Raw genomic sequence first — 72,089 nt, 5'->3', positions numbered from 1 at the left:
AAACAACCTCCCAGGAGGACAAAGATCAGGAGCCTCTGCCTGGGCTGCCTGAACCTCTGCCTCCAAATCAGGGTAAAGAGCAGAGACGAGCACCCCTTCAGCCAAAATGGGACCCGCGTCTTCAAAGTTCCCCCTCCGGGAAAACAACGTGACAGGGCATCGCCCTTCACATTTTTAACCCCAGGGCGGAACGTGACAACAAAATTAAACCTGGAAAAGAATAAAGACCATCTGGCCTGTCTCGGGTTCAGACGCTTGGCTGACTCCAAGTAGGCCAGATTCTTATGGTCTGTAAACACGGTAATAGGGTGTCTGGCTCCCTCTAGCCAATGGCGCCATTCCTCAAAAGCTAATTTGATGGCCAACAACTCCCTATCTCCCACATCGTAATTTCTCTCTGCGGAGGAGAGTTTCTTTGAGAAAAAGGCACACGGTCACCATTTGGCAGGAGAGGGACCCTGAGACAAGACCGCACCCACACCCACCTCAGAAGCGTCCACCTCAACAATGAAAGGTAGAGAGACATCAGGTTGTACCAAGATGGGAGCGGAAGCAAAACTCTCTTTGATACTAGAAAAGGCCTTACGCGCCTCTACCGACCAGGAGGAAAAATCCACCCCCTTTCTAGTCATAGCAGTGAGTGGCTTAACAACAGAGGAATAATTCTAAATGAACTTCCTGTAATAATTGGCAAAACCCAAAAAGCGCATCAGCGCCTTCTGATTCTCAGGAAGCTCCCAATCAAGCACTGTGCGGACCTTCTCAGGGTCCATGCGAAAACCAGAAGCAGAGAGAAGAAAACCCAGAAATGGAATTTCTGGAACCGCAAACACATTTTTCCAGTTTAGCGTACAATTTATTCTCCCGCAGAATGAGCAAGACCTGACGTAGGTGGTCCCTATGAGTTTTGAAATCAGGAGAAAAAATCTAAATGTCATCTAGATACACTAGTACAAATTTCCCCATTACATGATAAAAAATGCTGTTCACAAAATGTTGGAAGACGGCTGGAGCATTCATCAAACCAAAGGGCATAACCAAATTCTCAAAATGGCCCTCAGGAGTATTGAAGGCCGTCTTTCATTCAGCCCCTTCCCTGACCCTGACCAGGTTGTATGCCCCTCTCAAATCTAACTTAGAAAAAACTTTAGCCCCAACAATCTGGTTAAACAGGTCCGGGATCAGAGGAAGCGGATAAGGGTCACGAATTGTGATAGTGTTCAGCTCCCTAAAATCCAGACATTCTTAAAGAACCATCTTTTTTCTTAACAAAAATAAAAAACAGCGGCAACAGGTGACTTCGAGGGTCGGATGTGTCCCTTTCTCAGGCTCTCAGAGATATACGCACGCATAGCGACCCTTTCAGGTTGGGAGAGATTGTATAAACGAGATTTAGGCAGCTCGGCGCCTGGGATGAGATTAATAGGGCAACCGTACTCCTGGTGAGGGTGCAGCTCCTGGACACCACTCTCTGAAAACACATCCGAAAATTCAGAGAGAAAAGATGGTAGAGTCTTGGTAGAAACCTCTGAAAGAGACGCAGAGAGGCAATTCTCTCTGCAAAAGTCACTCCAATCATTTATTTGCCTTGCTTGCCAATGATTATGTTTAGTGAGCCAGGGTAGCCCCAACACTAGAGGCGTAGGTAATCCGCTTAGGACGAAACATGAGACATCCTCAACATGAGCATCACCCACAGTCAAACGGATATTGTGAACTATGCCCTTTAACAACAATTTTTGAGAAAGTGGAGCGAATATGATAGCAAAAACAGGTATATCTTTTCCCAAAGTGCATACCTGGAAACCATGTGTTAAAGCAAATTGATTATCAATAATATTGACAGCTGCTCCACTATCTACAAAAATCTCACAAAAATTATTGTAGGACAAAACTGGAACTACAAGCAAACGGAAAAGCTTCAATTTCCGCATCAACCTCGCCAATGGTAACAGATGGAAAGTTTTTAGAGGATTTTTTTTTTCTTTTTCTTTATTACCCTCAAAATTCTCCCTGAATCTTCTAGAGGGGCAAACATTTGGCAAATTATTTATACCTCCACAACAGAAACAAACCCTGCCCTGAGAGCTGAATCTTCTACTATCAGAGGCAAGCAAACCAATCTGCATGGTTTCCTGCTCAGAGGGGATTGAGAGAGACTGAATGAGACCGCCCCCCTGTCTTTGGACTGAATATGACAGGAAGGAGTGATCTCTCCTCTCTCTCTAAGACGCCTGTCAATACAAACAGCCTGAGACATGACAGACTGCAAGGAGGCAGGTCTCTCATGAAAGGCAAATGCATCTTTCAATCCCTCCGAAAGACCATAGCAAAATTGACTTCGGAGTGCAGCATCATTCCAACCAGTATCAGCTGCCCATCTCCGAAATTCTGAACAGTATATCTCAGCGGACTGTTTACCCTGGCATAAAAGACGCAGTTTAGATTCAGCCAGAGCAATACGATCCGGGTCATAATATATCTGACCCAGGGCTGCAAAAAATTCATCCACCGATCGGAGGGGCCGTGCCCCCACCGGCTGCAAAAAGGCCCAAGACTGAGCGTTATCCCTGAGCAGCAAGATGATGATCCCCACCCTCTGCTCCTCATTACCAGAGGAATGGGGAAGTAGGCGAAAATGGAGTTTGCAAGCCTCTCTAAAATGAACAAAATTCTCACAACCCCCGGAGAACGTATCCGGAAGCGAGATCTTAGGCTCAGAACAAACTCCATACAGTTTTACGGAGATCTGCTACCTCTAGTGAAAGACCCTGCATGCCTTCAGTCAAGAGTGAAACCGGATCCATGCTTAAGACAGTTTTGGCGGTTTATAATGTCACGGATGGTGTTGCAGAAAACTAGAAGATACAAATAAAGATCCGACTGACTTGATCCCAAACTAAGGAACATAAGGGTGAGCCCTATAAAAGCCCTAGACCTCTCCCTGACTGCTCAGCCCATGCAAAGATCTTTATGATAGATAATTGCATGCCCTTGTACCTAGACTGTGTGACACCTGAAAACCCTATAATAGTGAGGGGACACGACCACCGGCTCCCTACACTTAATACAGAGGGAGTCAGGGTCACCTAGGATCAAGCCAACAGGAAAACACAAATAAAGGAATAGACTTAGCTGAGGAACCAGCAGTTGCAGCATCTAGCAGTGAGCACAATCCAGAAAGTTGTATAAACCGCAAAGTGATGCAGTATGAGAGGGGATATAAAGGGATGCAATCAGTGCAACTAGATGACAGCTGAGAGAGGGAAACGAGATGACAAAACGAAACCAAAACAAAAGAACCTCAAGCAAGAGGTACTGAAGAACGTCTGTCAGAGCTTCTTAGAGATCTGGCGGTGACACCGCCTAATGTACCTCCAGCCACATTATCATAAGTTCTTTTCTGTCAGGTGAATGCCTAATTTTTGGGGCCTGTACTCCAGTGGCCTACAGTAAAATTGTGGGACTATTTGTGCACTTCTAGTACGTATTTGGTGGCTGCAAATATGACCTGAAGGTTTTTCAGGTTCGTCTGCCATTAAAGTCAATTGGGCCCGCCGCAAATGCGCGGTTCGCGAACAAAATTTATACTCACCTTCAATGTCATGCTGCCGACTCCCTCACAGGCTGGAGCAAAGAGGATGCTGCAAAGCTGTGAAACCAGCTCATCCTATAGGTACCAGCATTCTTCTCCTTGTATAAGAGGGGCTGCAGGTTCAGCATGATCTCTCTCAAACACCTTCTGCATAAAGTCGACAAAATGTTTCTTCATCTCCAGTTTTCGGTTCAGGTTGCGCTCTAAAGAGATGAACCGTGACTCTGCGTATTGTCTATTATTTGGAATTCTCTTCCTTGGAGTGCGGAATGGTAGTGGCGCCACCCAGCTGTTAGAATAATCTTGATAGAACTCTTTACTCATGGTTCTCAAGCATTCCTTGTCTTCCATGTGGCTGCTAACTCATTGTCCAGTGTTACAGTGTTACCAATGTTGTCATCCCGTTGTCACGTACCGGCAGGACAGGTAGTGGATCCTCTGGACCAGAGAGGCGATGGCGCGGGTTGTACTAAAGGACCGGTTCTAAGCAGTTACTGGTCTTCACCAGAGCCCGCCGCAAAGCGGGATGGATTTGCTGCGGCGGTAACTACCAGGTCGTGTCCCCTAGTCACAACTCGACCTCTCTGGCAGCTGATAAGGCGTGGTACACAGGGAGAAGGCAAGAGCGTAGTCGGACGTAGCAGAGGTCAGGGCAGGCGGCAAAGGTTCAAAGGCGAGTAGACGGTAGCAACGGGTTCGGCAACAGGCAAGGCAAACTAACACAGTAGGGAACGCTTTCTCTGAGGCACAAGGCACAAAGATCCGGCAGAAAGCTGTGGGAGGAGAAGGTATAAATGGGCAGTGCACAGGTGCAGCCTAATTAAGTCAGCACTGCCTCTCACAAACCTTAACCCTTAATAACCCCTTTGGACCAGGCACCAATCACTGGTGCACTGGCCCTTTGAATCTTAGAGTCCCGGCTCGGGCGCGCCCTAGAGAGCGAGGACGCACACGCCGAGACGCTGGAGTGCTGCCTGGGGGCATACGCTGTGAGCGCTCCGAGGCCAGCAGGGGACCCGGAGCGCTAAATGCTTTCCTATCATTGAGTATGATGCGCTCTGTACCTTTGACACACAGTCTTTCTTTCACACTATAGTGATGTTGTTGTCTTGGAAAGCAAGTAGTGCGTCCATTGGGCAGGACATGAGTTTTAAAGGAAGAAACCTAGAGAGGTTTCCTGGCGTTGCTACGACAGACGTTGACAATAATGACCCAGCCTAGATCCAGATGCTGGGCGTAAGGTGCATCATGTGGGTCGTTGATTTAATGGCGCACCTTGTGGACCCTTAGGATGTCTCTCCCGAGTAGCAACAGGATATCAGCATTCTCATCAAAAGCTGGTATTTGATCAGCTATGTCTTTCAAGTGAGTATGGTGCAAGGCAGCTTCAGGAATGGGAATCTCATCCTTGTTAGTTGGGATCTGATTGCACTCAATGATAGTAGGCAAGGGTATTTCCAAGTTGCTGTTGAGAGGAGTAACTACAAGGTCACTGGCTCTTCTACCCCAGACTTCTGTAATCCCTCCCTTTTCCTACTTCTGTACCTTCATAAAGGAGATTGCAGACTCTAAGAATGACCCAAGTTTCTTCTACGGTGACTGTAACCCTCTTAGTCCACCTTCTCCAGGACTTGCAACCACACGCATAATGCACAGAGACCGCAGGGGTTCAGTGTCAGTGAAAAGGACTGATGTTCAACCTGCACCTGCTACGGTTCTTCTGAAGGCTGGACAAAACAAGAAACTTGAGGATCCAATGTCCCATACATAACAAGCCACACCCACTTAAGAAGTGCATCGACTTCAGAAAGAAACCTCTACAGGAACGCAAGGAACTTTTAAAGGAATTTGGAGTTTGTTTCAGATGCTGTGCTGCCACAGAACACCTGGCAAAAGACTGTAAGGCCATCATTAAGTGCATAGAATGCGGTAGTGACAACCACGTTCAAGCTCTTCATCTGTACCAACACAGCACTACTCCATCTACTGACATTGCCCCCAGGGCAAAGCTTGATGGGGAGCACGCTGAACAAACAGCAACCTCCACCCCAGTGTTCTCAACATGCACTGAAGTCTGTGGGGAAGGACTTTGTGGGAAATTCTGCCCTAAGATATGCTTGGTTCGCGTATAGGCAAAGGGCAAACCTGAAAGGGCCGTAAGACTGTATACCATTCTCGACGACCAGAGTAACCGATCTCTCGCAAGTACAAAGTTCTTTGATCTCTTAGGCATAACAGGAAAGGCTACTCCATACCTTTTCTTGTAAGTAGATCCTTGACTAACCCATTTTTCTTAGGTGCCATATGGTAGCTTAAAGGGATTCTGTCACCTCCCCTCAGCCAAAAAACGATTTTAAAGCAGCCATGCAGCACAGCTTACCTGGATTAAGCTGTGCTCTTTTATCTTGAAATCCGTCCAGCAGTTACTTCAAAAAACGACTTTGATCAATAAGGAAATGCGTCCTGAAGGTGCCCAGAGGGGCGTTTTTTTCTTCTTAGTGAGCCCAGTACCGCCCCTCTTTCAGTGCCCAGCCCGCCTTCCTTGTACTTTCTAACCGCCGCCCCCAGCCTGCCACAGCCTCTCCTGCCTCTCCTCCCCCTCCCTCACGCCGAACGAAGTCTCGCACAGGCGCAGTACCCACTGAGGGCTGCTCCTGTGCGATCAACAGGAGACTGAGGGCGGCAGCTTCATCTTCGTCACTGGGCATGCGCCGAGCCCAGTGACGTCCGATATTAGCTCTTTCCCTCAGTCAGCCTGGTAGGAAGCGCAGAGGATTGCCGATCGGCTGCTGCACCCTGCGCTTTCTCCAGTCTGCCTGCCTTTACTTAATATAATAAGACCTAATTCGCCCCAACAAATACTTATTTCTTTCCTGAAGGGAGGGTGGGGAAAGAAATCGCTGGCCGTCTTCACTGTGGCAGGCAGACTGGAGAAAGCGCAGGGTGCAGCAGCCGATCGACAATCCTCTGCGCTTCCTACCAGGCTGACTGAGGGAAAGAGCTAACATCGGACGTCACTGGGCTCGGCGCATGCCCAGTGACGAAGATGAAGCTGCCGCCCTCAGTCTCCTGATGATCGCACAGGCGCAGCCCTCAGTGGGTACTGCGCCTGTGCGAGACTTCGTTCGGCGTGAGGGAGGGGGAGGAGAGGCAGGAGAGGCTGTGGCAGGCTGGGGGCGGCGGTTAGAAAGTACAAGGAAGGCGGGCTGGGCACTGAAAGAGGGGCGGTACTGGGCTCACTAAGAAGAAAAAAACGCCCCTCTGGGCACCTTCAGGACGCATTTCCTTATTGAGCAAAGTCGTTTTTTGAAGTAACTGCTGGACGGATTTCAAGATAAAAGAGCACAGCCTAATCCAGGTAAGCTGTGCTGCATGGCTGCTTTAAAATCGTTTTTTGGCTGAGGGGAGGTGACAGAATCCCTTTAAGGACAATAGGGTTGATGTCACAAGGGGTGTCAAGGTAACTATGACCGGGTAGGTGGGTGTCATCCTTAGCTAGTTGAAGCTCTAGTAGAAGATCACTAAGTTCTTGAAGCTTTAGATTGTCTTTAGCTGTCATCTTTGGGAAGCCTTGCAACCTTTTGAGTAAGGCATATTTGATGGCCTCAGAGCTGCCAAAGCTATGATCAAGTCTGTCCCAAGCAGCGTTCAGACCTGCAGCAGGATTGGAAATGTAAACGGTTTTAAGTCTCATTGATACGTTCAGCTGACTTGATACGTTCTGCTTCCTTTGCAGTGAGGTTAAGACCACTGATTACAGTTCGGCCGAACTTCCCGGAAATGTTCGGGTTCGGGATCCGAACCCGCTCCGAACTTCGTCCCGAACCCGAACCCCATTGAAGTCAATGGGGACCCGAACTTTTCGGCACTAAAAAGGCTGTAAAACAGCCCAGGAAAGGGCTAGAAGGCTGCAAAAGGCAGCAACATGTAGGTAAATCCCCTGCAAACAAATGTGGATAGGGAAAGGAATTAAAATAAAAATCAAATAAATAAAAATTAACCAATATCAATTGGAGAGAGGTCCCATAGCAGAGAATCAGGCTTCACGTCAGCCACCACTGCAACAGTCCATTGTCAGATATTTAGGCCCAGCACCCAGACAGAGGAGAGAGGTCCCGTAACAGAGAATCTGTCTTCATGTCAGCAGAGAATCAGTCTGCATGTCATAGCAGAGAATCAGGCTTCACGTCAGCCACCAGTGCAACCGTCCATTGTCATATATTTAGGCCCAGCACCCAGGCAGAGGAGAGAGGTCCTGTAACAGAGGATCTGGCTTCATGTCAGCAGAGAATCAGTCTGCATGTCATAGCAGAGAATCAGGCTTCACGTCAGCCACCAGTGCAACAGTCCATTGTCATATATTTAGGCCCAGCACCCAGGCAGAGGAGAGAGGTCCCGTAACAGAGGATCTGGCTTCATGTCAGCAGAGAATCAGTCTGCATGTCATAGCAGAGAATCAGGCTTCACGTCAGCCACCACTGCAACAGTCCATTGGCATATATTTAGGCCCAGCACCCAGGCAGAGGAGAGAGGTCCCGTAACAGAGAATCTGTCTTCATGTCAGCAGAGAATTAGTCTGCATGTCATAGCAGAGAATCAGGCTTCACGTCAGCCACCACTGCAACAGTCCATTATCAGATATTTAGGTCCAGCACCCAGGCAGAGGAGAGAGGTCCCGTAACAGAGAATCTGGCTTCATGTCAGCAGAGAATCAGTCTGCATGTCATAGCAGAGAATCAGGCTTCACGTCAGCCACCAGTGCAACAGTCCATTGTCATATATTTAGGCCCAGCACCCAGGCAGAGGAGAGAGGTCCCGTAACAGAGAATCTGTCTTCATGTCAGCAGAGAATCAGTCTGCATGTCATAGCAGAGAATCAGACTTCACGTCAGCCACCACTGCAACAGTCCATTGGCATATATTTAGGCCCAGCACCCAGGCAGAGGAGAGAGGTCCCGTAACAGAGGATCTGGCTTCATGTCAGCAGAGAATCAGTCTGCATGTCATAGCAGAGAATCAGGCTTCACGTCAGCCACCACTGCAACAGTCCATTGGCATATATTTAGGCCCAGCACACAAGCAGAGGAGAGAGGTCCCGTAACAGAGAATCTGTCTTCATGTCAGCAGAGAATTAGTCTGCATGTCATAGCAGAGAATCAGGCTTCACGTCAGCCACCACTGCAACAGTCCATTGTCAGATATTTAGGCCCAGCACCCAGGCAGAGGAGAGAGGTCCCGTAACAGAGAATCTGGCTTCATATCAGCAGAGAATCAGTCTGCATGTCATAGCAGAGAATCAGGCTTCACGTCAGCCACCACTGCAACAGTCCATTGGCATATATTTAGGCCCAGCACCCAGGCAGAGGAGAGAGGTCCCGTAACAGAGGATCTGGCTTCATGTCAGCAGAGAATCAGTCTGCATGTCATAGCAGAGAATCAGGCTTCACGTCAGCCACCACTGCAACAGTCCATTGGCATATATTTAGGCCCAGCACCCAGGCAGAGGAGAGAGGTCCCGTAACAGAGGATCTGGCTTCATGTCAGCAGAGAATAAGTCTGCATGTCATAGCAGAGAATCAGGCTTCACGTCAGCCACCACTGCAACAGTCCATTGTCAGATATTTAGGCCCAGCACCCAGGCAGAGGAGAGAGGTCCCGTAACAGAGAATCTGTCTTCATGTCAGCAGAGAATCAGTCTGCATGTCATAGCAGAGAATCAGGCTTCACGTCAGCCACCAGTGCAACCAGTCCATTGTCATATATTTAGGCCCAGCACCCAGGCAGAGGAGAGAGGTCCCGTAACAGAGGATCTGGCTTCATGTCAGCAGAGAATCAGTCTGCATGTCATAGCAGAGAATCAGGCTTCACGTCAGCCACCAGTGCAACAGTCCATTGTCATATATTTAGGCCCAGCACCCAGGCAGAGGAGAGAGGTCCCGTAACAGAGGATCTGGCTTCATGTCAGCAGAGAATCAGTCTGCATGTCATAGCAGAGAATCAGGCTTCACGTCAGCCACCACTGCAACAGTCCATTGGCATATATTTAGGCCCAGCACCCAGGCAGAGGAGAGAGGTCCCGTAACAGAGGATCTGGCTTCATGTCAGCAAAGAATCAGTCTGCATGTCATAGCAGAGAATCAGGCTTCACGTCAGCCACCACTGCAACAGTCCATTGGCATATATTTAGGCCCAGCACCCAGGCAGAGGAGAGAGGTCCCGTAACAGAGGATCTGGCTTCATGTCAGCAAAGAATCAGTCTGCATGTCATAGCAGAGAATCAGGCTTCACGTCAGCCACCACTGCAACAGTCCATTGGCATATATTTAGGCCCAGCACCCAGGCAGAGGAGAGAGGTCCCGTAACAGAGAATCTGTCTTCATGTCAGCAGAGAATTAGTCTGCATGTCATAGCAGAGAATCAGGCTTCACGTCAGCCACCACTGCAACAGTCCATTGTCATATATTTAGGCCCAGCACCCAGGCAGAGGAGAGAGGTCCCGTAACAGAGAATCTGGCTTCATGTCAGCAGAGAATCAGTCTGCATGTCATAGCAGAGAATCAGGCTTCACGTCAGCCACCAGTGCAACAGTCCATTGTCATATATTTAGGCCCAGCACCCAGGCAGAGGAGAGAGGTCCCGTAACAGAGAATCTGTCTTCATGTCAGCAGAGAATCAGTCTGCATGTCATAGCAGAGAATCAGACTTCACGTCAGCCACCACTGCAACAGTCCATTGGCATATATTTAGGCCCAGCACCCAGGCAGAGGAGAGAGGTCCCGTAACAGAGGATCTGGCTTCATGTCAGCAGAGAATCAGTCTGCATGTCATAGCAGAGAATCAGGCTTCACGTCAGCCACCACTGCAACAGTCCATTGGCATATATTTAGGCCCAGCACACAAGCAGAGGAGAGAGGTCCCGTAACAGAGAATCTGTCTTCATGTCAGCAGAGAATTAGTCTGCATGTCATAGCAGAGAATCAGGCTTCACGTCAGCCACCACTGCAACAGTCCATTGTCAGATATTTAGGCCCAGCACCCAGGCAGAGGAGAGAGGTCCCGTAACAGAGAATCTGGCTTCATATCAGCAGAGAATCAGTCTGCATGTCATAGCAGAGAATCAGGCTTCACGTCAGCCACCACTGCAACAGTCCATTGGCATATATTTAGGCCCAGCACCCAGGCAGAGGAGAGAGGTCCCGTAACAGAGGATCTGGCTTCATGTCAGCAGAGAATCAGTCTGCATGTCATAGCAGAGAATCAGGCTTCACGTCAGCCACCACTGCAACAGTCCATTGGCATATATTTAGGCCCAGCACCCAGGCAGAGGAGAGAGGTCCCGTAACAGAGGATCTGGCTTCATGTCAGCAAAGAATCAGTCTGCATGTCATAGCAGAGAATCAGGCTTCACGTCAGCCACCACTGCAACAGTCCATTGGCATATATTTAGGCCCAGCACCCAGGCAGAGGAGAGAGGTCCCGTAACAGAGGATCTGGCTTCATGTCAGCAAAGAATCAGTCTGCATGTCATAGCAGAGAATCAGGCTTCACGTCAGCCACCACTGCAACAGTCCATTGGCATATATTTAGGCCCAGCACCCAGGCAGAGGAGAGAGGTCCCGTAACAGAGAATCTGTCTTCATGTCAGCAGAGAATAAGTCTGCATGTCATAGCAGAGAATCAGGCTTCACGTCAGCCACCACTGCAACAGTCCATTGTCATATATTTAGGCCCAGCACCCAGGCAGAGGAGAGAGGTCCCGTAACAGAGAATCTGGCTTCATGTCAGCAGAGAATCAGTCTGCATGTCATAGCAGAGAATCAGGCTTCACGTCAGCCACCAGTGCAACAGTCCATTGTCATATATTTAGGCCCAGCACCCAGGCAGAGGAGAGAGGTCCCGTAACAGAGAATCTGTCTTCATGTCAGCAGAGAATCAGTCTGCATGTCATAGCAGAGAATCAGACTTCACGTCAGCCACCACTGTAACAGTCCATTGACATATATTTAGGCCCAGCACCCAGGCAGAGGAGAGAGGTCCCGTAACAGAGGATCTGGCTTCATGTCAGCAGAGAATCAGTCTGCATGTCATAGCAGAGAATCAGGCTTCACGTCAGCCACCACTGCAACAGTCCATTGGCATATATTTAGGCCCAGCACACAAGCAGAGGAGAGAGGTCCCGTAACAGAGAATCTGTCTTCATGTCAGCAGAGAATTAGTCTGCATGTCATAGCAGAGAATCAGGCTTCACGTCAGCCACCACTGCAACAGTCCATTGGCATATATTTAGGCCCAGCACCCAGGCAGAGGAGAGAGGTCCCGTAACAGAGAATCTGGCTTCATGTCAGTAGAGAATCAGTCTGCATGTCATAGCAGAGAATCAGGCTTCACGTCAGCCACCACTGCAACAGTCCATTGGCATATATTTAGGCCCAGCACCCAGGCAGAGGAGAGAGGTCCCGTAACAGAGGATCTGGCTTCATGTCAGCAGAGAATCAGTCTGCATGTCATAGCAGAGAATCAGGCTTCACGTCAGCCACCACTGCAACAGTCCATTGGCATATATTTAGGCCCAGCACCCAGGCAGAGGAGAGAGGTCCCGTAACAGAGGATCTGGCTTCATGTCAGCAGAGAATAAGTCTGCATGTCATAGCAGAGAATCAGGCTTCATGTCAGCCACCACTGCAACAGTCCATTGTCAGATATTTAGGCCCAGCACCCAGGCAGAGGAGAGAGGTCCTGTAACAGAGAATCTGGCTTCATGTCAGCAGAGAATCAGTCTGCATGTCATAGCAGAGAATCAGGCTTCACATCACCCAACATTGGAACAGTCCATTGGCATATATTTAGGCCCCGGCACCCAGACAGAGGAGAGGTTCATTCAACTTTGGGTAGCCTCGCAATATAATGGTAAAATGAAAATAAAAATAGGATTGAATTAGGAAGTGCCCTGGAGTACAATAATATATGGTTAAGGGGAGGTAGTTAATGTCTAATGAGGACAAGGGATGGACAGGTCCTGTGGGATCCATGCCTGGTTCATTTTTATGAACGTCAGCTTGTCCACATTGGCTGTAGACAGGCGGCTGCGTTTGTCTGTAATGACGCCCCCTGCTGTGCTGAATACACGTTCAGACAAAACGCTGGCCGCCAGCAGGCCAGCACCTCCAAGGCATAAAAGGCTAGCTCTGGCCACTGTGGACAATTTAGAGACCCAGAAGTTGAATGGGGCCGAACCATCAGTCAGTACGTGGAGGGGTGTGCACACGTACTGTTCCACCATGTTAGTGAAATGTTGCCTCCTGCTAACACGTTGCATATCAGGTGGTGGTGCAGTTAGCTGTGGCGTGTTGACAAAACTTTTCCACATCTCTGCCATGCTAACCCTGCCCTCAGAGGAGCTGGCCGTGACACAGCTGCCTTGGCGACCTCTTGCTCCTCCTCTGCCTTGGCCTTGGGCTTCCACTTGTTCCCCTGTGACATTTGGGAATGCTCTCAGTAGCGCGTCTACCAACGTGCGCTTGTACTCGCGCATCTTCCGTATCACGCTCCAGTGCAGGAAGTAAGGTGGGCACATTGTCTTTGTACCGTGGATCCAGCAGGGTGGCAACCCAGTAGTCCGCACAGGTTAAAATGTGGGCAACTCTGCTGTCGTTGCGCAGGCACTGCAGCATGTAGTCGCTCATGTGTGCCAGGCTGCCCAGGGGTAAGGACAAGCTGTCCTCTGTGGGAGGCGTATCGTCATCGTCCTGCCTTTCCCCCCAGCCACGCACCAGTGATGGGCCCGAGCTGCGTTGGGTGCCACCCCGCTGTGACCATGCTTCATCCTCATCCTCCTCCACCTCCTCCTCGTCCTCTTCCTCCAGTAGTGGGCCCTGGCTGGCCACATTTGTACCTGGCCTCTGCTGTTGCAAAAAACCTCCCTCTGAGTCACTTCGAAGAGACTGGCCTGAAAGTGCTAAAAATAACCCCTCTTCCTCCTCCTCCTCCTGGGCCACCTCCTCTTCCATCATCGCCGTAAGTGTTTTCTCAAGGAGACATAAAAGTGGTATTGTAACGCTGATAACGGCGTCATCGCCACTAGCCATGTTGGTGGAGTACTCGAAACAGCGCAACAGGGCACACAGGTCTCGCATGGAGGCCCAGTCATTGGTGGTGAAGTGGTGCTGTTCCGCAGTGCGACTGACCCGTGCGTGCTGCAGCTGAAACTCCACTATGGCCTGCTGCTGCTCGCACAGTCTGTCCAGCATGTGCAAGGTGGAGTTCCACCTGGTGGGCACGTCGCATATGAGGCGGTGAGCGGGAAGGCCGAAGTTACGCTGTAGCGCAGACAGGCGAGCAGCGGCAGGATGTGAACGCCGGAAGCGCGAACAGACGGCCCGCACTTTATGCAGCAGCTCTGACATGTCGGGGTAGTTGTGAATGAACTTCTGCACCACCAAATTCAGCAGCTGGGAACAACATACTGTGGGACAGCAAGCGACATGAGCTGTTTGAAGCTGTCTGTGTCTGTGTCCACCAGCCTAAATGACAGCATTTCATAGGCCAGTAGTTTAGAAATGCTGGCATTCAGGGCCAGGGATCGAGGGTGGTTAGGTGGAAATTTACGCTTTCTCTCAAATGTTTGTGAGATGGAGAGCTGAACGCTGCCGTGTGACATGGTTGAGATGCTTGGTGACGGAGGTGGTGGTGGTGTTGGTGGTACATCCCCTGTTTGCTGGGCGGCAGGTGCCAACGTTCCTCCAGAGGCGGAGGAAGAGGCGGAGGCGGCAGCAGCAGAAGAGGCCGAGGCGGCAGCAGCAGAAGAGGTAGCAGGGGGAGCCTGAGTGACTTCCTTGTTTTTAAGGTGTTTACTCCACTGCAGTTCATGCTTTGCATGCAGGTGCCTGGTCATGCAGGTTGTGCTCAGGTTCAGAACGTTAATGCCTCGCTTCAGGCTCTGATGGCACAGCGTGCAAACCACTCGGGTCTTGTCGTCAGCACATTGTTTGAAGAAGTGCCATGCCAGGGAACTCCTTGAAGCTGCCTTTGGGGTGCTCGGTCCCAGATGGCGGCGGTCAGTAGCAGGCGGAGTCTCTTGGCGGCGGGTGTTCTGCTTTTGCCCACTACTCCCTCTTTTGCTACGCTGTTGGCTAGGTCTCACCACTGCCTCTTCCTCTGAACTGTGAAAGTCAGTGGCATGACCTTCATTCCATGTGGGGTCTAGGACCTCATCGTCCCCTGCATCGTCTTCCACCCAGTCTTGATCCCTGACCTCCTGTTCAGTCTGCACAGTGGAGAAAGACGCAGCAGTTGGCACCTGTGTTTCGTCATCATCAGAGACTTGCTGAGGTAGTATTCCCATGTCCTCATCATCAGGAAACATAAGTGGTTGTGTGTCAGTGCATTCTATGTCTTCCACCGCTGGGGAAGGGCTAGGTGGATGCCCTTGGGAAACCCTGCCAGCAGAGTCTTCAAACAGCATAAGAGACTGCTGCATAACTTGAGGCTCAGACAGTTTCCCTGATATGCATGGGGGTGATGTGACAGACTGATGGGCTTGCTTTTCAGGCGCCATCTGTGCGCTTTCTGCAGAAGACTGGGTGGGAGATAATGTGAACGTGCTGGATCCACTGTCGGCCACCCAATTGACTAATGCCTGTACCTGCTCAGGCCTTACCATCCTTAGAACGGCATTGGGCCCCACCATATATCGCTGTAAATTCTGGCGGCTACTGGGACCTGAGGTAGTTGGTACACTAGGACGTGTGGATGTGGCAGAACAGCCACGTCCTCTCCCAGCACCAGAGGGTCCACTAACACCACCACGACCATGTCCACGTCCGCGTCCCTTACTAGATGTTTTCCTCATTGTTATCGTTCACCACAACAACAAAAATATTATTTAGCCCAATGTATTGTATTCAAATTCAGCTGAATATAAATTTGAGGCCTAGTATTTAGGCGCTGGGTGACAGGTATACGTTTTACGGACAGAATTACACTGGGATATGCACAGTAGCGTGTGTGTGAAGTTATTCAGAATGACCCTATGTGCACCTTGAATCTGATATACCCTTTTAGGGATGTATTTAAAGTAGGCCTGATACAGCAGAAACCACAAAATTATGAAATTGCTAAATTGGGAATTGTATTTCAACCCAGAACAAAAAATTTGCTTTGACGGACACTAAATATATTGACCAGCCACAACAGTACAGCAGTAACGACAGATTTAGCTGGATATAGATTTGAGGCCTAGTATTTAGGCGCTGGGTGACAGGTATAGATTTACTGACAGAATTAGCCTAGGAAATGCACAGTAGCGTGTGTGTGAAGTTATTCAGAATGACCCTATGTGCACCTTGAATCTGCTATACCCTTTTAGGGATAAATTTATAGTAGGCCTGATACAGCAGAAACCACTAAATTAGGAAATTGCTAAATTGGGAATTGTATTTCAACCCAGAACAAAAAATGTGCTTTGACGGACACTAAATAACTTGCCCAGCCACAACAGTACAACAGTAACGACAGATTTAGCTGAATATAAATTTGAGGCCTAGTATTTAGGCGCTGGGTGACAGGTATAGATTTACTGACAGAATTAGACTTGGAAATGCACAGTAGCGTGTGTGTGAAGTTATTCAGAATGACCCTATGTGCACCTTGAATATTATATACCCTTTTAGGGATAGATTTCAAATAGCTCTGATACAGCAGAAACCACTAAATTAGGAAATTGCTAAATTGGGAATTGTATTTCAACCCAGAACAAAAACTGTGCTTTGACGGACACTAAATAACTTGACCAGCCACACCAGTAACAACAGATTTAGCTGGATATAAACTTGAGGCCTAGTATTTAGGCGCTGGGTGACAGGTATACGTTTACTGACAGAATTAGACTGGGATATGGCCAAAAAATAACCACACTATTGATGGTTAAATGCACTTGGTGTGACAGCTTGACCAACCACACTACTGAGGGTTAAATGCACTTGGTGACAGGCGCAGCTTGCCCCTGATGTAGTATATGGCCAAAAAATAAACAGACTATTGCTGGTTAAATGCACTTGGTGTGACAGCTTGACCAACCACACTACTGAGGGTTAAATGCACTTGGTGACAGGCGCAGCTTGCCCCTGATGTAGTATATGGCCAAAAAATAAACAGACTATTGCTGGTTAAATGCACTTGGTGTGACAGCTTGACCAACCACACTACTTAGGGTTAAATGCACTTGGTGACAGGCGCAGCTTGCCCCTGATGTAGTATATGGCCAAAAAATAAACAGACTATTGCTGGTTAAATGCACTTGGTGACAGGCTCAGCTTGCCCCTGATGTAGTATATGGGCAAAAAATAAACAGACTATTGCTGGTTAAATGCACTTGGTGTGACAGCTTCACCCTGATGTAGGATTTAGCCAAAAAACAACCACACCATTGAGGGTTAAATGCACTTGGTGACAGGCGCAGCTTGCCCCTGCTGTATTATATGGCCAAAAAATAACCAGACTATTGTTGGTTAAATGCACTTGGTGTGACAGCTTCACACTGATGTAGGAATTAGCCAAAAAACAACTACACCATTAAGGGTTAAATGCACTTGGTCGCAGCTTGTGCTGGCGCACCACAAGACACAAAATGGTCGCCGATCACCCCAGAAAAAAGTGACTGACAAACGGTCTGGGCAGCCTAAAAACAGTGAGCAATTGAGTATCAGCAGCTCAATGATCCACAGCTGCAGATCGATCAATTAATCAAGTCCTTTGGAGGAGTTAATCTGCCTAATCTCGCCCTACTGTCGCAGCCGCAACCTCTCCCTATGCTGATCAGAGCAGAGTGACGGGCGGCGCTATGTGACTCCAGCTTAAATAGAGGCTGGGTCACATGGTGCTCTGGCCAATCACAGCCATGCCAGTTCGGGTTCGCTCATCCCTAGTCATCATACTTCGAGAGACTAATGTTAATCAGATGCCTGCGCATCATGTATCTGGCAAAGTCCGACACGTCTGATCTCCCATTCCTTGTTGCTGGATTGCATTGTGGCGTCTCTGGGGCATGTAGACGCTCTGGCATATAAGGCTGAGATTGATCAGGACAGAATGATGTGGCATAAGGATTAAGCTGTGGTTTAGTCTCTGGAGGATCAGCTGGCTCGACGTTAGAAATTACCTTGTTATCGGTGGGTGATGATATCTGGTGTTTGGTGGGTTCACCCTGTTGGTGATTTAGAAGTGGCCTTGGTACATGCGATTTAGCAGGAGATGCAGGCGATGCAGGAACTGACGTGTACATACTCAGATGACTGCCCCATGCTCAGATGACTGTTCATGCTCAGATGACATCCTCATGCTCAGAAGACACCCTCATGCTCAGATGACATCCTCATGCTCAGAAGACACCCTCATGCTCAGATGACACCCTCATGCTCAGATGACACCCTCATGCTCAGATGACACCCGCATGCTCAGATGAAACCCGCATGCTCAGATGACACACTCATGCTCAGATGACCGACCCATGCACAGATGACCATCCCATTCTCAGGTGACACCCTCAGGCTCAGATGACACCCCATGCTCAGATGACAGCCCATGCTTAGACGACCGCCCATTTGCTCAGATGACAACCTCATGCTCAGCAAAAAAAAAAAAAAAGGAATTAGAAGCAGCACTTCACTCGGCTTATGCAAAGCTGTGGTGGTATAGATGCAACAGCTGGGAAGGAGACCCCAGATCCAAGGCGGTCCAAAAATAGGCAGTAAAATTCGAAGGCCACAGCAGCATGTCCAACCAATTCCTCTTTATTGTGCAAAACTCCAAAGCACAGTGTACAAAAGTAGCAGAAATAGCAAAGTTTTGGCTAAGTATAGCCTTTATCAAGCATATGTAACAAGTATACATGCTCACATATAAATAGTAAAAATAAGACACCCCCACATTGATGGTGGCCCAATAGATGGGTGAACACAAATCAAATGTAACCAATAGCGGTAACATCTCACAGCATTTCATGATTAACAAACATACGCCCATCTACCTCACCTGCATAAGATATCCCATGATGGCAATCAGCGTGACACTCAGCGTCCCATTATGACGACTGCGCATGTCCGCGCACGTCATTAGGCCGCGACTATGCAAGGAATAGCCACATCGCGCGAATATAGACTAGCGGCGCAACTACCATTCAGATGCGCCCGCACCGCTGGCGTCATAGTTAGCGCGCAAGTCATGTGACCGGAAAAATTCCGTCACATGACCGCTGTAAATGTATACTGGCAATTGTAGCTCACATAATAGGTTGCGCTATGTTGCTATGACCAAGTAGTGCCACATTAATATAAAACATAGATAGGAACCCCTTATGCTCAGATGACACTCCATGCTCAGATGACACCCGCATGTTCAGATGACACCCGCATGTTCAGATGACACCCGCATGTTCAGATGACACCCGCATGTTCAGATGACCACCCATGCTCAGATGACACCCTTATGCTCAGATGACAGCCCATGCTCAGATGACCACCCATATGCTCAGATGACACCCTCATGTTCAGATGACACCCCATGCTCAGATGACACCCTCATGCTCAGATGACACCCACATGCTCAGATGACATCTGCATGCTCGAATGACCCCCCACCCCCATTCTGAGATCATGTGTGTGTGTGTGTGTGTGGGGGGGGGTGATCTGACATAGGGGAGATGTGAGATATGTGAGCATGGGGTGTCTGATTTTTTGTGTCTTATGTGAGGACTGGAGAGGCTTATTTTATGGGTCTGATAAGGATTTGGGGGTCTTATCTGAGCTCATACTACCCCATGTAAGATAAGACCCCCATGATGATCAGTACTTCAATAAAAAACTGTGGACTGTTTTCCATGTGTAGGAGGCTTATCCTGCCGTACCTCTGCTGCCGCTGCTCTGAGGTGCCCTCTCCACAGTGACCTGATGTGCACAACGTCAGGTCAGAGTGAGGGCCTCCACGTACTAATTACGTCCTAACGATGTGTGCGTCACGACATAGTGACTCAGAGCTGCTGAGAGGAGCACAAAGTAGAGGAATAGATGGCCCGCTCCCCTGCGAGCCAGATATGTAGATAGAGGAGAGCGCTGCAGAGAGAATAAGAGTAAGAACTGGCCGTACTGCTTCCCTGCGAGCCGCAAATGAAGGTGCAAGAAGCTGCATGCGGCTCGCGGGTTGGCCACCCCTGGATTGGAAGCTTGAGTGGAGAAGTGGCAAATGAGGTTTAAGGCTAGTTTCACACTAGAGGTAAATTCTTCAAGTTCTTTTTCCAGGAACAGCCTGCCAGAAGACATCATATCCATCATAGCTGGATACTATCTGAGCCCATTGACTATAATGGGACTTGACGGGGATCTGGCCTATTTCCAACATTAGTGTCAGGATTCGGCCAGACAAAAAACAATGCTTGCTGAGTATATCTGTAAAGAATAAATCAAGGCAACTGGACTTACTGTAGATTTCTTGAAAACGTTTCACTCGTTCTTCCAACGAGCTTTCTCAATTCTGAGTGACTGTTATTCTCTGGGAATAAATATTCTGGGAGAATTTTTGTACAGTCACTTAGAATTGAGAAAGCTCATTGGAAGAACGAGTGAAACGTTTTCAAGAAATCTACAGTAAGTCCAGTTGCCTTGATTTATTCTTTACAGATATACCATGACCTGGATAAATGAGGACTTTCACGGACATAATGCTTGCTAAAGTATTTGTCCAGCTAAATCCCAGCACTATTGCCCAAAACAGGCCGGATTCCCACTGAGTCCCATTATAGTCAATGGGGCCTGGCGGTGCTCCGGTCTTTCCTGGCTGTGCCAGATACTATGTCATCCAACAGGCTGTTCCTCTGCCGGAACAGCCTACTAGAAGAATTTACTGCTAGTGTGAAACTAGCCTAACACTGATAAGTCTAAGGTAAGGTACACATGGGAAGGGAAAATTCAAGTCACCCGTACATACTAAATGGTAAAACACCGGGTAACACTGACATGGAAAAGGACTTAGGAGTTTTAGTTGGCGGTAAACTGTAGCAACCAGTGTCAGGATGGTGTTGCCAAGGCCAATAATTTATGGGGTGTATCAAAAGAGACATAGATGCACATGATGAGAACATAGTCCTGTCACTGTACAAATTACTAGTCAGACCACACATGGAGTACTGTGTACAGTTCTGGGCTCCTGTGAACAAGGCTTCAGAGGACGGCAACTAAAGTAATACTGTAAATAGAATGAGTTTACTACAGTGCCCAGAAAGATTATCAAAATGAGGGTTATTTAGTTTAGAAATCTAATAACTATCTATAAATATATCAGGGGTCAGTACAGAGATCTCTCCCATAATCTCTTTATCCCCAGAACTGTGACGAGGAAGCATCCTCTGCGTCTGGATGAAAGAAGGTTTGTACACAAACATAGAAGAGGATTCTTTACGGTAAGAGTAGTGAGACTATGGAACTCTCTGCTTGAGGTGGTGGTGATGGTGAATTCCCTAGAAGAGGTCAAGAGGGGCCTGGATGTATTTCTGGAGTGTAATAATATTACAGGTCAGGGGCAGACTGACCATTCGGGCACTCAGGCATGGACCGAGGGCCCGTGGCCACTAGGGGGCCCCATCAGGCCCCGCTGGCCACTGCCTCTGCTCTACCGGCTCCGTGTGTCCTGACTCACCGTGAATACTAATCAGCGCATCCAAGTGCTGATTAGTACTTGTGGACCGGGAAGCGGTGAAGGATTTGTACTCACCACTTTCTGGTCCTCGGCTGTTGGTTGTGCAGGGTTGCGCACAGATCGAGTCGCTCTGTGACGTTACGCTGTGCGCCCAGCCAATAGCAGGAGGAAGAAGATCGCGGTGCCAGTGAGGAGCGGCTGAGTCCAGGAGCAGGAGAGGTAAGTGTTTTATTTATTTTTGCTGGGGGCATAATGGCCAGGCTGCTGGGGGCTGAGGCATAATGGGGGGGCCTGAGAGGCATAATGGGGGCTGAGAGGCGCATAATGGGGGCTGACTGAGAGGCATAATGGGGGATGACTGAGAGGCATAATGGGGACTGGCTGAGAGGCATAATGGGGCCTGAGAGGCATAATGGGGGGCCTGAGAAGCATAAGGGGGGGCCTTAGAGGCATAATGGGGGCTGATGAGAGGCATAAGGGCTGATAATGGGGGCTGAGAGGCAAAAGGGATGATAATGGGGGCTGATGAGAGGCATAAGGGACTGATAATGGGGATGAAAGGCATAAGGGATGATTATGGGGGCTAATAAGAGGCATGGGAGCTGATATGGGGGTGATGATAGGCATGAGGCTCTCATCTGAGGTCTGATTGGGGGTCATTTACATTTGGGTCTAAGCTGAGGTCTGATTGGGGGTCTGATTTGAGGTCTTATTGGGGTCTTATTAACATTGGGGGTCTGATTGGGGCTTTCAGCTGAGGTCTGATTAACATTGGGGGTCTGATTGGTGGTCTGACCTGAGGTTTAATGACATTTTTTATTTTGTTTCTTATTGTTCCCCTCTAAAACCTAGGTGCGTCTTATAGGTCTCCTTCCTGAAATGCAGAGCGGTGCCCACTTCCAGCCCAGAGCTCACCTGGCCACTGCCCAGAGCACTAATCCTGAGCCTGCTGGAGTCTTCAGAACTGTAAGTATTTACAGTCATTCACTGTAAGCTATATTATATATAGTACTTGTTTTATGTAAGGGTGCTGGGTGGTTGGAGAAGGGGATAGGGGATGGAGAAGGGGGATGGAGGGGTACAGTACTATCTGCACATTGTAAAAAAAAAAAAAAAAGTAATCTGCAAAATACTATATATTTGTGTCAGAAGTTGTGCTTTTTTGATTTTTAGAATAATGATACAGCCATTTTATTTGATACTTTTGTGGTGATTCTTCTTTTTTTTCTCTATAATAGGGGACACTATAGTCACCAGAACCACAACAGCTAAATGTAATAGTTCTGGTGTCTATAGCATGTCTCTGTAAGCTTTTTAATGTAAACACTGCCTTTTCAGAAAAAAAGGCAGTATTTACACCTCTAGTGGCCACTCATCAGATGGCCACTGGAGGTGCTTCCTAGTCCAGTGTTTATATCCTATGGGCGGATGTGAAGTTGTTAAGAGATTTTAGTGTTTTTTTATTAAACAAAAAATGTAATTATTATTATTTTTTTACTGCGATTTCAGGGAAAATCAATTAGTTACAGCGAAGCACAAGGAGATTCAGCTTTGCAGCAAATCAAATGTTTCCTTAAATTTGAATCAAAGTCCACTTCGTGAACTTCGATTTGCTCAACACTACTGATTACCACTGTGGCCAGTGAGTAGTGCAACTCCTTCTGTTTCTTATGTGGGATCAAGAAGGGAAGAAGTGGGGACTGGAAAGCATCAGAACAGTAATGGTTATTAATTTCTTTAACCCACTCTGCACTATAAGACAACCCCTTTAATGGACTTTCTATGAAACTGATTCTACAGCAGGAGTGCACTGATCAGACGTGCTTGTGGCATGAGAGCAGAGACAGGTAAGTACTGGTGGTGTACTCAGGGCAGGCATGGGGGAGGGGGGGGGGGGAACTGGGCAATTGCCCAGGGCACCGATCCTCCAAGGGCCCCCCCTGCTTCAATCCCAGACAGATCGCCGAAGGTTGAACAGTCAGTACTGCAGAGTGGGGAATTTAATACAAGAGAAATTTCTATGAGGTTTTTCATTAAAAAACATAGCATTGAGCTCTACAGCCCAGTGGTTAAGGCTTTTGCCCTTAATGTATTAATGTAGAAGGTTGTGAGTTTGAATCCCCACAGAAACATTTTAAAAATAGAGGCTAAATGAAACTTAAATACACAGGGTGTCCCCAACAGTGAAAAGTTTGATTTTATTGAGAAAAAAATTGAGCAAAGCGTAAAATATGATGAAATAACACCCATATTAACCAACACCAACCTTTTTAACTGTAACCAGTATTTTTTGTTGGGAAAGGTGGCAACCCTAATAGCCCCCCACTCAGGACCTTTATGGGCCCATTCAGTGCAGCAAGCTAAGCCTCATCAGGACTCACTTCGTATTTTTTTCTTTTCATTGCGATATTCTGACCCTCATAATTTTTTTATAGTTATGTCTATGGAGATGTATGGGGGGCTAATTTTTTGCGGAACGATCTGTCGTTTTTGACAATGCCATTTGGGTTGTGTGTGACTTGATCACTTTTTATTCAATTTTCTTGGGAGATAAAGTGATGAAAAAAACTTGAAACAGCCTTTTTTTAAAAAAAATTCTGTTACGCCATTCACCATATGGGCTAACTTTTTTAAATATATTTTAATAGTATGGGTGCTTTCGCATGCGGCGATGCCCATAATTCAAATTTTTTTGGTTTCTTTTTATTTTGGGGAATGGGAGTGATTACAATTTTTATGTTTTTTTATATTTTCAAAAGGTTTTTTTTACATTTTTATTTTCTTTTTGCTAAGTCCCCCAAGTGGACCACAACTTACAATCATCAGATGTAAATTGCTCCATTAGGATACATGCGCACGATTGTATGTGTTTTGCAGTCGATGCGCACGATTGTATGCCATCTGTTTTTTTTTTTGCGGATCCATTGTAACAACGAATAAGAATAGGACATGTTCTATTTTTTGGCGGGGCTACGCAACGGACATACTGATGTGGACAGCACGCAGTATGCTGTGCGCATTTTTTGCAGACCCATTGAAATGAATGGGTCTGCATCCTATCCGCAAAAAAAAAACTGAGCAGACATGGAAACAATCAACGTTCGTGTGCATGTAGTCTTATGCTGCATAGAAATCACTTTATCACAGTTCAGTGCTGCCATCTAGTGGCGTGAACTGGGATATACTAACAATGAGCCTGGAAGCCTAGTACAGGCTGCGACTCATTTTTAGAACAGGGTGCTTTCCCTGATCTCCTCTGGGGGAAAGAGCGCCTGAAGAGGAATCCAGTGTTTCTGGTTTTTAACAGTCTAAGATTCCGTGAGTAAGGGGAACTCATTGCTGTGGGGGAAGGGGCATGTGCCATATTCTGGGGCCATGAGGGTGAAAAACGGTGTGAGGAGCTTTACAGGGTGTAAATCTGTGAGGGAGCGCCGAAATCGACAGAATGTAACTGTGTTGTTAGTACATTATTACAAGATTTGGGGCCCCACTTTTGATTTTGGCCAGGGCCACATTTTGTCTAAAACCGGCCCTGGGTGTACTGTGTGGCCATCTCTGGGACCCACGAATACAGGTAAAATATAGTGTCTTCCGAGCCCTGTAAGTCACTCCAAAAAGGAGTAGATGAAATGGAGTCTTTCTTGTAGTCTGTGGGTGTAGTGAAAGACTCAGCTTTTTCACCAATTTAGGTAAACTGCAATGGAGAGGGACACACTTTCCGAACTGCAGAGAAGAGGGCTCCATTCTCCCAGTAGGCAACAGTTCAGAATGTGCAGCCATGTCTATAGCCCTTCAGGGTATGCCACCGCCATATAATAACGATTACTAAGTAATAGATAATTAAATGCAGGGCTCTTGACTTCTAATTAAAGTCAAGTGCACGAAGTGTATAGAAGCCTCCAGCGCGAAGACGTGAGAACATGTCATCAGCTCAGTATACAGAAATCTCTGCCCAGATGTCATTTTTCTGCGAGCAGTTAGATTTCGGCACACAGCAGACAGTTCACTTCCTTGTGCTGCTGGAGGAGGAGCGTTCCCATTTCTTTTTCACATCACCCAGCCCCTTCTCATACACCTCTGACAGACTCCTTCCTGTCCTGTCACACAAGGCTCAGTGCATATTAGTAGCAAGACAAGCCTGGAGTCCCTTCCTTTAGTAGCTCGGTCTCTGGCCATCTGTACAGCACGCCAGTAAGTTCTTCATTTCTCCCTGGTACTTTTGCTGCAATATCAGGATGGGACAGTGCTTCGTTACTGGGAGGTGGGTGGACCTGTAAACCATTCCACTGGGATGCTCTATCATGTTTCCTAAGGGAGTAGCCTGGAATGCTGAATGGTGGTGGCTCCTGTGTCTAATGTCTTATACAGTAGAATGCTGCGTCCTCCTAGAAGGTCCGATTAGGTTTATATGATACTCGTGGGCTTCGCTGTGTCTTATACAGGATACTCATGAATTCCGTATACTCCGGTAAGTATAATCGAATACTGTATACTCCTAATTAAATGTTAATAGGTGGAAGTCTACTTGTCTGAATGAGTAGATGATGGGATATCCTTGACTTAAGAGTTAATAGAAAGATATGTACATGTGAATCTGTCACCGTGAAAATGCAGTGCAATCCGCAGGCAGCATGTTATAGAGCAGGAAGAGCAGAGTGATCGAGTTGTGTGAAGGAAGTTATAAGGATCCCAGTGTCTTATCAGTGTATCTTATTGGTGATTGCTATCTGTTCACATTCAGATGGGGGAGGATATCAGTCGTTTAGGTAGGACTACTCACTGGGCATAGAAAAAACTGGGATTTAAATGTAAAAATGACAAGTTCCAGTGTTTCCCCACAAAGCTGTACATCAGTGGGCTCTGCTCCTCCTGTTCTCCATGCATTGCATTTTCATGGTGACGGTTTTGCTTTCATAGAATGCCTTATACGCAACGTGTAGAAGTAAGAAAATGTTGAGACAGATTGCTGCTTTCTCATAGGCTCGGGTTGAAGGGCTTTCGACTGTGGCTACTTTCACACTGGCGTTTTGGGCTTTTGGCTTTCTATTAGTGAGATCCGTTCAGGGCTCTCACAAGCGGTCCAAAACGGATCAGTTTTGTCCTAATGCATTCTGAATGGAAAAGGATCCGCTCAGGATGCATCAGTTTGCCTCCGTTCTGTCTCCATTCTACTCTGGAGGCGGACACCAAAACGCTGCCTGTAGCTTTTTGGTGTCCGTCTGACAAAATTGAGCCAAACGGATTCGTCCTGACACACAATGTAAGTCAATGGGGGCGGGTCCATTTTCTATGACACAATCTGGCACAATAGAAAACTGATCCGTCCTCTATTGACTTTCAGTGGTGTTCAAGACGGATCCGTCTCGGCTATGTTAAAGATAATACAAACTGATCAGTTCTGAACGATGCAGATGGTTGTATTATCTGAACGGATCCATCTGTGCAGATCCATGATGGATCCGCACCAAACGCGAGTGTGAAAGTAGCCTTTGATGAAATTCTGTGCGTAATCATAAATTGTGGATACACAAATGATATTTGCTCATTATTTTAGATATTAGGACCACTGCATACTGCGGTTGGAGAACCATAAAGCTGGGGCCAGAATAATGCATGCTCATACATGAAATGCTTCGTACATCTACGTTCAGGTTCTGGATACTGATCAGATGGGATTAATAGAATTCCATATACTTGTAGGATGGCTGTAGACTGATACGCTGGTATATATTTATGCAGGGCCAGCGCTATAATAAGGCAGACCAAGCGGCTTCCTGAGGGCGCAGAGAAGGGGGAGGGGGGCGCAGGGGCCAAAAAATAAAACTTAAAAAAAATTAAATAATAATTTGCGTGTGTGCCGTGCGGCCCTGGCCCTCATTCACAGAGCGACACGCAACGCGGTCAAGGGGTCAGGGGGGTGACTGGCGAGTGGCGCCTTGGTGGCTGGCGGCAGCAACTGGAGCGGAGGTCTGGAGCAGGGCTGTTGGTGAATGTGAGTCTGTGACAGTGACTCACACAGCCAGGCTCAGACCAGATGGACTGCCGACTGCCGTAGGTGGAACCGGTAGGTGCTGAGCGCAGAGCGGAGCACATAATGTTTTTAAATAACAGAACATTAATGGTGGGGGGGGGGGTGACATGATGGAAGGGGGTATGGGACAAGAAAATTGGACAAAATGTCTGTAGTCTGTCTGTGGGCCCGCGGGGAGAAATGCGATATGGGGGGGTTTGGTGAAATGGACATGATGGAGGGGGAGAAATGTGACATGGAGAGCTGATGTGACATTGGGGGGTGATATGAGATGGAGGGGGGAGAAATGTGACATGGGAGGGTGATTTGACAAGGGGGGTGATGTGACATGGAGGGGGGAGAAATGTGACATGGATGGAGGGGGGAGAAATGTGACATGGATGAAGGGGGGAGAAATGTGACATGGATGAAGGGGGGAGAAATGTGACATGGATGAAGGGGGGAGAAATGTGACATGGATGAAGGGGGGAGAAATGTGACATGGATGGAAGGGGGAAAAATGTGACATGGAGGGCTGATGTCACATAGGTGATTTGACATGGAGGGGGAAGAAATGTGACATTGAGCAGGAGAAATCTAACATGGGGGGTGATGGGACATGGATGGAGGGGGGAAAAATCTGACATGGATGAAGGGGGGAGAAATCTGACATGGAGGGGTAGAAATGTGACATGGGGGTGATGTGACATGGATGGAGGGGGGAGAAATCTGTCATGGAGGGGGAGAAATGTGACAGGTGATATGACATGGATGGAGGGGGAGAAATGTGACATTGAGGGGGTGAAATCTAACATGGGGGACGATGTGACGGGGCTGCCAAAATGTAGCTTTGCTTGTGTTGGCAAAAATCCTTGCACCGGCCCTGTATTTATGCTGTATACTCGTACTGTTTGTGTTGAGTACTTCTCCATAAAATGCTATTATGGGTCTGTTATTAATAATGCAGCGCAGTCTGGCAGCAGAAGCTGGAGATATTCCTAATTTAGAATCCTTTCTGAGCAGTGACCCCTGTCACAGCGGTGCTGCTTGTGTAAGCTGTCAACAGGTCGTGATAGGACGGCGTGCGGACGGGAACGCAGTGCTTATTACATCATTGCCGCTTCACGGTGATATCAGGGGTGAGTGACCAACAACAACCCTGCACAGTTCCTTTTGCATCTATTTTACAACCATAAAAGAAACAAACCCAGAAGTGAGCAGCAACCTCGTTTTGCTGGCCCAGCATCCGGTGCTTGTGACTGTCACTGAAAGTACTTCTGCTCTCACTTAACCCCTTCACTACTTCGTTACACCATCTTTTGCTTATTCCTTTACGTTGTACTGTCCCTCAGATTGCTCCAAATAACAGCGCCTCTATATTTTGCACGAGAAACATTTGGATGGGAATTATGATGGGCCTGACACAAAAAAGTAGCATTCCATTTTTTTATATTTTTTTATATTTTTTTGTGCCTCTCTCCTGCTTTTCCAAAACAATTGCGTAGGGCTTCCCATTTACCCTGGGTTCACACCTGAGCGTTCTGAAAGGAGCGCTCTGTATGCGTGATTATACCGGCGTTTACAATCGCGCATACAGAGACAAGCGAACGCCTATTGTCGCGCGTTCCCGAAAGTCTATGTACGGGAACGCGCGACAAAACGCCCCAAAGAAGCTCAAGAACTTTTTTGAGCGTAGGGCGTTTTTCAGCACGTTCAAACGCGCTGTAAAACGCTCAAGTGTGAACCAGGGCCATAGGGAAGCATTGGTTTTCATGTGTTGAGCGTTTTACAGCGCGTTTGAACGCGCTGTAAAATGCTCAGGTGTGAAACCAGCGTTACACCAGAAACTAGCATATATTTTACAGCAGTGCAAATCTACTCCTCTCATAAGTGCCATAGATTAGTTTTTCTGGCGCAGAGTACCTTGGCAGGTTTTCCTCTTGATACATTTGGCACATCTCACTCCAGGGCACTTCTGATTGAGACTGTAGTATGAAACCCCAATCTTATACATCCCCCTATTGTTTTTAGTCTCTGAATGTTGACTTATACAACTGCCGCTCTGGAACAATTCAAAATTACAACAATTTTTCCTCCACCTTCACCACGACTTCACCCACATTCACTATCAAAGCCTGTGAGATGACAAAAGTTACACATTGGGTGACATTTGCTAAGCATGTCGCACCAGAAGTATGGCGTAAAATGCACCAAAAAGAACGGCGTTTTGACTTGCGCCAAATATATCGACTGTTTTCTCCAGACTTTTCACCATAAAGAATGCATCACGCCAGAAATGAGTTATAAAAGTCAAAGTGGGCGGGGCTATCACATTGGCGCATACTACGCCTTATTTATCATCCTCTTATTGGCAGAAATGGCTCAAATTGTTGAGGACAATTAAGCCGACTTATGTGATGTTGTTTTGTGTAAAAAGTAGCATTTATGGAAAAATAAAAAAATAAAAAATTGTCGTGGGAACAAGTGATAGGTAAGTATTTAAACAGGATGCGTTTATTTTTATCAAAAAAATTTGAGCCAAACAGGGTTTTGTCAGTAAATTGACATTCAACAAACACAAAACAATAACAAAAATGTCCCGAACTGGAGACAAAAGTCGCAATTTACCACAGGAAATGTTAAGTCACAAATATGTTTCAAAAGTCGCATGTGTGGTCTGGCAGGGGTGGCTGAAATTGTGCATTTCTGTGCCATTAGAGTAAAAATGTCACAAATCAAGAGAAATAGGCGTAAAATCAAGTTTATATTTTAAAAAGTCACATTATAAAAGTGGTGTGCTCCTTTTGATATACAAGGTGAAACCAATCAGCACTTATATCTTGTAGTGAATGCTCTGGTAGGTGCGTCACCTTCTTATACCTCCAAGTTAGCGATATCTGCATAATAACCACGATATGTAAAACGTCGTCTTGGTTATAGTAAACTGCTCGCCCCCGGAGAGTATGTTTGCTTAGTACTGCTGTCATCAAACACCGCGTGACCTTTGACTGAAATTAGAGATGTGCTAAGTTCTTCAAAACTCTATTTGGCTGCTTCGCTGAATTTTACAAAAAAATTCGCTTAGTGACGAATTACTTCGTTACAAAGCGCATTATTTTGTAAGTAGTGGGTGTAATGACAGGGAGCTAGAGCTGAGTTTAAAAACAGTGTAAAATTAACAACAAAAAAACAATTGCATCAAACTTACCTCCTCCATTTGCTCACGACGGTCCGGCCACTGGAAGATCTCGGCCGAAATCCTGTGTGGCGCGAGATTACGTCCAGCGTGATGATGTAATCTCGCGCCGCACGGGATTTCGGCCGAGATCTTCAAGCAAGATGGAGGCTGGCGGCCCGTCGCGAGCCAATGGAGGAGCTAAGTTTGAATCTTTTTGTTTTTTATACTATTTCAGGATAAATCGATTCGCTGACACGAAGCACAAGGAAATTCGGCTTCTTGGCGAATTGAATTGGGATTCGATTCGCTCATTTCTAATTTAAATCCAGCAAGGGGAGAATTACTTTTTCCCATTTCACACTCAGGCTTCATACACATGACCATGTACGGACTTGAATCTGCAAACCACAGATCTGCAAAATACAGTACTGATACTTTCCATGTGCATTCTGCATTTTTCTCACTCCGATCAATACAGGGTTTTTCCCGTCCACAATATAGACCAAAATAGGACATGCTCTATAAATTGCTGGAAGGCCACACGGGACCGGTGTTCCTGGCTCCATAGAAATGAAGGGTAGCACACAGATAAAAAATACAGTCATGTGCATGAGGGCTTACTTGGGTTTTCGGCATGCTTCCTATGCTTCTGCACGTTACAGGGTACTGGCCTGCTATATTACATGTTGGCCTTGTCCCAAATTGCATAGCTTTGGTTTAGTAAACCTGGTTCACTCGAGTATGCCTGAATCTGGTATAGAAGCTCAGTCCTATTCACTTGAATGGAACTTGCAGTGCCAGATACAACCACCTACTGTATATGAACGAACCACTGTGGCGGTATACTCAACGGGATGCAGTGCTTGGATCCCCACATAATAAATACGGATTACCTGTCCTAAGGATAGGCTCTTAGTATTTCAACCCTTAATTCCCTGTGGCATAAGAGTACATTATGAGAACTGCACCATCAGTTAGCTCTATTATACAGCGACACTCCACTGTAACTGCTGGGATTTAAAATAATGCCACTTCTGACCTTTTAACCCCTTAAACGCCCCATAAGTGGTGAGATAAAGGGGTGGGATGTCCTATGTTTCCCCATCAGCCCCTGTAACATAATGACAGGGTACCAATGGGTTGCTATTACAGCTCAGGGCGTAACAAGTACACAAACCTATAAGGCAGGGATGGCCAACCTGCGGCTCTCCAGCTGTTGTAAAACTACAACTCCCACCACACTCTGCTGTAGGCTGATAGCTCTAGGCAGTCTGGGCATGCTGGGAGTTGTAGTTTTGCAACAGCTGGAGAGCCTCAGGTTGGCCATTCCTGCTATAAGGCATGTAGGTAGGGCCTAATAGGCTAGGCAGAAGTACATATTGCAGTGTATTATATCGGCGATCACCGGCTCACCCTCAAAAAAAAACTTTTGCCACCAAAAAATGTCCACTGCTACATCGAAAATAAAATGAAATAAAAAGTTATGTTACCAAGCTAGGCTGTGTCCTTAAGGGGTTAAAGTATTTTTTTTAAGGATGTTCTTAAGAAAGGCCATTCTTGAACGCATATAGATGTCACGACCATGTTTATGGCCGTGACTCCTTGGGAGCCGCATACAGTTGCCCGCGGTTTGGGTTGTTGTGTCAACCGCAGCTGGAGGCGTAATGTTGTTGGCCTCAAGTGCGGTTGCCACGGACAACAGCTCTGTGTGCGGTTCCCTTGGAGTTGTGTGCGCGTTTGTATGCACTTTCGTATGTCTGTGTGCACTCTGTGTTATGTGTGGTGTGCACTTACATCTTCCCCTCACTGTGGTTGCCCGTGGCAACATTTGGTTGTAGTGTGTACATGTGGTGGCAGTGTCCCGGCCTTCGGGCTGACTCCCAGGACATGAGTGCCACCCATGTTGTTGCCTGCGGCAACAGCCACAGTGTGTTTCGTGTTTTGGACACTTCCCCTTTTAAGTTGTGTTTTCCCTTCCCTGGTGCTGGAAGGGTTAACTCCCTTCCCAGTGTGTGTGTGTGTCTTTGGGTGTGTCCGACTGTGGGGTGTGGCTTCTTGGCCTATAAAGCCTCACTGTTAGCACAGGTCTGAGGGTTGCTTCAGCCATGCTTAGCTGGAGCAGCCTCCTGTGTTTTCTACCTGCCAGTGAGAGCCACCCCTGTGGTCATAAAGATATTGTCACATTATGTTTATGTCTTGTTGTGTGTGATGTCCATGTGGTGTTCTGTTGGGACCTTCCTTTGGTATTTTGTGCAGCTTATGGTTCTGGATTCCTGTGTGCACAGGGATCCAGTCAGCAAGGCTGTGGCAGGTTGGTGGAACTACTTAGTTTGCCTGCCATTTCCATAAGTCTGTTTGTGTTCCCCTTTTCCCTGCAGCTTGGCCATTGAGACCCCTGTTCCTCCGTGTCCTGGAGGAACAGGTCGTCTTTCCCTGACTCCTAGTCCAGGGACCGGACAGATCTGAGGTTCCGGAGCATGGGTCCTCCTACCTTAAAGGTCGGCCCATGCAGCTAGGAGTTAGGGTCAGGTTAGGGACGCGTTAGGAGGTGACCTGCTCCTTAATCCTGTCTTCCTGGCCGAGCAGCCTAACATCATCGGGCATCGCACAGCTGAGGGTTTTCCCCATCCTCAGCCGTGACAATAGATCACCAGAAGGAAGGTGCAGTGATGTCCATACAGATGCGGCTGTGCACGATCCTGCTGTGTGTATGTAGTCTATTACCAGCAATGTTGTAAGAAATTACCTGTTTGCTCCCTGGGGTGGAATTTATTGGCTTTTTTTTCCACAAGGACAATCATACATGGCGTTCTTCAATAATAACAGAATTATTGCCTTTCTTCCTGTACCACAGGACTCTAGACCCCTTTATGTGCCTCTGTATAGCACTTTGTTACAGTTTTATTCTGCCCCAATAAAATTCGGATTGAAAACGAACAGTGTACAAACTTGGAGGCTAAATTCACACGACCATATGAATGAGTCCGCGGAATGGGTGCAGACCCATTCATTGCAAAGGGGCCGCAAAAGATGCGGACAGCACACCATATATCCGTTCTGCAGTCTAGCAAAAAAGATATAACATGTCTTATTCTTGCCTGCACTTGCGGACAAGAATAGGCATTTTTTATGATAGCGGCGGCATGTGCTGTCCGCAAATTGCGGAACGCAGATGGGCTGGTGTCCGTGTTTTGTGGATCCGCAAAACACCACAGTCGTGTGAATGTAGCCTTACAGCTCCTCACAATTCGGATGTTGTACATGGCAGTGCGCATAAACACAATTTTGTAGACTTTTGATTTTGTTACGCAGCTTTAATATATTTTTATTGGTCATAAAATGGGAATTTTCCTAGACAGTTATAGGAATAGCAGCCCTGTTATAAGTAACAATTGCGGGAGCATAGAAGGGATTAAGAGTTGAAAATACTTGTATTATGAAGTATTTTACTTATGAAAAAACCCTGCAGAGTTTTGGAATAGCAGAGATTTCTCCCCTGCCAGGAGGCTTAGACTCTGAGAGCAGAAAGAAATGAAGGTCGTTCATGGGCTGAAGTGGTGGATTGTAAGATATTATGACATATAGGGCTGTAGCTGGCCAGCTAGGACCTGTCCTAGGTTGCTAGTATAGCTTAAATGTAAATACAGCTAGACCTGCTAATAACCTTAATACAGTTCCTATATTTATGTGTTAAAGACAAAAGCAGAGTTATTTACTGTGACAACATGTTTTGGATGTGAAAGAAAAGACCAGCACTCACTTATCTTTTTTCTTTTTCTTTTTATTCGCCACACATAAATATGTTCAGTGACGCGCGTTTCGGCTCTGTTATGAGCCTTTCTCAAACCAATGGCATATAACGAAGTCATACAATACAGGTGATTTAAATAGACCGCCAAAGCGGAAATGACATCATGTAGTCATGGTAATTTAGACAAACAAAAATGGAGTAAAAGGTAAAAAAGAGGAAAAAGGAGAGAAAGAGCAAAGGGGAGGGAACAAAAGAAAAGGGGAAACACAAAATAAGAATTTAAATAATCAGATACACGTGAGAAACAGCCCAATCGCAACAGCATCAATGAGAATGATAGCAATCATAAATTCTTTTGAAGTTCTCTAGATATTCGTACTAGCTTGCAATTCAGATGATGCGGTTGGGGGGTTCCTCACGTTTTCTGTAAAATACAAGAAAACAAAGTATAAATTTAACATACATGTAGAGGAAACAGACATCTACAGAAAGCTTTGGAGATCATACTCCCGGTTTAACCCCATGGGTTCCAGTGTCTGAAGTGTATGAATCCAATAGGATTCACGCTTCTTTAGCATTTTCAAGCGATTACCGCCTCTACGAGGTTGTTGTACCTGCTCAATAATTTGGAAGCGCAATTGCGCAATATTGTGCTTACAGCGATCAAAGTGATAAGGGACGGGTAGGAGTAAATTATTTTTTCTAATAGTGGACTTATGCTTAGAGAAGCGATCCTTCATGCGCATGGATGTTTCACCTATATATAACAGTCCACAAGGGCACTTGAGTAAATATATGATGAAACTACTATTGCATGTGAAAAAGCCTCGAACTGGAAAGCGCTTGCCTGTATGGGGATGCGTAAAATATTCCCCTTTAATTACACTTGAACAGTGTATACACCCTAGGCAAGGGAATGTGCCCTTTCTAGGAGTTGATAAAGTCTGCTGACGCTTCTCAGTTTGAGCACTGCCCACATCCGCCCTTACCACCATATCGCGGATATTTTTGTTACGCTTATAGCACAATAATGGAGGATTTTTAAACTCCTCAATAGAGGGATAAGCCCTTGACAATATATTCCAATGTTTAGAAAAAATAAATCGACACCTATTCACCCATGGGTGGAACTTAGTAACGAACTGTATACGCGACCCCCTAGACTCCTGTTTAGGGGTCAAGGAGGTGACCCTACTCCTCTCACTATCCAGCAGTGCTGTGGGATACCCTCTATTCTCAAATCTCATAGACATTTCATCAAGACGTTTTTCTTTCACTTCAGTATTAGAGACAATCCTACGTACCCTTTGAAATTGGGAGTGGGGTAAGGCTTTTTTTACTGTGGGAGGATGATAACTTGAGAAATGGAGAAGAGAATTTTTGTCAGTATTTTTAATATACAAATCAGTCACAATTGACCCACCTGCACCCTTAATGACCAGGGTATCTAAAAAATTAATCTCATAATCACTATAATGTACAGTAAACTGCAGCTCGGGCCAAATTGAGTTCAGAAATTCTGAAAAGGCACGAAGGGATCGAATGCCGCCCCGCCATACACAAAACACGTCATCGACGAATCTTCGCCAAAAAATACAATGAGATTTAAATAGATCATTGGTGTAAATATACTTGTCTTCAAACCATGACATGTATGAATTTGCATATGGCGGTGCGGCATTCGAGCCCATCGCGGTCCCACAGCACTGCTGGTAGTGGGTGTCCTGAAATAAAAAATAATTCTCAGTTAAAATAATTTCAAGAAGTTTCAGAAAAAATTCTTTGGCACCTTCACTGTGAGAGGAGAAGGATAGAAGCCACTCTACAGCCCGTATACCCTTCCAGTGAACAATAGAAGTGTACAAAGAACAAACATCGAAGGTAACTAACAAATCATCATCCTGTAACACCAGGGTCCCAACCTCACGCAAAAATTGATTCGTATCAAGCATTGATTCGAATATATTGTCAAGGGCTTATCCCTCTATTGAGGAGTTTAAAAATCCTCCATTATTGTGCTATAAGCGTAACAAAAATATCCGCGATATGGTGGTAAGGGCGGATGTGGGCAGTGCTCAAACTGAGAAGCGTCAGCAGACTTTATCAACTCCTAGAAAGGGCACATTCCCTTGCCTAGGGTGTATACACTGTTCAAGTGTAATTAAAGGGGAATATTTTACGCATCCCCATACAGGCAAGCGCTTTCCAGTTCGAGGCTTTTTCACATGCAATAGTAGTTTCATCATATATTTACTCAAGTGCCCTTGTGGACTGTTATATATAGGTGAAACATCCATGCGCATGAAGGATCGCTTCTCTAAGCATAAGTCCACTATTAGAAAAAATAATTTACTCCTACCCGTCCCTTATCACTTTGATCGCTGTAAGCACAATATTGCGCAATTGCGCTTCCAAATTATTGAGCAGGTACAACAACCTCGTAGAGGCGGTAATCGCTTGAAAATGCTAAAGAAGCGTGAATCCTATTGGATTCATACACTTCAGACACTGGAACCCATGGGGTTAAACCGGGAGTATGATCTCCAAAGCTTTCTGTAGATGTCTGTTTCCTCTACATGTATGTTAAATTTATACTTTGTTCTCTTGTATTTTACAGAAAACGTGAGGAACCCCCCAACCGCATCATCTGAATTGCAAGCTAGTACGAATATCTAGAGAACTTCAAAATAATTTATGATTGCTATCATTCTCATTGATGCTGTTGCGATTGGGCTGTTTCTCACGTGTATCTGATTATTTAAATTCTTATTTTGTGTTTCCCCTTTTCTTTTGTTCCCTCCCCTTTGCTCTTTCTCTCCTTTTTCCTCTTTTTTACCTTTTACTCCATTTTTGTTTGTCTAAATTACCATGACTACATGATGTCATTTCCGCTTTGGCGGTCTATTTAAATCACCTGTATTGTATGACTTCGTTATATGCCATTGGTTTGAGAAAGGCTCATAACAGAGCCGAAACGCGCGTCACTGAACATATTTATGTGTGGCGAATAAAAAGAAAAAACCTTTGAAGATAAGTGAGTGCCGGTCTTTTCTTTCACTTGTACTTGGACTTCGGCCCTGGACACGTGCACCACGCCTACAAACGGAGTGCCGGCTGACCCTCGTTGAAACATGTTTTGGATGTCATATAACTGTTATATTTTGTGTTCACAGAAGCAGAAAAAGATAATATATGCCTTTAAGATCCATTTTGTAATGTAAGGTAAGCTCAGTGACACAGCAGAAACAACAGAAAGTATAGTGTTAATCTGTTGCTGCTGGGCAGAAGTCTAGACCAATCACAGCCAGCTTCTCATACAGCAAGAGTTTTCACCAATCATAGCCAGCCTCACACACAGCCTGTCTGGGAATTCCCCTAGCAGGAGCTGCTAGAATCGTTATTCACCAGAGACAGGAGCTGAAGAGACATTCACTCCACTGAGAGCTGTGTTTTTTATGGGAACAAGAGGCCAAAATAGGTATTTAAATCAGTTATATAATGGTCATACTGTTAGTATAGTGATTAGAACTGTATACTGAGCCAGTTATACAGTACAGACCAAAAGTTTGGACACACCTTCTCATTCAAAGAGTTTTCTTTATTTTCATGACTATGAAAAATGTAGATTCACACTGAAGGCATCAAAACTATGAATTAACACATGTGGAATTCTATACATAACAAAAAAGTGTGAAACAACTGAAAATATGTCATATTCTAGGTTCTTCAAAGTAGCCACCCTTTGCTTTGATTACTGCTTTGCACACTCTTGGCAAATCAAAACCAATTGCAACCATACAATTGCAAATACAAATTGCAAGCATACAAACCAGATTCCATACAAATTGCATACAAACTGAGAACTGCTCATACCAGATCATAAGCAATTGCATACTGCAAACTGCAAACCAAGTTGAGCAAGCAGAACTATTAGACCTCAGATATACCTCTCAGAGAGATCATAGAGTGCTTAAATAACTTAAAGTGAGAGTACAGATACTCAAGAGAGAATTATATCCACTATTTTATGTTGAATGACAAGATTGAACAGTTGAACCACCATCTTATGCATACCGCCATTTTGTGATCTCTTTTCAACACGTGTTTTGTACCTGGACTATCTGCTGCGGAGGCGGCAGTGTTATATATTATGAAAAGTTGAAGTTAATAAAGAAGTTATTTGAAACATTTGGTGTTCTCTTTAAACCTACTGTTTTCATGCAACGGCGCTAGAGGAATTGCAGAGTACTAGACAGTAGTGATGGACGAACATCTGCCAGGACGGTGCACGAATGAGATCAAATGTTCGCGAACCGCAAGTTCACAGCAGGTCCCATTCATTTTAATGGCTGGCGAACCTGAAAAACCTTCAGCTCATATTTGCAGCCAAGAAATAATTACTAGAAGTGCACAAATAGTCCCACAACATGGACAGTGACATACCAGATGTACTATTTGAATTTGCGATCTCCATTCATAATTTTTTTCTATGCGAAATATCAGCAATATAATTTTTGCGTACGAGCATGCGCAAATGCACTATACAGTACCCAAATGCACTATAAAGAAAGTATATTGGTATATAACACCCCGCTTCAATAATTTTTTTTGGGTGACAACTGGTATATCACACCAGTAGAAATTATTTATTTCAATAACGCTTGTCCCTCTATATACCTGCAGTATCGCAGCAGAACCGCCTTGTACAAGGAAGGCAATCCATTAGAATATACATAAAGATAAAACATAGCCTTTAATAATGTTACCATGAGGGTCCTTTCACACGTCCGTAAGTGTTTTTCGGATCCTCAAAACACGGACACTGGCAATGTGCATTCCGCAATTTGTGGACCGCACATCGCCGGCACTATAATAGAAAATGCCTTATCTTGTCTGCAATTGCGGACAAGAATAGGACATGTTCTATTTTTGGGCGGAAACGGAAGCACGGATGTGGAAGTACGGATCCGCAAATGCGGATGCGGACAGCACATTCTGACCCCATTGAAAATGAATGGGTCTGCATTTTGTGGACGTGTGAATGGAAAAGATATCCCTCAAAATAAAAATAAATTAAATGATTAAAGTTCCGGTAAGCAAAAAGCATAGATGTGGTAGGCAATAACAAGTGCTCGGCGGAACTAAATCAGAAACCATATTTCCTACCACAATCCGGGGTGTTCCAGTGCACATCCATGAATCCCGGAGGGAAGCAAAAAACAACTATTCCTGGGCTAGATGATGATGTGGTATTGAAGGACAGGGTGGGCAAAGATATTGCCCTACAGGGGGGTGCTATTCTGGCCCTGATAGCCTAACCACAGACCACCCGCCCTGATGAGAGCGACCCCGTCCAGAACCTTACCCTATATAAAAATGGCCCTAGTAAGCCCCAACCCCTAGGCCCCTGACTTCCAGGTGATCACTATATAGATCTATGTGTTTTTGACTCATTATAGAAGTCTATTATAAGTATATCGCACCCCTCTGTGTATCACACCTATCGATAGCACACCTATACCAGTCCTTAAAAGGACTTTTGTGGCCCTATTAGCTAGCGTTTGGTGTCCCTAACAGTCTGTCCCTGGTCCACACAGCAACCTCTCCCTACACTGGCAAAACACTGAATGTAAAATGACGGCCAGATCAGGTTTATTTATTTATGTCCATGTGCTGAAACATCTCAATTGCCGGTCCTGTACCACCTGATGGATGTGTCATGGGTCAAAGTTCTTCACAATGTAAAAGAATATGGCGGGCTCGAATATCTCCATATGTTCGCATGTTCGGCAAATCGCAAACACGCAAAGTTCGCCGTGAAACGACTGTCGGGGGCGAACCACAAGGCCATCTCTACTAGACAGTCTGGTTAGACCAAAAGTCAGAGATATCAAAATTCTTATAATGCCACAGCGCAAAAGGCACTTCATAGTGCTGCGCCTATCATAAGGACGCTCATGTATATTTTCTCTTTCACAAAGCCTAATGCACTTTTCTCCTAATGCTGCCTTGCCGTCTCTACCTGCCGTCTAGTGCACTCTTCTGCCTATTTACACAGACGTGGAGGGTAACAGCCGCTTGTGTCTGTAGTGAGCAGGTATATTTGCTAATGGATTTAAATTATGTTTATTGGTATTGGCTTCTTTGTCAAGCACTTAGTCCGTTAAATGTGGCTTTCAATAAAAGTAATGCTTGTCTGAACCCAGCGCTCCTTGTTATTTAATAATTATTTTATAGTTTTCATATATAAAATCTGCATATTTAAACTTTTGCACTGGCTGATTATTATGTTTAGTGATGAGCAAAATATTGGAAAATTCAATTTGGCTGCTTTGTCGAATTTTTACAAAAAAATTTGCTTTATCATAAAGCGCATTTCTTTGTAAGTAGTGAGTGCAGACCCCTGTCAATGTACTCCTCAGATGCTGCATTCATAGCAGATTGCGGCATCTGACATTCATTTTACAGTGTAAAATTACAAAAAATAAAAATAAAATCATACTTACCTCATCCATTTAAATCGAGAAGACCTCCAGCGCGAAGTCACATCGGCCGGCATTGTGACGTCATACGTCACCGTGCACGGGATTTCGCAGGAGATCTTCAATCAAGATGTCGGCGGACGGATCTTTGCATTCAAATGGATGAGATAAGTATGTTGTTTTTTTTTACCGCCATTCAGGGGAAAATCGATTCGTTACCATGAAGCACAAGGAACTTTAGCTTCGTGGAGAATTGTATTTTCCCTGAAATTCAGATCGAATCAAACTTCGTCAGGTTTGATCCCTTTTGTAGAGACTGTGCCTTTTTACTTGCTATTTTATCTAACAGCAATAAAATTATAAGGTATAATGATTTTATTATTTTGTCACACTTCATTATAGACATATACATTAGCATTTGATTGAGAATGGGCCTATGTGAGACTCTGATTACACTGTTATGGCCTCGTACCATAACGGAGTCAAGACCATTATGACAAACAAGTTCTCAAATGGATCCCAACGAAACCTGACAATTTCCACTTGCTTATAATGGGGTTCATGAGGTTTTCAATTGATCTATTACTACCGTAGCAAATACCAGAGCCTGCCACTGCAAAAACTATTACAGTGAATAGTGCCACGTTCCACAGAACGACAGGCTGCTTGCCTGAGTTAAACTCACTGCATCATAGTGATCTATGATCCTGTGAGTTCCAGACCATCTGAGGGTCTACTGTACCATAGTTATATGATGCCTTGGGTATAGGACAGTAGATCTCCGGTCGGGCTGGTCCAACATCACTATGATGCTGTGAATTCTAGACCGTCTGCAGGTCTATTGTCCTAGTCATTTGATGCCATGGGTATAGGACAGTAGATCTCCGGTCGGGCTGGTCTAACATCACTATGATCCTGTGAGTTCTAGACCGTCTGCAGGTCTACTGTCCTAGTCATATGATGCCATGGGTATGGTTCAGCTGGACCTAGATCACTATGATGCTGTGGGTTCGGCTTAGATGGGCTACAGTTGGCTCAGGAAATGCATCCATCACACTGACTGTATTTCACGGACAACGCTTGCTTGTCTGACAGCAACCTTAGGTTGCTTAGGTCCTCAAAATATGGTACGTGTATCCCATAGGTGCATGCCATGTCTCTGAGGGTGCTCACCCTGTGCTCATTTTGTGCTTTTCATTTGCAGCAGCACAGTAGACGATCATAGCTTTGGAAGCACTTTACCAGTTTATTGGTTAGAAATATTGAGAGATACTGTTAAGTAAGAAGCAGTAGTGATCAATTACCTTTAATAAAGGTTTACAATTACATAGTAGGGAAATTTTCAGGAACAAGTAAGATTTTAATTTGTGTATCTACATACTGTGGGAGAGGACTGTGAAAACATTGGGACAGATTTATAAATATGGTGCAACTTTGAAACTGGTTTAAGACAGTCCTGAAAACGGTAGCAGGTGGTTTGGACCACATTTGTCTGACATCTAAGTTTTCTGAAGCTATATAAGGCTGGGGCCACGTGAGTGTATTTATATGCTGATAGCTAAAATTACAGCCATTGTTATTTGCTTGCAAGGAAAGAACATGAAGCTTCTAGGCCTCACTACAAAATCTATAAATCTGTCTTTTATATGGAGGCACCTCAGACACCAGCTGCCCTAATTACATGAAAGTTGCATAGTTGCATATACAGTGAGACCTCTTAGAGACGAACACTGAAAATTGCATTGACAAGTGGTCATCTCAAAGAAGATGGCCAATATGCATTATATATGGTGGAACTGAAAGGACATCTTGTCTGGACAAGGAGAGATGTTCTTCTCAGAAAGGTGGACTTTTTTTGCGTAAATAAATAAGGAATTTCCGTAGTGACAGAACCTGTTCCTGCAGTGTTAGTAATAAATCTGCCTTAATTTGTTGTTCTCAAAGATAATGTCGGTAGCAGTAGCAACTCTGGGAGGAACTGAGAAGTAATAATTCCAGTATCTGACATTAGTGATTGTGTAATGGAGTGTACTCCTTACTAGGTTATGACAATGAAGTCATCAGCCCACTCTGTACCGCAGAGTTCAGTCTAGGAACTGTTTACAGAATTTGCATGAATGAATCATTGATTTTGTCATTGTTTTTGTTTTAGATCCTGCCATGTATTCACCAAAAGGATTATTTATCTGCCTTCCTAACAGCGGTCCGTAGTATCGAAGCATCTAAGTAAGTACTTATGACCCAATGCACACACAATTTTGTAATATCATATACATTATAGATTAGCAAATCCATTCATTAGAATCAAAATATGACCCAAATCTTTGAAAAGATACTCAGTCTGTAGATAGCGAAGAAGGACCGGCACTCACTTTCTTGATGATATAAAGAGATGTTTGTTCAAGGCATAATAGCATCATCAAGAAAGTGAGTGCCGGTCCTTCTTCACTATATACTAGTGGGATGCCTTCCCTGGACGCCACGTGCAAAGCGCAGTGCCAACCCATCTTCTTCAAATACTGATTCCGTAGAATCAGAATTTCTACAGATTTGTTTGGGTAGAATTTTTTAGAAAGAGAAAGAATCTTATTTCAACCGAATAAGAATGGTGACGGTCCTGATTCCTTTTCACTTTTAACAGGCTCTACAAAGACTCTTAATTTTAAGGACTGCTGAGGGTTAGAACACTGGGACATTTCCAAACTGGAAGTGATGGCATATCCTTGTAGTATGCCATCACTTCTAATAGTTGCAAAACCTCTTATTTAGAACTGCTTATATGCCGTGTTTCCCCGAAAATAAGACATCCTCCGAAAATAAGACTTACTTCCTCTCGCTGTAATATAAGGCATCCCCCCGAAAATAAGACCTCCCCGATAATAAGGCCACCCCCTGAACATAAGACCTCCCCGATAATAAGGCCCCCCCAGAATATAAGGCCCCCGAAGCTACGGTAAGGCGCCTGACTCCTCTGGACCGTAAAGGCGGGCGCCGCCGTGCAACTCAGTGATTGGCCGCAGTGCAGCCAGAGCTGTTCAGGCAGTGCAAGGTCTCTTTAAATCAGAGAGCCCGCGCCACGGCCAGGACAAGCTGCCGCCTGCTGCTCGCTCTGCCCTGACGGAGTCTGGCTGACTCACAATTAGACAGTGAGTGAGTCGCGCGGGGCAGGAGTCGGGCACATTGTGTGGAATCTGGCTGGCAGGGAAACACAGGGAGGGGGGGGAAATGTCTGATAAAGTGGTGGGGGGATGTCTGGTGAAGGTGGGAGGGGGGAGACTAAACAATCCACTGTCCACTGGCACAGGGGAGGAGGATCACTTAAAATGATATAGGGGGATCAGAGGGGGCAATCAAAATGACACAGGAGGATCAGAAGGGGGTACTAAAATGGTAATCCCCCCTCTGATTCTCCTGTGCCATTTTGATTCCCCCTTCTGATCCCCCTGTGACATGGAAAAATAAAACATCCCTGAAATTAAGACCTAGCGCATCTTTGGGAGCAAAAATTATTATAAGACACTGTCTTACTTATGGGGAAACAGGGTAGTTATATAGTAATTCGATTATACACTCTTATTGCTAAGGAGCAATATGAAATTACGGCCAACAGAGCTGCAGGATTTTGACTTTTCCCTTCCACATCTGACTACTTACACTAATTGTGCAAAGAGGTAATAAGAACACCTTGTGGAAGTGGCTCCCTATGAGTCTAAAATCCTATTTTATAACAAGCTTTAGGACATGACAATGTAAAATAGCCCACTGCTTGAGAAAAGTCAGATTTTGACTCATAGGGAGCCACTTCCACAGGGTGATGCTAGCGAGATAGTTCTCTTTTCTTGGGAGATACCTCTTTGCATATTGTTTTCCCATGGAGCCTTGCCAATAAGTCTCCATACCATGGATTACTTCCAGTAAGTCTCCATAAAGGTCTGGCTTCTTTAAAGAGATTCAGCACCCTGAGATTCAATCTCAGGAAATCACACTTGAGACAGTTGGGTGAAATTGTGACAATATGTCTCCCATCACTTCTATATGATTCTTCAAACTTCGTACATACTCAAATCTGTATCCCTATTCATCACCTACAGTACCAAATGTTGCAAACTTTTTCCTTTTGTAAATGATGAATGTTATTTTAACCTTCAAAAACACAATTACCAACAGCACAAGTAAAATAGAAATCTATTTTCACTGAATTATTGTTGGGACTTTTACTTTTGAACATTTCCGTGATGTCATTTAAGTTTATGACATTACATTGTTGCCTGTTGCATATAAAATACTCCATACTTTACCAGTATAAAATCCTCAGCATCACTATTGCAGTGCCAGAGTTGAGGAATAAGTGAAAAAGGAGCCCCTTCCCTCTGTCACCACCGTGATCAGCCTTCATCAAGGCGGAGAATAGGTTCAATGGCTTTAAAGCTGTTTTTTTTTACTATCTTGGCCATTGGTAAATGAATACTGCTTTGAATTACAGCTGTCCTTCATTATGTAGGATGCAGGTAGGATCCTGAGAATCGATCATCGATATGTAAGTACCAGTAAAATGTGTATGGCATTAGATATGCAATATTTGCTATAGTTATTACAAAATTTTTGCAATTATTCAACGCAGTGAAATTGATTTGCGTGCAGAAAGCTTACTACTAGGTAAATTCTGCAGGTGACTGTTGAATCTGGTGTAGACCTGTAGTATTCACTGCACAAACATACAGGGTTGAAGACTGCAAAAAAGTTCTGGGCATGTTACCTTAAGAAATGTTATCCCCTTAATGTAATTACTTTCGATGACTTAAAGGAATGATGTTAATAAGGGATTACACTACTGCATCTTTAATGTAAAGGAAATGATTTGCTGGTAAATCAGATTTCAGCAGCACAGAAATAAAATGGTTGATGTTCTCATTTGCTTTGGAGAAATAGCAGACCTCCGATGTTTATGTGGAGCTAGAAAAGGGAACGTGGCCAAGATCTATCGCTATAGAGAGGGGAGGGAGGCAGCCAGCAGTAACTCAGAAATTATTCTCCTACACAGTCAGGAGATGTGTACAGGCATAATAATATATATGAAGTTAAATGAAAAATAGACCATAAAAATGAAGTCATACAGAACGGGCAGATATTGAGGAGCCTAAAACAACCACAGGATGGGTTTAGATTTTAGAAAACATAAGCAAAGTTACAAAATAATCCTAGGCACAATAAAGCAGTATGTTTGCAATTATTTATAGTTCCGTTGCTGTCTAAGTACAAAATTAAGCAACTTTCTAAACAATCTGCATTATAAATTTCCCACTATTTTCCTTCTTCAGAGTACGTGTTACAACTGAATCTAACCTAAATCCCCCACTGCTCCTGTTTCTGACAGTGCTCTCTGATCGCCCTCTCCCTTCGGTTAGTGTTAGGCTAGGTCTACACGGCGACACTGGTCGTGCAACAGCTGTCGTGGCTAGGATTGCAGAGTAGTCGTGATCCCATAAAAATGAATTGGATTTCCGCGGCGGTCGCAATAAATCCCAGCAATGTTGGATTTCTTGTGACTGCCACGGTAATCCTATTCACTACTTTGGGATCACGGCTACTCTGCGATCCTGTTTGCCCTCTCTAGCCTTAGGTGTGGCAGATCTGTTTGGAGAGGATCCAATAAGAGCAAATCACACAGGCTGTAGATCAGGAACCCTCAAACTGCGGCCCTCCAGCTGTTGCAAAACTACAACTCCCAGCATGCCCGAACAGCCTACAGGTATCAGCCTACAGCAGGGCATTGTAGGAGTTTTAGTTTTACAACAGCTGGAGGGCCGCAGTTTGAGGATGCCTGCTGTACATAGAGAGGAAAGCACATACAAGGCAGTTTGCAGAGGAAGACAGCAGCATCGTGGACACACAGACCTGAAATCAAGGATGTATTACTGCGAGGAACATACAGTTGCAAGAAAAAGTATGTGAACCCTTTGGAATGATATGGATTTCTGCACAAATTGGTCATAAAATGTGATCTGATCTTCATCTAAGTCACAACAATAGACAATCACAGTCTGCTTAAACTAATAACACACAAAGAATTAAATGTTACCATGTTTTTATTGAACACACCATGTAAACGTTCACATTGCAGGTGGAAAAAGTATGTGATCCCCTAGACTAATGGCATCTCCAAGAGCTAATTGGAGTGAGGTGTCAGCCAACTGGAGTCCAATCAATGAGATGAGATTGGAAGTGTTGGTTACAGCTGCCCTATAAAAAACACACACCAGTTCTGGGTTTGCTTTTCGAAAGAAGCATTGCCTGATGTGAATGATGCCTCGCACAAAAGAGCTCTCAGAAGACCTACAAATAGAAATTGTTGACTTGCATAAAGCTGTAATTATAAAAATATCTCCAAAAGCCTTGCTGTTCATCAGTCCACGGTAAGACAAATTGTCTATAAATGGAGAAAGTTCAGCACTGCTGCGACTCTCCCTAGGAGTGGCCGTCCTGTAAAAATGACTGCAAGAGCACAGCGCAGACTGCTCAATGTGGTGAAGAAGAATCCTAGAGTGTCAGCTAAAGACTAGCAAAAGTCTCTGGCATATACTAGCATCCCTGTTAGCGAATCTACGATACGTAAAACACTAGACAAGAATGGATTTCATGGGAGGATACCACAGATGAAGCCACTGCTGTCCAAAAAAACATTGCTGCACGTTTACAGTTTGCACAAGAGCACCTGGATGTTCCACAGCAGTACTGGCAAAATATTCTGTGGACAGATGAAACAAAAGTTGAGTTGTTTGGAAGAAACACACAACACTATGTGTGGAGAAAAAGAGGCACAGCACACCAACATCAAAACCTCATCCCAACTGTGAAGTATGGTGGTGGGGGCATCATGGTTTGGGGCTGCTTTGCTGCATCAAGGCCTGGACGGATTGCGATCATTGAAGGAAAAATGAATTCCCAAGTTTATCAAGACATTTTGCTGGAGAACTTATGGCTATCTGTCCACCAGCTGAAGCTCAACAGAACATGAGTGTTGCAACAGGACAACGACCCAAAGTATAGAAGTAAATCAACAACAGAATGGCTTAAACAGAAGAAAATATGCCTTCTGGAGTTGCCCAGTCAGAGTCCTGACCTCAACCCGATTGAGTTGCTGTGGCATGACCTCAAGAAAGCGATTCACACCAGACATCCCAAGAATATTGCTGAAATGAAACAGTTCAGTAAAGATGAATGGTCAAGAATTACTCCTGACCGTTGTGCACATCTGATCTGCAACTACAGGAAACGTTTGGTTGAAGTTATTGCTGCCAAAGGAGGTTCAACCAGTTATTAATTCCAAGGGTTCACATACTTTTTCCACCTGCACTGTGAATGTTTACATGGTGTGTTCAAAAAATATATGGTAACATTTAATTCTTTGTGTGTTATTAGTTTAAGCAGACTGTGATTGTCTATTGTTGTGACTTAGATGAAGATCAGATCACATTTTATGACCATTTTGTGCAGAAATCCATATCATTCCAAAGGGTTCACATACTTTTTATTGCAACTGTATATGAAAGTAGGAACTGGTGTCAAACTGAATGTCAGGGGCCTGACATGTAGCTGAGCTTTTCTTTACGCAAGATAACCATAAAAATATTTTAAAATCATTGTTTCCCATGTATAAAATGTCCATAGCATTTAAGGTACAGAGGCAGGAATAATGGATAGCAAGACATTAAAGAGTAAAATACACATTTAAAGAGCATGAAATGCTCCGATGTTCATAAAAGGTGGCTGCCTGGGTGAAATTCTGGGTATGGCCAGGTTCAGCTCTGAACCCACACAACCCCTTTAACATACAGTACTATCAGACTACAGCATACACATCGCTGTATACATTTTTATACCTGCATGTAACAGCCTGTAATATTAATAACCTATGCCAAATGCCAGAGGTGCAGCATAGGTAGAGACTCACAAAAATATTTAATTGACTCCACCTAACTTTCATAACTGTCTTCTGCTGAGTGATACAATGACTTAGTGGAAGAAGACCTTTTCAAAGGATCTATATATACAAAGAAAATAAAGTATTCATATTTGAGCGGGCGGGTAAGGCGACGGCCGGCAGGCCGGTCTCCTGTACCATTTTCTACACCTGTTTTAGGTGTAGAAAAAGGTCTAAATGTAAGACAGCTTACATTTTGAACTGGTGGAGGATCTGCTGAAGTTATAAGGATGCCGGAGCCTTCTCATAACTTCGGTGGATCCACCAACGGCGATGGGGTTTTATTAAGCCTGTCTAAAACGCTGGTCTTAAAGGGAACCTGTTATCAACTTTATGCTGACCTCACTGAGGGCAATATAAAATAGTGACAGACATGCTGATTTCAGTGTTGTGTCACTCATGAGCTAAAAGTAAGTGGTTGCTTAGAAGGCCTTGAAAAGAGTCACCTATACCTGAGAAGAGTCCTGGTTATTCCTAATCTCCTGCTCTCTCACCCATCTGCTGATGACTGGCAGTTCTCTCCTAGAGAGAAAGGGAGACAAGTAGGTAAAGCCTTTCAGTCATCAGCAGGTGGGCAGGAGAGCAGGAATTCATGAATAACCATGACTCTTCTCAGGTGGCCATGACTCTTTTCCAGGCCTAATCTGCAATGATTGTGATGTTGGTTCTCGACAACCACTTACTTTTAACTTTTAAATGACAGACTGCTGAAATCAACTCACTTGTCTCTACTTTATGCTGCTGTTAGTATGGGCAGCATAAAGTTGATGACAGGTTCCCTTTAATAAATGTGCTTAGCTCCTTCCTATTTAGCTGCCCAGTAGTGATTTTACCCCATACTCCCGCTATAGGTATACCACTGTAGCATCTTTGAAAGGTACTTGTGTTTTTTAACTGGATTGATTGTATGCAATTTGTAGAACCAGGGGTGTAGCTATAGAGGAAGTGGTTATTACATAGCCCGAACTCAGAAGGCGCCCACCCGGGAGGAGCACTAAAAAATTTTATGTCAGGGGAACAGTATTAGGCTTCATGCACACGAACGTTGTTTTGGTCCACATCCGAGACACAGTTTTTGCGGCTTGGATGCAGACCCATTCACTTCAATGGGGTAGCAAAAGATGCGGACAGCTCTCCGTGTGTTGTCCGCATCTGTTGCTCCGTTCCATGGTCCGCAAAAAAAATGTAACCTGTCCTATTTTTGTCTGTTTTGCGGACAAGAATAGGCAGTTATATTAATGGCTGTCTGTGCCGTTCTGCAAATTGCGGAACGCACACGGATGCAATCCATATTTTGCAGATCCGCTAATTTGCCGACTGCAAAACACACAACGATCGTGTGCATGAGGCCCTATACAATGACATTATATACAGTGACAGTATATACGTGTCGGAAACGGATGGAGCTGCTGCCTGGCCCTGGTCTGAGAGAGCGATCTTAACTAGCCGCAGGAGTGAGGGTTATATGGAGGGGGTTGTGATAAAGTTGTTGGTAGTGAGGGGCCCATAAAAAAATTTGCTGTGGGGCCCAGTCAGTTCTAGTTATGCCACTGTGTAGAACTGCTGTACCGTGTGACCTGTACTTTTCCATTTGTCAGAAGGTTTAAACTGAGCATGTTCGACCAGTTCAGTGAGATGGACAAAAAGTAAGGAAAAGAAAATACAGCGGGTGGCACTATACACATATACACTACTTACAAAAAGTTTGGGATATTTGGCTTTCGGGTGAAAATCATGGAAAATGTAAAAGGTTCACGCTACAGTGATATTATATCACTCCATTTGAGGTACCCCAGTGTCCAGCAGCCGTTCCAAATGATGCGACCTCGATGAGCTGGCGCATTGTCGTCCATGAAGATGAAATTAGTAACACATTTTCTATGGTTCCAGCACCTTGCAACTTAGAATAAATATGCACTTCGTCATGTCCTAGTGAGGACATGCTCCAGGAGAAATTTAAAAGGCAAATTGACCAATGGAGTGGAAAGTAAACCCAATATATCCCGCCCCTCTCCTGCAGCTGTCCGCATGGCTGAATGATTAGGCGAAATCTCAGATGGGGAAAACTTCTCATGTTAGTGTGCAAGTGCAAGTATTTGAAAACAGGTACTGGTAATATAAGGTATACATCCACGGGCATAAGCAATAAAAATGAATAATAATAATCAGATTAGGCAGAGTATCACAGTAGAAAAAATGACCCGCTGGAACCCGCACCTATATCAAGAACGGAGCCCCGCAAATGAAGGAGGGTGCACTGAGCATGTGCAGCCACCCTCCATTCATTTTCTATGTGGCTGGCAAAAATTGCCGAGCACTGGCTTGGCTATTTCCGTCTGCCCCTTAGAAATGAATGGGAGCAGGGGCCACACATTCGCGGTACGCTCCCATTCACTTCTATGGGGAGCCGGCTTGGTGGTGGCTGGACCGGAGTCCTCCAGCCACCACCTTGCGGGGCTGTTCTCTATATAGATGAGGGTCCCAGAGGTGCGCCAATGGGGGCAAAATTGTCACCATCCCTAGCTAACTTGTTCATGTCATGGTGGGAAGAGAGATACATATACTGCACTGATAACCCTTTAAGGAAGGAGATACGCTGGTACTTACGCTACATAGATGATATCTTAATTGTTTGGGATGGTCATGTAGCGTCCAAACCGTCGTTTCTGATAATAACCCTTTTAATATACAATTTACTGGGAATAATGAATGAGCTCAGACTACCTTTCCCGATCTACACCTTATTGGTGATCCGGATAAAGGGACAGTACATGCAAGTCTCTGATGTAAAAAATCTGCAGACCACACAGTCTTACATGCCACAAGTAATCACCCTGCTCATACAATTAAAGGGGTTATCCAACCCCTATAATGCCCATGCCCCTCATACAGGTTGTACTTACTGTACAGAGCTCCCCGACACCCGTGTCGCTTCTGATGCCCACACGGCCGCCACTGCATCTCCCCATCACACTGATCAAAACGTATGATTTTAATTAGTAAAAAAAATGAAGGTGGCACATTCACCTATAAATTCTGACATTACCAGAGCAGAATACTGCTATGCTACATGTTGTTTTACGACCTCAATGCTCTCCGCTTCTTAATTATTAATGAACAGTTCAATCATTAATTAATTGCTCTTGTTAGATTTTCTAACAGGTAGGTAATGAAAATGTCTCATGACTGGAATCACAAAGAGATTTTTTGACATACTTGAAAGTCTTAGTGAAAAAAACATGATATCTATGAGACCAGGCAGATGTTTCACCAGTCAGGTGGCAGATCATAGGGTCGACTATGAAGCTATCAATAGAAAATCACCCATTATTTAAATTTAAAAAAAGTTACAATTTTTTTAAATTATATTATCACATGAGTAAAAATACAGAATTTTTGCAGTTTTCAGATGGTTTGTAAGTTTCATAATAGAATGATTCTGTTTTACAGGCATTTTGGCATGCCTTATGCCCACTGGACATTATAAGAGGAAGAGTATTACAATGATAGACGACACTTTATAAAGCCAGAGACAGATAAAACAGGACAGGATTACAACATAGACTGTAGATGATAGGGACAGCTCAGCCCAGGGGTGGACTGGGAACTTAAAGTGGCCGTGGAAAAAATACTAAAAGTGGCCATGTTTTGTAGTCGGCTCCAAATTGATGAAAGGCAGGGCCAACACAAGTAGGGTATTGCGGGCCAGCAATACTATATTGTGACACATTATACCACCCCAACAGAGCCAAATGTTTCAGTCCATTACAAAATACTGCCAGCAGCACAAAATACATCCCCAAAAACTTCCACGGAGGGCCGTGAGGAGGGCTCTGTCGGCCCTGTAGGCATCGACTCACTGTGAATTTTCCCTGTAAGGTCTAAAGCCATTCCGCCCCTGGCTCAGCCTCTCCTTCCTGCACAGTGACCTCTGCACCTGACACAGAACACGGCCCCAACATTCTCCCATAGAGGTCAATAGGCCACATTTATAAAATTGTCCCTAGCAATTATAATTAAAGGGCAGAACTGGGTAATCTGTTTTGAACTCCCACCTTCCAGGAGCCATACCTTTTTTATTTTTCCATTCACATTGGCATATGAGAGCTTATTTTTCAGGACAAGTAATGCTTTATTATGGTACCATCATACGTTGTAGTGGGAAGCTAGAAAAAATTCTAAATGGCGTGGGTTGGGGAAAAAAATGCTGTTGTTACACCATAATTTCATGAGTGTAGTTTTTTTTATGGTGTTCCCTTTACAGTAAAAGTGACTTTACTTTAATTCTGTAAGATTACAGCAATACCACATTTATATAGTTTTTCTTGTGTTTTAATACTTAATAAAATTAAAACTTTGAGGGAGATGTATTAAACATAGCAACCAATCAAATTCTATGTTTCATTTTTCACAGCTTCTTTGCAAAATGAAAGGTGGAATCTAATTGGTTGCCATGAGCAACTAAGCCAGTCCTACTTTACATCAGTTTGATAAATCTTCCCCTTGGTATATATATATATATATATATATATATATATACATACACACACACACATACACAGTATATACAGAGCTGTATGGGGGTCATTTTTGCAGAGCAATCTGTAGTTTTTAATTTTTTAGAAGTGAAGCGCCCAAAAACTGAAAATTGGCCATTTTTCATTACAGCTTTGGGAGTACGAGATGAATATGTTTATTTTTTAATAGTAGGAGAATTTTGGGACATGATGTTGGTAATGATGTGTATTTTATTATTGTTTATTTGTTTTTGTTATGTAGAAAGGGGATGATTTGTATTTAATTTTTTTCTATTTTTTATGAGATGAATTTGTTTATATTTGAATAAAGAGCGTTTTGGGATGTGGTGATGCTAATTATGTTTATTTGTTATTGTTTATTTATTTGTATTGTGGAAAAAGGGTGATTTGAAAAAAAAAAATTATTAGTATTTTTTGTTGTTACTTAGGTAACCAGAACTTGGAGTCGTTAGGAAGTATTGCTGTTATAGCCTCAGATCCTTCAAAGGGACCAAAGCTACCACAACAAATGGCTCCCCTTAAATGTCTGTGATTGACATTGTCACTTATCACAGAAATTGGCTCCAGGTGTCTGCTGTTTAAAACAGCAAAAACCTGGTGGCTTTGGCACCTACTGTGCTGTGCAGTGGGCACTATTTTTAAAGAACAGACTTCCGCTGTACATGTAGGATGTCCTTAAAGAAGTTATCCATGAATAATATAAAAAATGAAAATCTACATAATCTAGTGTCGACCTCTTTCTCACAAAGCTAGAACCAACCCTGTACCTCACATGGATCCAGAGATCTCCACATTCATTTCTCCAATTGCTCTGCCAGATTAATTTCAAGAAACCTTAGTGGCGTGTTCTTTCTCACAGGGCATGTCCTTTCTGCTGCAGTTGGTGCCATTAGAAGGATAGAACTGAGCATGTGCTTACATCTCAGTAGCGGTTTAGAAAAATTAGAAAAAGAGCTAACAGCAGGTGGAGCTATACAGATTTAATTGAACAATTCAGTAGTGATATAAAAATTTTCATTACATGCAATTGCAAAAGTATTCAGATCCAGGTGCTGGTTTAAAAACTAGAATATTTTTTTAGAGAAAACCTCTTTAATTGTCAGCATTACCAAGGTGTTGTCTATGTTGTCTTTCTTTTTAAACTGCCTTTTAAAGTATTTTTATAAGACATTTTAATGTGCACATTCACTGAATTCCTTACATGTGATATGTATTCTTTCAGAATGAAGAAGCCAAAAAGTTGCTTATCATGTTTTCAACGACAGAAAGTTACCGTCCTCTTGATCGCTGTGTCCTTGCTGTGTATTTTGAAGCTTTTAAGAGTTGAGTTAATATTTCCTAGAACTGAAAGTTATTTTGTGGAGCCAAATATTTTCTCTTCTGTTACCAACAATTTTATACCCAATGACCCAACTAGCAGCATCAACTGTACCTCCATATACGAACTGGAACCCGCGGAGATTGGAAAGAGTTTACAACTTAGGAGAAGACGCATATATGATCTTGACGACTCAAACTTTGTGACAATGACAAATAATTGTGATGACTATAAAAAAGTACGTCATTACCATGAAAAACCTATCTCTCAGGATGAGAAAGACTTTCCCATAGCTTATTCACTGGTTGTACATAAAGATGCTATAAGTGTGGAACGCCTCCTGTACTCCTTATACAGTCCTACTAATATCTATTGTATCCATTATGACCAAAAATCTTCCTCCAGCTTCAAGAAAGCCATGATAAACCTAGCCAACTGTTTCCCCAATGTTTTCATTGCGTCAAAACTTGAGTCAGTAATTTATGCTCACTTTTCAAGACTACAAGCTGATCTCAACTGTTTGTCCGACTTGCTAAAGTCACCTGTGCAGTGGAAATATGGCATCAATTTGTGTGGCCAGGACATGCCACTAAAATCTAATTATGAACTTGTCTCTGAGCTGAAAAAGCTTAATGGAAAGAATATGTTGGAGACAACACTACCAACAGATATAAAGAGGGATCGATATACCTTCCATCATGAGATCAGCTCTGTGGGAAATCTAATTTATGGACAGATGCCAATGAAAACTTTTACTAAAAAATCTCCTCCGCCTGAAGGTATTGAGATGTATGTTGGAAGTGCCTATTTTGTATTAAGCCGCCCATTTATTCAGTATGTCTTTGAATCACCACTAGTTGCACAATTTTTAGAGTGGAGTAAAGACACTTATTCACCAGATGAACATTTTTGGGCTACACTAATTCGGGTGCCAGGTGCACCAGGGGGACTTTCAAGGACAGACTCAGAGGTTACAGATCTTGATAGCAAAACTCGCCTAGTAAAATGGATATATCTTGAGGAAAATCACTATCCACCTTGCACAGGAACACATGTCCGAAGTGTGTGCATTTATGGGGCGGCTGAACTTCGATGGCTCCTACATTCAGGTCACTGGTTTGCAAATAAGTTTGACCCAAAAGTAGACCCTATATTAATTAAATGCTTGATTGAGAAGATTGAAGAACAGCAGAGGGACTTGGTTTCCATGTCATTCAGATGATTTCCTACTGTTATGGGAAGTAATGAGCTTTTTCTTGAATTTATATATACATTTCCTGCTCAGGGTTATATGTCTTTTAGCCATAATCTATAAATTATTTTTATTATTGCAGAATGATAACTGTTCACAAAATGCTTAAAGGGGTTCTCTGCTTATTTTATATAGATGACCTATCCTCAGGTCATCAATATCAGATCGGCAGGTGGGCAACTCCCGGCACCCCTGCAGATCAACTGTTTGAAGAGCCCACAGTTCTTGTTCGAGCACTGCCTTTTCTTTACTATTTACCTGGTCACCATCACAATTGCAGCAGTGAGCAGGTTAAATTACAACTCTGCCATCCCATTCATCTGAATAAGAGGAGTGGGATGGCAGAGTTGTAATTATACCTGTTCACTGCTGCAGTTGTGCCAGTGAGCATGTAAACTGTGAGGAGAACGCAGCGCTCATATGAGCGCTGCCTTCTCTTCAAACAGCTGATTGCCGGGTGTCGGACCCCCGCTGATCTGATATTGATGACCTATCCTGAGAATAGGACATCAATAGAAATAAAAAAGGGAAGAATTAGGCATTTATCTGCATATTATTCTTTGCACTATGGACACAATATTTCCTGAGTTCTGTCTCTAGCTTTTCACAATAGGCCTCATTTATCAAAATGGTATAAAAAAAAAGGGTTTTCTATGTCTTTGAAGCAATTATTATAGAATCATATTCTAAATATATTCTGCTCTATGTGACTTGGATTTTTTGACCTATGTATCTTTTCATTATTGTTATTATACATAAATATGTGTGCATATATTTATGCATTCATCAAGAAAAGGAAAAACAGAGAGAAAAGAAAAAAAATTAAAAGAAATTTCAGAGCATGTAACATGGCGGGAAAAAAAGGAAGGAAGAAAGAAAACAGGGAAGGGGCCTACTTATTGTATTTTAACAAAAAAAGTGAAAAGTACTAAAAAAAACTGCAGAAAGCAAATATAACCACAATAGGAAATACAATAAATTATTACTGTTTATACTCAAAAATTGGTGTCAGGTGCAGTTTAAAGTGGCTCTGTCACTAGGATCACCCTATAAAAACAGGTATATAACTTGGTAGGGTTGATCATGACGTGTAAAACAATCCTTGCCTTTCCTTTGTAGGTTCGGCAATGTGGAGAAATTCATACTTTTATTCCTATGCAAATGAGGCATTGGAGCACCAAGAGGCAGGATTCTGAAGTTTGAGCACTACTTTATGATGCTGAGTACACATGCCTCCCGTGTTTTAAACACACCCCCTCCACCTTAGGTTGACAGTGCTAGACTAGCACAGATTTTTCGGCGCCTGCACAGTTGATTTTTGGAGCACCAGGGGCGTTGCTGGAGCGGTGCTCAAACTGCAGAAGCCAGCCTATTGGTGCTCCAATGCCTCATTTGCATAGGTATAAAAGTTTCAATTTCTCCACAACGCCGACACCTACAAAGGAAAGACAGGTATTGTTTCATACAGCTTGATCAACACTACTACGCTATATAGGGTTGATCCTGGTGACAGGGCCTTTTTATGTAATTAAATCAAACTCTGATTGGTGAACATGTGAAGTTTTTTTGTTATGCAGTTTTGATAAATGAGGCTCAAAAATTACATATGTCCTTGGATTCCATCTTGCAAATAATTTTCTGTGGTGATTTTGAAAATTCTAAACAAATAATCATGCCACAGCGCCCTCCACCTTAAGTGTGGTATTTTCTGTAGATCATCCCCTGCTAACTACAACAATTGGTGCCAGGTTCCCTAATACAGCTGATAACTGGATATCCTAGAAGCACGACACCCTATGATCAGCCTATATTCAGGAGACCCTTCTAAGAAAAATAGAATTGTCCAAAGTGGACAGCCTCTTCAGGTTTACCCCGGAAGTACAAGCTATCAGAAAATGTGCCTGGTTTATATGCGTTAACATGGTAGAGTTGATCACCATTGATGGTGATTTTTGTCTCTTACTTAATTCATTTTCTATTGGAATTATGTATGATGATTTTACCTAATAAAAGGGGTTATCCTCACACAGATTGTACTTACCTCAGCTCGTTCCTGTCGTGGCCTTTTAATGGTTGACCCATCCCCCACTGCTGCTGGATGTTTTGATCCGCGCAACAGGGAGATGCAGAGACGGCCATGCAGGGATCAGAAGAGATGGGGGTGCCAGGGACTGAGGTAAGAACAATCTGTTTGAGGGGCCCAGGCATTTGAGGGGGCATTTTTGGGGTTGGATAACTCCTTTAATTTCCTTTCTGCAGTTGCAGATGTTACTACTTATCATTTTGTATCTTCTTTTTTTCTGAGAATGTGTATGATTACTGCTTCAAGAGGTAATGTCATTTCATTAATATCATTATTCCATGTGAATTCAGTTATACATATTGGAATGTAATGACAGACAATCATTTGTTCTCTTCTATTTACGACACGCAAACCTTCACCAAATGTGTTAAATGCTAATCACTGAAAACGCCAAGAATTTCTCTTTAATGTTCAATGCACTGATTTTTTTTTTTTGTATTGATGTTTTTGTGTATTTCATGTTTCTATTTTATTTGTGCCAAAGCAAAACTCAGGATTGTTGTAATTAGATCTATTTCTACAGTATATATGAATTGTCTGTGCGGAGTGATATGTGTTTGAGCCAAAACTACCCTCCTTTGTCTGGAGTTTCATGAATCATTTGTATGAGAGACTGACTTGTCCCAGAAAGCTAATTTAGTGTCTACTTTTTTTAAGGGACAATATTATAATGATACTGCCACTGTTGTCTGTCAGCTGCTGTGTTTTTCCGTTTCCAAGACTTGCCAAAGCCAAATGATAATATCAACCTGTTTTTGCATCAATAGGCAAGAGTCGCTGTTCTTTTTAGAGTAAGGTAAGTTTCCTGGGTAAAACAGAAGGAAATTTCCAAAAATTGCTCTACGATATAAACATCATTGGATCTTATGAGTCGCACCATATTTTCTCAGGGTGCTGTATAAAGGTATTCATATCTTCTGTTACATTTTGTTGTCACTTCCTCATAATCATCTTTATCATTATTAAAATTAGTAAATAATAGAGTGCAGTAAAGCCAGCATTGGTCTTAGTAAAATATTGATTTCACTTATCCCATAGTCGCAGTACACTGATGTTAATCAACACTATTGCATCAGTCTTTTAAACAATGAGATATTGTCCATACGTTTGTCATAAATTACTTTATTGGGAGACTGCACCTCTGACCCACCCAGGACTTCCCTTCCTGTATTGTTAGAGAATGGTTGGAACTCCGACTTGCACTAATGATTGTTGGTCCTCAGTGGTAGGGAAAGTATCCACGTACATTTATCATCAAGAAACCACGGCACTAAAACATCTGGATAATTCGTTTATTGTTTCCATCCAATTTTCATGAGAAAGACGCGGTTCGGTTCCGTCCCAGAACCTTGTTCACGGCCGGTGTGTCGTAGGAAATTAACCAGATGCTTGAGTGCCATGGTTCCCTTCCTGCATTGTGATACCGACTGGAGCCAGATATTTGCGGTGAGCAGATCTTCCATTTATTTTTCTTCTCTAATTAATGCTCCAAAGTAAAGCACTGTGGGGAATTCTAAGGAAAGGTTTTTATGCATACAATGAAATGTACTCATATATTCTCTTTGCCTGGAAAATTCATTGCTCACCTGTTATGGTCCTACTTGGATATACAGGGGGTGCACACCACAGACTAGAGCATTCACTAAGAGCATTCTTTTTAAAAACAACAACCATAGTGTCCCCAGCACTCCAGGCTATATTCACACGACACGTGTGACGTCTGTTTTTTTTAACAGCCTTCACGTGTCTTTTTTTTTAAGAACAATGGCAGTCTGTGGGGTTATTCACACTCCCATTTTTTTGATGGCCAGTGATTAATAGACATAAAAAATAGAACATTTTCTATATTGTCCGTTTTCACGGACCGACCAGCAGGCACCAGTGAAAAAACAACAACCTTAAAAACAGACTGGACAGCATAGAACATTTTGACAATTTTGTTAATCTCTGGCCTGTCAGTGTAAATATGTAAATAACCCCATAGACTGCCATTTTCATTAAATCTCTTTTGTATGTTATCTCCTTTCTGTCTTTGTATAAATCATTTCACACTCCATTTTATAGCACATTCCCTGGCCATGGATCAAAACGGTCTCAGTAAATGAGCTCCCTTGCTTTCCATAACAACCAATCAGAGTGTAGCTTTTATTTTATAAATTCAGTTTGGAACAGTCAGAGCTGAGCTCTGATTGGTTGCTTTGAGCACCTGGGGCATTTCTTCTCTGAGAGGGCCCTGACACGTGAGGCCCATTAGGCACAAGCTGCTGACCAGTTTATACCCAGGCTGAGCTACTGCTTTCTCGACGTTTAGAATGATTTGGAAATACATGTATATGATGTCGCCAAAGTCATGTTGTTATTCTGTGAAAGCTTTCTGTGCAGGCATGCAAAGGCTTTTTAATAAAGTTAAGTGGAAATACAAGATTGTAAGCAGGATGTCAATTATTTTATAATAAAGATAATGATGGTTTACTGCTGGCATCAAGCTGACTGTTGTGCTGGAAGTTCATGTGTTTTTTCCCTGTTCTTTGTCCCTGCAATTATAAAATGACAGAGCTGCTGCTAAACCAGGCACAGTGCATGAAATACAACCAATAACAGTTACATAGCAATACTATTTTGGCACCGTATCAAAAAACCAGGAATCAAATACATAGATTACATAATTTGTTAGCCATTAGTGACAGTAGCAGTGTGTGGGATTGGTAGTGCTCGCTCTGGGGTACTACATATGCACTTGCACACTTTTCTGCTATACAAGATGTCCTCCTCAAGTAGCAGGAGCCATTGTTCCTTATCCCCTATAGTTTTGCTAAGAGCATGCTCTCTGCTCTCAAGCAATCTATGATGTTGGAGATTTAAAGAAGCACTCCCACCCCTAGCACTGGCCTTCTGGTTTTATGTAAGACCCCAAATTAATGTTCTGTTTTACCAGCAGATGGCAAAATGTATTACATACAGAGAGCTAAATGTAAGAGCCCCCCCCCCCTTTTTCCTTACACCCCTTTTCTTGAATATAATAAACCTACACTCCACAGATATTATACATATACTCATAGATATATCAAACCAAAAACAGCCTAGTTATATGAAAATAAGACAGTACTACTAGATTACAAAAAGTAACAATATATTTTAATGAATGGACAAATATGTTAAAAGCAGTGGCCATAACAGCCACACAGGTCACATACGAGATTTAAAAAACATAGCACAAAAAAGAGCAGTGGGTGGACGCAGCAGGAAATCGTCTATATTGATCTCTAGTGATGGGCGGCAGGGGCAATATTCGAATTCGCAATATTTCGCGAATAGTCGCCATATATTCGAGAATTCGTGAATTAGTAATTTCCAGGCATTATTTTCTTGATTGAGAAAATTTGCATAATTTTCACATAAAAATTCGCATGAACTGGTATTTTCCAAAAATCGAATATTCGCAATTACGAATATATTAAGCGATATTCTAAATATTCGCGAATTCTCGAAGTGCTGATATTCGCGATTAAAATTCGCAATTCGAATATTCGTGATCAACACTATTGATCTCTTTAAAAATAAGGAGACAAGATACAATGGGCACCGTGCCTACACCAAAGGGTACAGTCTCACATCAATGACAAAACTGCATGTCTACAATACCGACCTAAATTATCTATTTGCCTGTTTGCACAGTTCCTGCGGTGTCCCCACATCGTACCCTCCGTAGCACATTTCGTGTATCTTTTTCAAGGAAGAACATACACAAAATGTCTTAAATGATGTATGCGACATGTATGGCTGTTATGGGCACTACTTTTAACATATTTGTCCATTCAAAAAATTATATTGTCTAATTCATTTCAAGGGATTTCGAGTTGCTCATTTGTTTGCATATCTGATAACAGCATCAAATGTACCACCGTATCTTTGATTATTTTCGTCATTTATGTCTTAAGCTGTATGATATAAAGGTTGGACTGACCTACCCCTATATTTTATGTATTCTACAATGTCTTTATGTCCTGCATTATGTCTAATGCCTTGTAATACTATCCTTTTAATAAAAAGAGATTTAATTAAAAAAAAATATATATATTGTTACTTTGTGCAATTAAGGAGTATTTTCTAGCATAAAATCCAAAGACATACTGATTTTAAAAGGGTTATCCCATGATTGATGTAAAAAACTGAAAATCAAACATCATATAGTATATGACAATCTTGTTCTAACAAAACCAGAACTAATCTCACATGGATCCAGAACGCTCATTTATTGTTCCAAATGCTCGGCTAGATTTTTTTTAAGACTGGCAATTCAGGCGGGGATGTTACCACTTCTGCACCTTGCTACTGCCTTTATTGGTCTAACCCAGACATCCTCAAACTGCAGCCCTCCAGCTGTTGCAAAACTACAACTCCCAGCATGCCCGAACAGCCTACAGCTATCAGCCTACAGCAGGGCATTGTGGGAGTTGTAGTTTTACAACAGCTGGAGGGCCGCAGTTTGAGAATGCCTGGTCTAACCTAATGTCATTTTATGCATTTTATTCCAGGTCCTCCACACTGTTTATTCCTAATCTGTTTGCAACTGTTATGTTCAAATGTAATGTGCCTGGTTCACCAGCAGGTGGCAGCAGATATGGCAGAACTATCTTCTATTCTAAACCCCCTGGAGAAGTGGGTTAGTCCCACTTCCTGCAGGAAGGGTGGGGACGAGTTCGAGTAAGTCTAGCTAAACCCCTGCTAGGGGAAGATGTGCAGGGCACATCTCTGTTAGACGTGCCCAAGATGGCCAGAGCACCCTCAGCTCTGCTGGCCATGGAGGCCAAAGCTTAGAGCCTCAGGAGCTAGGAGGAAAGTTTCCCTGGACTAATCAAGAGACTACAGAAGAGAAGTGCAGCATACAGAAGAAGCAAAGTCATACAGCCAGCCTGTCAGTGCAGTAGAGCCAGAGAGAAACAGATGTAGCAGAGTGGAGCCAGTTTCATGCTAAAGCCTGCTGGGACCAAGACAAAGTCTGTAAACTGTTTTGGAGAAACGTTTACCAAAGTAAAGCTGCTGTTCAACTACATACAAGGTCTGGACTCAATCTTTCTTTCAAATCCCTCAATTTTACCCCCTATTTATTGCTTCGGCGCGAAAGCCTGGGGTTCAGCGGTATCCAGGTAGGAGCACCGTGACACACAAAGGGACATTTTAGGGTGCACTATACCACTCGGCATTCCTACAACTACGATGTGTATTTTATATATAGAGGGCCCTAGGGGGAGGCACCCGTTGCAATTGTGCTACAGCTTTCTCTCCTGAACTGTCATGCCTTCTAACAGTAGATACAGCTGGTGGCAGTTCAAGGTTGGAACTGAGCATCTTTGTCCACTTGAGAAATGATACTGAGGTGGACAGAGAAGCAAGGAAAAGAACAAAACAGGTGGTTCTGTTTAGGAAAGATTTTATTGAATAAACTTAGTGGCTACACTAAATTTATAATTACATGCAGTAACAAAAGTATTCAGATTTAGGTGCTGGTTTGAAAAATGTTGAATTTATTTAATGGAACAGCCCCTTTAACTTAAATGCAGAAGAGATGGAGGAGGTGACTCATGGAGAAAGCCAGGGAAGCATTAAAGAAGGGTACAAGGAGGCGATTTTAGCATGTCACGGAAGCATTCGTGTGCCTCCCTGGTATAATGCAAATTTGAAAGACAAAAAAATATATATATATTTTGTGACATTGCATACAGCATAGGCAACATGCGTCTCTCCAGCTGTTGTAAAACTACAAATCCTACCATGCCCAGGCAGTCTGGGCATGCTGGGAGTTGTAGTTTTGCAACAGCTGGAGAGCCTCAGGTTGGCCATCCCTGGCATAGAGTGATACATGCAAAACAAGATAAGCTCAATATGAGCAGGACTGTAAATGAAAGGAAGAGAAGAAGGTGACAATAGGGTGCACTGCTCACCTATTCTCGTTGTGCTGGACGTACAACACCCTTGTGGGCTTAACATTAGGGTCCATTCACATGTACACAAAATGGGTCCACATCCGTTCTGCAATTTTGTGGAATAAGTGTGGACCCATTCATTTTCAATGGGGCCACAAAAGATGCGGACAGCACACAGTGTGCTGTCCGCATCCGCACTTCCGTTCCGCGGCCCCACAAAAAACTAGAACATGACCTATTCTTGTCCGCATCAACGGATAAGAAAAGGCATTTCTATTATAGTGCTGTCCGCAAATGGCCATGTGCTGTCCGCAAAATACGGAACGCACATGGCTGGTGTCGTGTTTTGCGGATCTGCAATTTGCGGACCGCAAAACAGTTTCAGACGTCTGAATGGACCCTAAAGCGTCCAGTAGGCCTCAGCTCGCCATGTACTGGGACCATGATCGTGCCTGGTATACGAGGAGGATTCAATGTGCTAATAATGTGTTATATTAGCACACTGAATCCTATGTCATAGAGTGGGAGGCAGGATTGGTACTGCCTGAACTTACATTACTTTCTCAGTGACTGAGTCTGTAGGGTTGGAGGTCCCTGCAACAGCCTCTTTACAGGATCCTCTGACATTCCTTGGCCACTGTGCGTGCACTGCCTTTCTGACAGTGAATTTTAGTGTGACACCATGTCCAAATATCATGGTGCTCAATTTTAGTGCTGTAAAAATACATTTAGGGAAATTATAAAAATTGCACAAAAGCTGCTTGCATACAGCTATTTATATCATGTGGGCTGAGAAGTTTGGAAACGTGAAATTCTGTTAACAACTTCTAATTGCATAGTGCACAATGAAATAACAGCTCTGCAGACAAGGACTATTACAGCAGATGGTAAAGCTATGTATAGCGATTTGTCAAACAAATTGCCACACTTCATTATACAGTATTTCATGTTGTTGAAATTCTGTTTGGGATTATTCTAGAAATCATGACATGTCTTAAACAATAGGTAAAAGAACTGGATTCGTCTGGCTCCACGCATGAACAAAAAGCTAATAAAAATGGTTATTGTGCAAAGTTGATAAAAAAATAAAATAAGATTCCATGATATCTCCTTATATTGGCTGGGTTCAATTGTAAGATGTCATTGATATTAGTGACTGTATAAGGCAGGGGTGGGGTCAGGTCACAGTACAGCGCGGCGGGAAGAAGACCAGGGAGGGTAAGTGAATCTGCCAAGTGGCAGTGCCTTCCGGAGTCTGATCTGAGGTCTGATTGGATACTGGGGGGTCTGATAGGGGCTGATCTGAGGCTAATGGATGGTGGGGAAGCTTTTTATCTTAGGATGGGGGGTATGATGGGGACTGATCTGATGCTGGTCTGAGGCTGAGGGCTGATGAGGGTCTGATCTGAGGCTAGGGAGGGTCTGATGGGGGTGTGATCTGAGGCTGGTGGGTCTGATCTAAGGCTGGGGCGGGTCTGATGGCGGTCTGATCTAAGGCTGGAGTTCTGATTTGAGGCTAGGGGGTTTGATAGGAGGCTGATGGAAGTGGGGGGCAGATCTGAGACTTAGAAAGGGACAAAGGCAGGGACAGTTGCAAAGGAAGAGGCAGAGACAGTGGCAGAGTGAAATTTGGGTGAAAACCCCTCGCCCCCCTCCCCCCGGGTTTAGCTTGTTGCCAAATAAAGAACTAAATAAATAACTTTCTGAACTTAAAAATTAAACTGCTATGTGTTGTCAAAATGGCGGCTGTACTATATGTAATATATATAGTGCAGGTGCCATTTAGTGCTGCAAAAATATAGAGCTCTAGATTTTTTTAATTGAAGTGCAATTTCTGTAACTTACCCCTAAGTCGGTTATATGTTTGACCAAATGTAGTAGTCAAATTTTTACATTGACAATTTTGCATGGCCCACAAATATCCAAATGGCCCTCGGCAGCAAAAAGGTTCCCCATCCCTGGTATAAGGTCACTGCATAGTCTCATGGTACATGTAGTGCTGTGGAGCAGGGGTACTTTGAAGTCTGGACATTCATGGACATTTACCTGTTTTCCTATGCAAAGTCATCAACTCCTTACTTTATTTCATTTTAAAGGGTTGACTTGCATTGACTTACTGTGTAACTGCATTTTATATTTATGTTGTGATATATATCCTGTTCATTTGCACTGTGTTTGAACAGCAATATGAAAAGGTTTAATGAATAATGAGAGGCTTTTGGGACTTTCTAGCTAATAATGAGAAGCTGGTAAATTTCCACAGCTACTATGAGGTTTAAAGGGGCATTCCTATTTCAGACAATGGGAGCATATCGCTAGTATATGCCCCCATTGTCTGATAGGTGTGGGTGTGGTAAACTGATCTGACAAAGTAAAGGAGTGTGCACCACGCATGCGCGTCCGCCCCCCATTCATTTCTAAAGGGCCACTGAAAATAGCTGAGTGCTGGCTCGGCTAATTCCGTCAGCCACATTGAAGTGAATGTACACGGTGGCCGCGCAAGTGTGGTGGGCTCTCATTCATTTCTATTGGGCCGATGGAAATAGCTGAGCCAGTGCTCGGCTATTTTCGGCAGCCCCAAAGAAATGAGTGGAGGGTAGCTGCACATGCGCAGCCCGACCTTCTTCACGTTGCCGACCCACACCTATTATACAATGGGGGCATATCCTAGCAATATTCCCCCATTGTCTGAGATGGGACTACCTCTTTAAAGAAGAAAAGGGTAGACTGGTTTACCACCAAAACCAGACAGATGGACCTTTTGATTAACTAGTTTAGCTCTGTGGTTATGTCTGAAAATCTGTTTTTGTCTGGAAAAACTGCTGTGTCGTTGAGTAGTATAGTATAGTCTATGAGAGACAGGAGTTGTAAGATTGTATTTGTTTGTGCTGAGTTTCTCCACTCCACCCCTCCCACTAGAAGGTTCTAGTACAGCCAGAAGCTGTATATAAGAAGAGCAGTCAGAGAACTTAGTGTTCTACAGTTAGGGAACAGTGCTTAGAAGAGGAGTCTTTGCCAGACAATTGAGTGACCAGAAGAAGATGCTGAGATGGTGATACTGTCATGGTGGGGAGTGGGGGAAACCCCCCACCATATAATGGGAACTGATACTAGGCCACAAAACAGGGATAGGGAGCAGGTCACCTCCTACAGCCACCCTAATCCTGACCCTGATCTTCTGACCATATAAGCGCCCCCTAAAGGTGGCAGCAGGGCCGATCCTAGGGTCACAGGCGCCTGGGTGCAGAAATATTTCTGGCGCCCCCACATAGGCGTGGTTATCTTACTAACTCCTCCCCTTTACAATGTTTCTATGGCAACAACTTCAGCCCCCAACTTCAGCCCCACGAATCGGCGGCTCGGCTTAAAAAAAAAAAAAAAAGTCAAAAAAAAAAGTCAAAAAAAATAAGTCCCGGCGGCTCGCTCAGCCAGGGCCGGACTGGGGATAAAAACCAGCCCTGGAAAAAGTTGCACACCAGCCCCACAGCATTGCGTCATTATTTACTTGTTTATAATAGGAGAAAGCATTCATTTTAAAACATGTGTGTAAACACGAATATGAACTTTGCCCCACGATAGCTCTTTTGTAGAACCCCCATAAAAACTTACAGTTACTTGACTTGGCCCTTGGGGATCTCGGACGCCCCTTCAACACTTTGGCCGGGGGCTCGGCGGAGCTGATGTTGTGCTTTAACCTAATGAGAAAGATTTCATAATAAGGATTTGGAGAAGGGGCAGAGGGATAGCAGAGCAGGGAGAGGCTGGTGCTGCTACTAGGGGGTCATACCATGGGGGAGTAATAAAGCCCACCATAATGCCCCCCCCAGTAGTAATAATTCTCCTTATAATATGCAAAACATTTGTAATGCCCCCAGTTGAGCTAATGTTCCCATAATGTGCCAATATAAAATACCCCTTCTCAGTGCCCCCGTAGATGACCCCCATAGTGCCCCCCCCTTCCCCATAGTACCCACCATAATGTGTCCCAGTATAAAATGCCCCTATACAGAGCCCCCATATAAAATATCTTCTTTTTTAGCCTCAGTAGATGCCCCTATAGTGCCCCCCAATAATCTGCAGTAAGATGTGCCCCCATAGATGCCCCCAATCATGTGCCAGTAATAAGAGCCCCCCCCACCATCATGTGCCAGTAGCCAGAGCCCCCCCATATCATGTCAGTAGCCAGAGCCCCCCCATATCATGTGTCAGTAGCCAGAGCCCCCCATATCATGTGCCAGTAGCCAGAGTGCCCCCAATCATGTGCCAGAAATAAGAGCCCCCCCACCATCATGTGCCAGTAGCCAGAGCCCCCCATATCATGTGCCAGTAGCCAGAGTGCCCCCAATCATGTGCCAGAAATAAGAGCCCCCCCACCATCATGTGCCAGTAGCCAGAGCCCCCCATATCATATGCCAGTAGCCAGAGCCCCCCCATATCATGTGCCAGTAGCCAGAGTGCCCCCATATCATGTGCCAGTAGCCCCCCTTATGTGCCAGCCCAGTAGTCCCCCCTTATCATGTGCCAGCCCAGTAGCCCCCCTTATCATGTGCCAGCCCAGCCCAGTAGTCCCCCCTTATGTGCCAGCCCAGTAGCCCCCCTTATCATGTGCCAGCCCAGTATTGTACCTATATAAAATAATAAAAAAAAATACACTTATACTTACCTCCAGCAATGCGATGCGATGCAGGCCGCCTCTTCCGTCTGTGTCCCTCGCTATACGGCTCAGGCGACGCGATGACGTCATCGCGCCGCCTGCACCGGCCTGAGCTCTGATAGGCTGCCAGCACTAAGCCGGCAGCCTATCAGAGGAACAGGAGGGGACACACCTCTCCCTCCTCTGCCGCAGCACAGGCATCTGTATTGCCGTCCTGAGGACGGCAATACAGATGACTATGGAGATGAGTGCTTCCGAAATGGAGGCGCTCATCTCCTGCTCTGCCCTGCCGCCGGCCGCGGCCGCCCCCACTTGTCACCAGGGCCGCGGCCTTGCGGCACTCAGGCTTGCCGGCCCACCGGGAAATTTCCTGCTATCCCGGCAGGCCAGTCCGGCCCTGCGCTCGGCGCCTTTCGGGTGACAGCGCTGGGGTGCGGGGCACCCACTGCACCCCGTGTAGGATCGGCCCTGGGTGGCAGGGCTCATACACTCAAACCTGGATCCTACTGACCCTAACGGTCCGTGGCATAGGGGTCAGGAATAGGAGACAACCGGTTCTTCAGTGACTCAGACGAACTGGAGTCTCCAGCTGCCTAGTAACAGGTGGAAGGGAAAAGACAATCAGCAGCAACTTGAACAGCAGGTAAGCACCTGGAGAAACAACAGCACACCAGAACATAAAACACTTACCTGCTGCAGCAAAGATAGAAAAACACCAAAACAACCTAGACCCCCATGCGGACACCGATGCACGGTGGCTCCAGGCAAGGCTGTAAATATCTTTTAGGTTCGACAACAGACTGGGGAAAATATCAATCATCCATGCAGATCACAACACCAAACCAACCTGACATGGAACACCAGACATAACATAAACCACACCAAACAGCATAACAGGTGAGGAGGGGAAAGGAGACAAAGGGAGACAAACGATGTCCAACTAGGATGCCCTCAAACAGGCCTGCGCCGACCCGCAACTAACTAATGGCAGGACACATTTCATAACATATAGACCAATGCAGAACATAATTGTGATCCAATCAGGGCGGCAATCTCACATCCAATCAGAGGAATACACTTAAATCATTCCTATCATTTAAGCCAAGTTCACCTAATGCCTGGGTACGCAGAGTCCACCTCGCTTCTCTCTGCAGGAGGAGGCAGTGTCTGTCTCCTCCCGGTGGAGGGGCGAGCACGGTCTCCAAGCCTGCAAAGAAGATGCAATCTAAATTACCTGCATGAGCAGTCCTTACATGATCTATGAACCTGGAGCAGCCTTTTCCTGTATTTACAGAATTAAAATGTTCCCTCACTCATTCAAACATACACCTAATTGTCTTCCCAACAAAGAATCTGCCGCAATTGCAGAGCAACAAGTATACCACATATGTGCTCCTGCAGTTAATAAAGCTACAGATTCTATGTTGGATCCCTGCAAACTGGATGCACTTTTTTGGGGAGTTATATTTACACAGTGAACAGCTCCCACATTTATTGCTTCTAACAGGGGCAAACCTGCTCCTTACAAGCTTATCCTTAATTGTGTGGCTTTTCCTAAATAATGATTATTGGACGACGGATTCAGACTCAAGTATATCAGATGAACCCAACCAGATGGCAACAGATGTCATCAGTGAGCCGAGTGGCTTTTCCTAAAGGATATAAGTGGTTTGTGTTCAGTGAGTTCATTCAGGGTCGCTTCTCTCCTCAGAATATCCCAATTTTTGAATATTACAGAACGAATACGTTCAGCCATAGGACTATATTTAAAGGAGAATACGAACCTGGAACTCGCATCCCTGTCCTGTACCTGTTTATTACTTTTATGGAGTAGAGCACGTTGAGAAACAGTCTCTTCAACTTTCTTCATGTCTTTATCTAGCGATTCCTCTGCATAACCTCTTTCCATTAGGCGTTGTTTCAGTTCTAATGCTTGTTTATGATAGCCCTCATCCTTACTATTTATTCTTCAGAGTCTGATGATTACACTTAATCTCTGTACCTTCCCACACTATAAACACGCCATCCACAAACCGTAAAACATTTTCAGATGGCATAAAAAAGGATTCAAGATTAAAAAAAACAAATCTGTCCTCCAATCTAGCTAGATACATGTTTGCGAAGGTACAGGAGACAGGGGTCCCCATAGCCGTACCCAACTTTTGCCTGAACCACTCATTTCCAAATCTGAACACATTTTTGGTTAAAATAAAATCCAGTGCTTCACCAATGAACTCACAAAACATGCTGCTCTTTCCTAAGTTAGTTACGATGTCAAGGACTGCATCCACACCCGCACCATGAGGGATGAGGGTGTAGAGGCTTTCCACATCGAGGGACACCAATTGGTACCCCCTTTGCCAGTGTATCTCTTTAAGAGCCAGTAAAAATTCATTGGTGTCCCTGAAGTATGCAGGGGCACTTACCAAAGCCGGTCTCAAAAGCCAGTCAACATATTTTGACAGAGGCTCAATCACCGAGCCAATCCCCGACACGATGGGACGTCCCAAGGGTAGGCTCAGCGATTTGTGGATCTTCGGAAGGAAGTACCATGATGGTTTAGCTGGAAATGAAGGTACCAATTTATCCATCATATTTTTTTGCAAGGAAACCCAGTTCCACATATTTTGAAACCAGACATCTGAGCTTTCCATGGATATTGGCTATGGGGTCACCCCGTTCTTTTTCATAGATGAGTGTATCCCCTAACTGAGGGATTCACTCACGCAATATTCCCTGGACATGAGTACTTTGTTGCCCCCCTTATCCGCCGGCTTTACTATCACATCATTTCTTGAGGACAGCCATTGCAATGCTTTCTGCTCCTCGCGATCGATGTTGGGCTGTACCTTGGAATATAGGACAGCCCGAACATCTCGCATCACCTGATGCTGAAAAATGTCAATACTACTGCCGGTGGGCATAGGGGGGCAAAAAGTGGACTTTACACCACCTGTACATGAGACTCTGGGGGGTATCGCTGGGACCAGCCTCAGTGAGTGTTATCCCCGTAAGAAACTCCAAACAAGCCAATTCATTTTCATCAAACTTAGTGGACACATTAAAACCAATAGGGTTAGGACAGACTGGTATTTCTCCTTGAGTGCGGGGGACAATTGATTGCGGTGTGTACTTGAACATTTTGAGCAAATAGAGTTTTCTAGTTGCTTTGAACACGTCCACTTCGAATGTAACTGGGTCGAATTGTTCAGTAAGGCTAAATCCGAGCCCCCGACTGAGAACTCGGACACAGCCCGATGGCAACACCAGATCCGTGAGGTTAATCGCCAAGATCTCACTGCTTCTAACAGAGGCAAACCTGCTCCTTACAAGCTTAGGCCTCATGCACACAACCGTTTTTTTTTAAGGTCTGCAAAAACGGGGTCCGTAGGTCCGTGATCCGTGTCAGTTTTTTCTTCCATGGGTCTTCCTCGATTTTTGGAGGATCCACGGACATGAAGAAAAAGTCGTTTTGGTGTCCGCCTAGCCGTGCGGACCCAAACGGATCCGTCCTGACTTACAATGCAAGTCAATGTAAAGTCAGGAGTCCCAATTATACCATCGGATCAGAGTTTTCTCCAATCCGATGGTATATTTTAACTTGAAGCGTCCCCCACCACCATGGGAACACCTCTATGTTA

The 72,089-nt window shown here is 44.4% G+C and overlaps 1 protein-coding gene across 12 annotated transcripts; it reads left to right on the top strand.

Moving 5' to 3' along the window:
* The first annotated feature begins 23,013 nt into the window (after positions 1 to 23,013).
* GCNT4 (glucosaminyl (N-acetyl) transferase 4) lies at positions 23,014 to 61,269 on the top strand. Of its 12 annotated transcripts, none has more exons than XM_044276069.1 (5): positions 25,369 to 25,745; positions 37,390 to 37,438; positions 42,851 to 42,924; positions 45,182 to 45,235; positions 54,440 to 61,269. In XM_044276069.1, exon 5 carries the CDS (start codon positions 54,441 to 54,443, stop codon positions 55,755 to 55,757), a length of 1,317 nt encoding a protein of 438 aa, XP_044132004.1. In that variant the 5' UTR covers positions 25,369 to 25,745; positions 37,390 to 37,438; positions 42,851 to 42,924; positions 45,182 to 45,235; position 54,440; the 3' UTR covers positions 55,758 to 61,269. The 12 variants fall into 12 exon arrangements, with proteins under 12 accessions (XP_044132011.1, XP_044132014.1, XP_044132006.1 ...); XM_044276074.1 differs by having other exon boundaries at positions 25,434 to 25,468; XM_044276076.1 differs by lacking the exons at positions 25,369 to 25,745; positions 37,390 to 37,438 and adding an exon at positions 23,014 to 23,124.
* The last annotated feature ends 10,820 nt before the right edge of the window (positions 61,270 to 72,089 follow it).

The sequence above is a fragment of the Bufo gargarizans genome, chromosome 1 (assembly GCF_014858855.1).
Source record: "Bufo gargarizans isolate SCDJY-AF-19 chromosome 1, ASM1485885v1, whole genome shotgun sequence".
Taxonomy (NCBI): domain Eukaryota; kingdom Metazoa; phylum Chordata; class Amphibia; order Anura; family Bufonidae; genus Bufo; species Bufo gargarizans.
Note: the sequence above shows the minus strand (reverse complement) of the source record. Positions and strands in the feature narration are given on the sequence as shown.

Coding starts and splice junctions, on each gene's coding strand:
- GCNT4 (XM_044276076.1), top strand. CDS start 54,441: ATGAAGAAGCCAAAAAGTTGCTTATCATGTTTTCAACGACAGAAAGTT.